The sequence below is a fragment of the Cupressus sempervirens genome, chromosome 8 (assembly GCF_028749045.1).
Source record: "Cupressus sempervirens isolate cs-2001-9-10 chromosome 8, ASM2874904v1, whole genome shotgun sequence".
NCBI lineage: Eukaryota > Viridiplantae > Streptophyta > Pinopsida > Cupressales > Cupressaceae > Cupressus > Cupressus sempervirens.
Genome location: NC_143125.1, coordinates 807,894,870 through 807,966,958, shown reverse-complemented (window position 1 = coordinate 807,966,958; position 72,089 = coordinate 807,894,870).

Here is a 72,089-nt window from a genome sequence, read left to right as displayed (position 1 = left end):
TGAATAAGTATAATAATAAATTAGCTATTTTGTAGAGGATCATAAATCTATGGTGGATTTGAAAGTTTTCTTAACTCTATTAAAATCCTTTGTAAAATGCATTCAAAATCAATTTGGTCTCATTTATTTGTGGGTTCTCAAACCCTAGCTATTGTGCACCAACATGGTACTCTGTGAAATCTTTTGAATCTTTCCTAGGATGTTTCTTGTGGTTTTTCTATATGATTGATAACTTAATGTGCTAATTTATTTGCTATGAAATAAGGATTATTAAATATAATGGAAAAAGGTAATAATCTAAAGATTCATATCATTCGTCAATGGAAAGCTAGAGATTTAAAACAAATTCAAATTGTAAAATGTGGAGTTTCAAATTTAGAGATTTAAAAAAGAAATTCGAACAAGAAACATGGAGTTTCAAACATGCATCGACTATCTTGCATCAATTATCTGGCATACATGATTATCTTGCATACATCCTAGATAAGGCCAAGGAATTGTTGGATACAATTGTTCAATTGTGTGTTGTCTTTGGTGTCACACAAATGTCATATTAGTCATAAGATAGTGTCTACTGAGCTTAGAAGGTCAACAAGGCAAAGGATAGTGTCTACCAAGCTCAGAAGGTTAGCAAGTCAAAGGATAGTGTCTACCGAGCTTAGAAGGTCAGCAAGGCAAATGATAGTGTCTACTTAGCTCAGAAGGTCAGCTAGACAAAGGACAATGTTTACCAAGCTTTCAAGGTAATCACAGAAATTTAAGTCTTACTGAACTCACTTGGTAATCGAAGAAAATGTGACAAAAACAGTTCTTACCGAGTTCACTTGGTCATCAAAGGTAATTTGGAAGAAGTAGTTCTTACCAAGATCACTCAGTCATCAGAGGTAATTTGGAAGAAGTAGTTCTTACCGAGAAAACTCAGCAGCCAAAGGATTTTAAGGATATTGAAATGTTAATCGAGTCAAGATGGTTAACTCAAGAAATTTCCAAAAGTAGTATTTACCGAGTAGGGTCAGCTAGTAAAGGATTTCATTGGTTTATGAGATAACATTTATTTGTTCAGAGTAATATCCTTAGCTGAATGATGTACGGTTTATTGGTAAATGTAACATGTAAATGGGCTAACTTGACAATCTGAATGGTATAAGTAAGAGGTCAAGTTGAAAATTCTAAAATATATGAAATGAAAAGAATATGGAATTAATGTGATATGAAGATTGATTATTGTGGAAGCAGATTTGAAGGATGATCGGAGATCATTGAGGAGCATCAGAGCCATATTTGATTAGGAAGGATCTAATGATGCTGAGTAGAGACTTGTAACTAGTAAATTCAGTTGCATCTTGTTCAAGTCAATTTATTGTTGCTTTCTAACCATTATAGCAATGATTCAAAATCTCATAACAGTGTTGGTTTAACAACCATTTTGTAAATCCTCTAACAAGGTGACACTTTAGTTGAATTGTTCTAAAGACCTCTAGCAAGGCTACTCCTAACAGGGTCACATCTAATAGTGTGTATTGTAACCTTTAACAGGGTTGGCACCTAACAGGGCTCATTTCAAAAGAGTGAAAAATTGGTGACTAGTTACTTGGTGGTTTTTCCCATATTGAATTTTCACGTTAAATTTGGTGTCTCTTGTGTTCACTTTATTTTTAGTTACATGCATGAATGCTTGAAAAGAAAGTAATAGTTTAATTTATTGAGTTACAACATTCATTTACCAAATACAAGGAATAACTAGATCTTTAAGACATCTAAGGGATCTATTCCCCTTTCAGTTACTGTATCTTTAATTCCAACAATTGGTATCAGAGCTATTGGTGCTTACAGGAAAAGATTTCAAGGATCTAAGCTAAAGATCAGGATGTCTTACAAAAGGGAAATTTCAAGACTTATCAGGGACAATGTCTTAGTATGGCAAGGATTGATGAGGCTTTATTTGTGATGGGGAGGATCTTGAACAAGGTTCTAGCCTCAACTACTAGAACTTCACTTTAGGCTTTCTCCTAGCCTCTTAGGGTATTTATCCTATACCCTACTCTAAGGGAATCTTCTCTCTATTCCCTTATTACACTAATCCTCACCAATCAACTCAAAACTCTATTTCACCATGGGGTCTCCCTAGTGCTCTCATTGCACCGTTCTTGACAACTGGCTTCCAGGAGTGCATTCTTGGCTATATTGAATTCCAAGGCTTGTATTAGGTCTCATTCAATAGTTTTTAGGATCACTAAGTGAATTGGAGTATTGGGTTTCCAATCGATTTGAAGATTGCATAGTTAAGAGGGCTACCAAGACTAATAACAAAATTAGGCCTCCAAAACTGATTTTTGGCTTATATCTCCTCAAACCCTTAAGAAGTACTCAAAAAAATTAATGATTTGGATACCCTTTTTGCTCCCCTTGAAGATTTTTCAGGTCTGCAACACCCAGGTCATCCGTACAAGGGATTTCCAAAAATATGTCTATTTACAAGGGTTTCTTGTTTGTATGAATAGGAATATAGAGCGTTCTTCCTTCCACCACTCAAATGGAATCTAAATGACTGAAATCCTGGAATTAACTTCCTTCACTCACCACTCTTTCCTTCCATGAATTTGTATTGCACCCAACACTCCATTCTATGCCCCTTTCAAACACTTATTTGCTGATTTCATTGCCTAGCCGAGTATGCAAACTCTCCTAGGGCCTCTTGGAAAAAACAACAAATCTCTGCAAAAACAAGAAAAAAATACATATTTACATTTTTTATATAGTCTATTACTTGATTCCAAAAGTCCATCATGGTTCCACCATTGGAATTCAAGTTATAGAGATTTCTTTGCTGATTGCTGTGTACAGACCAGCGAACTGGCAACTTTAAAAAGATTTTTCAAACTAGTAATGAAACTGATCAAAAAAACTCCTAATCTTTACCAAAGCATCTACATTCAATACACTATAAAATCACATGAAAATAGAAACTCTATCAATCCATTAAAGGTGTGGATGAAGGGTGAAATCAGAAAACTGTCATCAAAATGCTCAGTTTGCTCTTCATTCCAATGCCAAAATTCATACATAAGCATATGCCCACCCTCAAACTAACTTGGATTGGTCTTAAATACCTCTTACCCACGTGAATCAACAGATCCCATAGGTTTCCAACTGATTCTTGAAGCCCTTATAAACTTTTAGCACTTTTTGTCAATGTTGTCAAGCAACTTTGCAAAGTTGCAAAGTTGCCAAGTGCAACTTTGCAAAGTTGCAAAGTTGCCAAGTGCAACTTTTGCACTATTGTGCATTTAATGGCTCCATGACCTCAAACATGGTTAAATGAACCTATTTCCATGTAATTACAACTTTTAACATATTTTCCATTTTTCCCATCCTCCTGGGGTCTTGGTCAGTGTTTGACCATTCTAGGCTCTAACAAGCAATTTAAGCAATTTTGCCAACATAGAAGCAACTTGGAAACTCAAACACAACAAAAACCTATTTACAAACACAACTCACACACTTGGGGCTTTATCACATAGCCTTTATTCATGTGGTCTAGCCAAGACCACTACAAGCCAAAAATGATTTAGGAAACTTGGCATATTTCCTAGGTGCTCCTGCACCAATTTGGCTTCTATTGGTGATACAGGGCTGAAGTACCTTGATGAAAAATATGAAAAACCTTCTGGTACATTATCTATCAATGATATTGCTGAAAAGAAGACTCACAATAACATGATGATAGATATAGCATTTGCTCTGAGTTACAAAGAATTTGATGACATCAAGGATTGCAAAACTGCCTTTGAAATGTGGAACAAACTAAAAGAAATCTATGGAGGAGATGATAATGTGAGAAGAGCCAAAGTAGAAAGTTTGAGAGGACAATTTGATCAAATGAGGATGAGAGAGGATGAAAACATTTCAAAGTATGTTGAAAGAGGTAAATCATGTGTTAGTGCAAGAAAAGCATCTGGAGGAGATATTAGTGAGGAGATAGTTATAAGTAAAGTTCTTAGAACTCTACTTCCCATTTATGAAATTAGAGTCTCTGCAATTCAAGAAAGGAGATGTGAGGCAAATCATAAAATAAATTTAGAGGCCATAGTTGGAAGATTGATTGCATTTGAGCTAGACAACTATGACAATTATGTTCTAGCTACCAAGAATGTTGAATCAGCATTTGAAGCCAAGCTTTCAATCAAAGAAAAAGGGAAAATGATGAAGGATCTACAACCAGATAGTGATGAAGAATTAGAACAAAGTTTATATTGGACATATTGCTGCTAGGTGCCCAAATAAACAAAAAAAAGATGAGAAGAAAGGTCACAAGTACAATAAAGACTTCAAATCATTCAAGGATAAACGTAAGAAAACATGTTTTATGGAAAAAGATTCTAATGATTCTGATGATGAAGAAGAAGATGAAATTGTCTACATTGCTATAAAAGATGAGTCTGATAATGATGAGGAAATGACACTCATTTCACATATAAGTAGAAATGATACATGGATCATAGATAGTGGTTTTTCTCATCACATGACTAGTGATAAAACTAAGTTTGAATATTTTGAAGACTATGATGGTGGCAGTGTAAGATTAGGTAACAATGAACCTTGTTGTATAAGAGGAAAAGGAAGAATCTCACTAACCAAGGAACTTGTATGTGATAATGCATATTGGGTAGAAGGACTAAAGCATAATTTTTTGAGTGTGGCACAACTACTCACTAATGGATTCAAAGTAGAATTTATGCATGGAAAAGCAAGATTGTTGAGTGGCAAAGGAAAGCTGATTGGATCAGGCACTCAATCAAAAGGTAACTTATTTTATCTTGAACTTGGTGAATGTTCATGTTTCATTGTTCAAATTGAAGAAATTTGGTTATGGCATAGGAGGATGTGTCATGTAAACTTTGACAACTTAATAAAAATTAGTAAATTCAAGAAAGTAAGAGGTATTCCTTACATAAAGAAACTTGAGGTTGGTCTATGCAAGAATTGTCAAATTGGTAAAATGGGAAAGACTAGTTTTAAAAGAAAGAACTATCAAACTAAACAAGTTCTAAAAATTGTGCATACTAATTTGTGTTGACCTATTGGCATTGAAAGTTATACTGGTGAAAAATTCTTCATTCTGTTTGTTGATGATTATTCAAGAATGATGACTGTAATGTACCCAAGAGAGAAATCAGAAGCATTTGAAAAGTTCAAATGGTATTTGGCTAGAGTAGAAAAGGAAACAAAAAAAAGATTGAAATGCTTAAGGTCTGACAGAGGTGGTGAATTCATTTCACATGAGTTCAATAACTTTTGCATTGAAAGGGGAATCAAAAGATAGGTTTTAGCACCTGGAACTCCTAAACAAAATGGAATAACAAAAAGAAGGAATAGATCTATAATGGATTGTGCAAGAACCTTAATCATTGAGAAAGGCATGGCTATCAAATACTGGAAGGAAGCTATCAACACTACAGTTTATACCTTGAACCGAGTACAGCTGAAAAAGGACTCATTCAAAACACCCTATGAGTTGTGGTATGGGTACAAACCCAATGTAAGTTATCTAAAAGTATTTGGAAGCAAATATTACATTTTAAAAGAATCTAAAAAAGGTAAATTTGATGTAAAAAGTGATGAAGGAATATTTTTGGGATACTCTTGCAAAAGCAAAGCATATAGATGTTTGAACTTATCTACTCACAAAGTTATAAAAAGTGCACATGTGAAAGTTGATGAGTTTGCAGAAAGAATAGAAGAAGAAAGCAAAAAGGAACCTGAAGACTACAGAAGATTTGTTTATATTGAACTTGATACAATTCCAAGTATACCTATTATTCAGGAATCCTCAACTCCAGAGTCTTTAGTTACTGAGTCATAGGAAGTTCAAACTGAGCTAATGCCTCCCGAGCTGCAAGAACCCGAGTTGCAAATAGAAGCTATCGAGTTAGCATCTATCGACCCTGAGCAACTAGAATTAGAACTAGAAGTTCAGACACAGAAGGAGAAAAAAACAAGTCATTCAAAAGGCAAGGAGCCCATTTTAGCCAAGTATGTTAGAAAGCATCATGCACCAGATCAGATCATTGGTGATAAATAAAAAGGAACAATGACAAGAAGTAAATTGAAAGGCACTTGTTTACTTGCAAATTTTGAACCTAGAAATGGGAAAGATGCACTAGACAATGAAAGTTGGATTGAAGCTATGAATGAAGAGATAGAATAGATAGAAAAAAACAAAACATGGACTCTTGTACCTAGACCCAAAGACAAGAATGTGATTGGAACAAAGTGGGTATTCAGAAACAAACTAAATAAAGATGGTAAGGTATCAAGGAACAAAGCTAGACTGGTATGCAAAGGATATTCACAAGAAGAAGGTGTAGACTATGGAGAAAATTTTTCTCCTGTTGCAAGATTGGAAGGTGTCAAAACCTTACTTGCATATGCTACATTCAAAAGACACAAATTTTATCAGATGGATGTCAAGTCAGCATTTCTCAATGGCATATTGGAGGAAGAGGTTTACATTGAGCAGCTTGAAGGTTTTGTTGATCTAGACAAGAAGGACATGGTCTGCAAATTGCATAAAGCATTATATGGTCTGAAGCAAGCCCTTAGAGCATGGTATGAAATATTGCATAACTATCTTATTTATATTGGTTTTCAAAGAACTAATGACAATAATAGTTTGTACATAAAGGAAGGACCAGATATTAAGATTGTTTTGGCAGAAATATTTGTAGATGATACTTTGTTCACAGGAAATGATGATCTTTGCAAAGAATTTTTAGAAAAAATGAAAAAGAAATTTGAAATGTCAATGTTTGGTGAAATCAAATTCTTTGTTGATCTTCAAATTTAGTAGAATAAGAATGGCATCTACATCACTCAATCTAAATACATCAAGGAGATACTGAAAAAGTTTGGTATGGAAGATTGCAAGCTAGTTGGGACTCCTATGTGTACTGGATTAAAACTGACCAAGGATGATGAATCAAAGGAAGTGGATCAGACATTGTATAGATCTATGATTGGAAAGTTGCAATATGTAGTGCACACAAGACCAAACATTGCCCTTGCAGTAGGGATTGTAGCAAGATTCTCAACAAAACCAAAAGAAAATCACATGATGGAAATCAAAAGGATCATGAGATACTTAAAAGGAACTGAAGATTATGGATTATGGTATAAACTTAGAGGAAAATTGGATTTAAAGGTGTTCACTGATGTAGATTGGGTAGGAAATATTGATGACAGAAAAAGCACAAGTGGAGGAGCTTTCTTTCTTAGAAAAAAAGTTGGTTTCTTGGACAAGCAAAAAGCAAAATTGTACATCTCAATCCACAACAGAAGCTGAATATATTGCAGCAGCAGTAAATTGCTCAAACATTGTGTGGTTTAAACAAATGTTGAAAGGTATGAAGCAAGAAATCATAGAACTAGTTTTTATGTTTTATGATAAGACAAGTGCAATTAACATCTCCAAGAATTTAGTGGTGCATTCAAAAATCAAGCATATTGTCATAAAATATCAGTGTGTTAGAGAATTGGTGCAAGAAAAGGAAATAAGATTGGAATATGTGGATACAAAGGAACAAATTGCTCACATATTCACAAAGCCTTTACCTAAGGATGCATTCTTGTATCTAAGAGGTAAGTTAGGGGTCATTCCCCTATCTGAAGCTCACTAAAATACAGTTTTAGTGATGCATCAATAGGAACAGAATTGAAAATCTATCAGTTGATGCAGCAAACCAATGAAGATATTGCATATGAATCAGTACATTAGGTACAATATTATTCAATTGTTTTGAGTTTTCTTTGGCATGTGTTGTCAAAGAGGAAGAATATACTGTCATATCTTTCTAAAATTTGCAAAATAATAAGAGTTTGTGAAAGAGGGAGAGATTATTATGAGAGAGGGAGTTTTGTATTCTGTCATTAAAAAACTTGTTTTCAAATTTCATCCTACTATGACATGTTCTATTGCCATCAATGCCAAAGAGGGATATTGTTGGATACAATTTTTCAATTGTGTATTGTCTTTGATGTCACACAAATGTCATATCAGTCATTAAATAGTGTCTACCGAGCTCAGAAGGTCAGCAAGGCAAAGGATAGTGTCTACCGAGCTTAGAAGGTCAGCAAGGCAAATGATAGTGTCTACAAAGCTCAGAAGGTCAGCAAGTCAAAGGATAGTGTCTATCGAGCTTAGAAGGTTAGTGAGGCAAAGGATAGTGTCTACCAAGCTCAGAAGGTCAGCTAGCCAAAGGCCAATGTTTACCAAGCTTTCCATATAATAAAAAGAAATTTAGTTCTTACTGAGCTCACTCAGTAATTGAAGAAAATGTGACAGAAACAATTATTACCAAGTTCACTCGATCATCAAAGGTAATTTGGAAGAAGCAGTTCTTATCGAGCTCACTCAGTCATCAAAGGTAATTTGGAAGAAGCAGTTCTTACTGAGGGATTTTAAGGATATTGCAATGTTAACCAAGTCAAGATGGTTAACTTAGGAAATTTTCAGAAGTAGTATTTACCGAGCAGGGTCAGCCAGTAAAGGATTTCATTATTTTATGAGATAACATTTATTTGTTTAGAGTAATATCTGTAGCCAATTGATGTATGGTTTATTGGTAAATGTAACATGTAAATGGGCCGACTTGACAATCTGAATGGTATAAGTAAGAGGTCAAGTTGCAGATTCTAAAATATATGAAATGAAAAGAATGTGGAATTAATGTTATATGACGACTGATTATTGTAGAAGTAGATTTGAAGGATGATTAGAGATCATTGAGGAGCAACAGAGCCATATTTGATCAAGAAGGATCTAATGATGCTGAACAGAGACCTGTAACTAGCAAATTCAGTTGCATCTTGTTTAGGTCAATTCATTGTTGCTTTCTAACCATTGTAGCAGTGATTTCAAATCTCTTAATAGAGTTGGTTTAACAGCCATTTTGTAAATCCTCTAGCAAGGTGACAGTTCAATTGAATTGTTCTACAGACCTCTAGCAAGGCCACTCCTAATAGGGTGATTAAATCCTCTAACAAAATAACACCTAACAATGTGTATTGTAACCTTTAACAGGGTTGGCTCCTAACAAGGCTCACTGCAGAAGAGTGAAAAATTGGTGACTAGTTACTTGGTGGTTTTTCCCATATTGGGTTTCCACGTTAAATTTGGTGTCTCTTGCGTTCACTTTATTTTTAATTACATGCATGAATGCTTGAAAAGAAAGTAATAGTTTAATTTACCAAGTTACAACATTCATTTACTGAATACAAGTAGTAACTAGATCTTTAAGACATCTAAGGGATCTATTGGGATTAATTTTTGTTAGTAACTGATTCAACCCCCCCGGGTTACTCTATCTTTAATTCCAATAGGAACTAACCTGAAAATGGCTCCCACGCTATTGAAAATCACTACCAAAACCAAATAATGCCAAATAAAAAAATAACACTTTTTCTTTTTTTTGATTATGGGCCCGATTTGGTTGAAATTTTGACCAAATTAGGAAACCATAAGTTGGTCAAAATTTTGACCAACATGGGTAAAACATTAAAAAGAAGATATTCGAGAAGCCCATTTATGGTTGGTCAAAAATCTTGGTCAAAATTTTAGTGCAAATGTACTAGTGACATTAAACTTTCTAATAGAAGGAACATTTAAGCCTTTGAAAGAATTAAAAGCCTTAATACAAATAACTGCGAGGACACAAATAATGTTTAATATATTTGCAAAGATATTAATGTTGACATCACTCAGTGATTGATCCATACCATAACCAATATTATACCTCTTGAATAGGTTACTTGAAGATAGGTTATTTGATAATACACTTGTGAAGAGAATTACTATGTGTTGCCAAATTTTAGTCCCTCGCTTTCAAGCCTCTAGCTTGGTCAACTTTTAGTACATATATGTTTGAGTCCTTGTCTAGGTTTTCCCTAGGCGGTTCCCTTATCATTAAGCATCCTCAAGGCTTGCCTTTTGAGTCTTTCTAGGTTTTCCATTCTATGCCAGATTCTTTCTTTTCCCTTGCATCAAGGGCTTAGGTGATCTAGGTTTGGATGGGTTTTTCTCTAAGCATCTTTTGATGAGAAGGAAACCTATTTTTACTCTACAATTAACTCATAATTCTAGCTTAGTGTTCTTTTTAGATTCCATCCCATGTTGTCTAATTCTTGTTTCTAGCACACTTCATCAGTTAAGATCCCAAAGAAACATAGTATATCCACATCTCTTGGTGATTTTGAAGATTGATTCATGATGGGAAGATTAGATGAACAAGGATCTATAGCCATGGAACTCTCATAGTACTAATATGAAGTTAGAGTCTATTTTTGTGTAGAGGAATGAAGCTCCATCAATATGAGTTCTTTCCCTTTGGAAGTGAATGTCTTCAAGTTCATTTCTGAAATAATTCTAGGAAAAGAAGAGAAATACTTCTAATTGTTCAAGTTCCTAGAAAGCATATGCTTCAATGATACATTCTATCTAGGAGAGATTACAAACCCTCTATATGAAATGTGGAAATACTAAATCTGAATACAAAGACAATGTTTGGAAATACCACAAAGTGGTTTCTAATGGAGTAGGTCATGAAGTATGAACACAAACTAAAGAAGATAATAGTCAAAGCCCTTAAGAAAGAAAAACCATATTACAACTTCTCCAAGCAATGAACTAAAATGTAAAGGAAAATATTTTGTAGAAAAGAAAGTGACAGGGTACCTAAGGAACTGGTGGAGTGTAGCTTGTGATGTGATCCAGAATCAAAGGAAAATGAAAGCTTATATAAAGATAAGCTTATGCTTCCTTCCCCACACATAAAAAATTGTGATGCTACCCTTGTTCTAGTTTCCAAAGTCAACAAAAAGGTAGTTTCTATTAAAGCCAAAACCAATTGATTCAGAAAGTGAATAATCTCAATTCTACAGGAGATTTAAGTGAATTTTATGTTTATCAAATTTATGAATTGTGACATGGGTAGAGGTAAAATGTTTTAAAGAGCCATTAATCTATCCAATTTATTTCAAATCTAATAGTTAGGACCATTGGCTGTGAGTTATTTCATTCATGTGGTGCCAAGATTCAAATTCTTGAGTCTATATGATCAGAGTTTCCCCAAATGAAGTTTCTTAATGTTGTAACTGCTATTTTATCAAAGCAGTTTATCTTCTTTGGGAAAGCACAAGCAAAGTATGATCACTTGATTGGATTGGAGAGTGAATTGAAGAACCTTTCTGACACTTCCTTCAAATTTTACAACCTAGTTGATCTATACAGAAGACTCAATACCCATCCCATCCATCCAATTACTTAGAAATTGAAAGAAAGTGGATTGGTTGAGGGTTTTGGGTTCCCTATGGCCATGAAGGAACCATAATTAGTAAAGGAATTTATTGAAAGATACAATCCAAAGAAAAAGAAAATATTATTTCTCAACTAATCCCTTCTTCTTTTTGTGAATAAGGAACTAATGAAATTTTCTTTTGGGATCCCAATGAGGGAAGAGTATTGTGACATCAATTTTTCTTCCTCTACATCAATGTTCAAGGAGAATAAAAATTTGAGGATAGAAGATATGCAAAGGACATGGTTTTAGAATCCTCATAGAAAAAAGAGCAAGATGCCAAGGACTCTATCTGGAACCAACCTAAAGAGGGAAATCATGGATATCTTGGCACTTTTACTAAGATTAAAAGTAAAGGAGGAGATTCTGGATTTCATTAGGCATCATTTTTACTTGGTCCAAGATATTTGTGCCGAAGGACTATAGATTAATTGGGGTTAGATTATGTGTGAAGAGCTCACCTCCTAGCTAAATTTGGAAAAAGCATTTAAATAGTTCTTTATATCTTCATATTTGATATACGCCTTAGCCAAACATCATCTTTAGCTTGGCCTTCCTAGTATTGAAGATTATGACAAGAACACCATGGTGTATGAATTCTACCCTTACCTCCAATTGCAGAGGAGTTTGGAGGAATATGTCAAGGTAAATGATGCCTTCACAATGAGGCCGTGTTGAGAATTGCAAGGGTTCCCTGAGAAGAGATTTTCACTAGAATCCATATCATTGGTTAGTCAATTCAGATGTTGTTTCATCCAATTTACATCTTTCTTCTACCCAAGGATTGGTGCATTCGATGGCTTCCCCAAGAGGTTCCCAATATATCCTGAACATAAGGTAGTTCTTGTTAAATTGTGTAGGAAAATACTAGAGGTAAACACCTTATGTTCTAATGTGAAGAAAATTTCTAGATTCCTTTTCCAATAGTGGTACAACCCTATTGTTGTGCCTCAAGATTTGATGCCAAAAATTTAATTAAATCCTTTGAGAGAAGGATTAAATTGATTAATTATGAGGTGATAATACCCCAACATGACCCTGCTAACTTTGTGAAATATCATCTAAACCTAGGGTATGCTCATAGGCATGTTTCAAATATTAAAGACTATTGGGCTAGGAGTTATGATGAATACCATAATAGAGAAAGATAGTGGTCCAGATTAACTATAGATGAAATTAATTTGTATAATGACATTGTTGATTTTAGTGATCTTGTAGATGATGGATTGTACATGCATCCCTCAACTTACAAGAAAATTAAGCACACTCTTATAATGTCAAGTCCACCTAAAGGTCCTTTTATTGAAACAATGGAAGTCCTGATACATGGTATGATCAAGAGGATGAAAAAATGGGTGGAGTGGACTAGAGAAAGGAAGAAGATAATTGGAACTACAAGCTCTACTAGTGGAGTAGCTTCTAGTATAACTCAATCTATTGCCACTATGTCCACAACTATTGTTACATCAATATCAATTGGACCAATACAATCTATTAGTGGAGGAGACTAACCTCCTAAAAATAATGTTCAAATCACTAGAATATTTGGAGGAGGATCTTTTCCATATACAAGAAAGAATGGGTAAGAAGAGAAAAATAAGGGAAAATAAAAGCAGAAGAGGAAATCAGTAGCCAAGCCCTCTTCCCCTATGTTGGTCATTAACCTCGATGCTGACAATAATCCTCTGGATGGCCAAGAGTAGGAGGAATCTTAGAAAGGTGATACTCTATCCCTCTTTGTTACTAAAACAACTTCTTTTCATTTTTCTGGCCAAAGCAAGGTGAGACCTCCAGTAGTGAGGAAGTTGTTTGATCGTAAAACTTTATAGTTAGCACTCAATATCCTTTGAACTGAATCTTGGTTGGAAGAGACTAATGATCAAAAGAAGAGAAGATGTGAGAAAAGTGCTCTATCTAAGGACCTTGTTGTACAAGTAACTTCATCTCAGCTAGCATTAAAGAAGGTAAAGAAGAAAAAAAAATAGCTACATTGGCCACAAATTCTTCTACTAGTCACATGCTGGTGGAGATTGTAGAACCTTAAAAGGAGGGAAAGTTTCATTAACTAACTCCTAGTGATTTTCACATTATATTGGTTAACATAGGCATTCTAGTGCATGATTCCATGGTCAACATCTGGAAATCAACAAATGTGAAGATTGAGGATAGACTAGAAGATTTGAGATAAGAAAAAGAGGTACTCAAAGACTCAAATAAAGAATTGATGGATTACATTAGAGCTACAATTGGAAGTACCTCTACAAGCACATTCAACCCAAGTGTAGAGGAGAATAAGAATTTTTTACTTAAGTTACAACAAGAGAGGCAATTTGGTAAAATTGGTCATGCTGGGATTAATAAAATTAAGCCCCAAGGTCCCCCTCTTATTGAGAACCTTGGGAATTTTTTGTTGGACACTAACAAATTGAGAGAAGTAGTATCAAGCAACTAGACTTTGATGTACAAAGCATTACACAACCTAACAAAGCAATTGGATTTGTTGCAAGAGGTGATTGACATGCAAACTAATATTTTTATGACCCATGGGATACTCAAAGTAGGCCAATAACCATTTCTTCATTGGAATAAATCATTAGAATTAAAAATTGAGAGCTCAGTCAAGTCTGAGAATGAGCTAAAGAATGTCTATGATTTAGTGAAGAAAGTAATGGACAAGATATTCCAACATTTAAAGGTCTTGCACATTGAATCATATGTTACTAGTAATTGATGGTTAGTAGACATCGAATGAATGAAAAATAAGTTCCTAGAATTTGTTGAAGAGGCTACTGATCCATCAAATTGTGATGTGGAAAAGATTCTAGAACTCCTAATAGTGGTTTGTGTTCTAAAACATGCAACAAAGAAGCTCCAATCAAAGATTTTCAAAGTTGAAGAATTGATATAAATGCATGATTATTGGATGACTAGAGCTAACAACATTCTCATTCCAAGTATCCACAAGCTAAAGAGTGTAATTGATGCAATGAAGGCATATAGTGCCAAGGCTGTAACTCCAAAGAAAAACTAATAGTTTGACAAAGGACTACACTCTCCCTGTGAACATATGACATGTGTCACCTTCTCTCTCTCTCTCTCTCACTTTCTAACATTGTAACCTACATATTTGACATTCTCCTTGAAGGCTAAAAGTTTTGTAATGGATGATTAACCTGTCAATCATATTTTTAGACTAATTCAAAGATGCTCTATTGAGTAATCATGAAATGTAAGTAGCCATTTCTAAAAGGGCCTATAAATGTAACCCTTTTGGAAGCAAATAAGATCAAAAAAATCTTGATTTGGGAAAACCCCTATACCTAGGACTATTGTGTGAGACTCTGCATCCATATTTTGGATTTTGTCATTCATGTTAGTTTAGTCTTAGTTCTTGTATGGTGGCTAGGAATGAAATATGTTATTAATGAAAGCTGTGGAGTTACAAATGAACTGGGTTTTTTTTCTTTCTTTTTAGTGGTTATAAGCTTTATTTCCTTCATTCATAGTGTTATCTAATTTCCTCTATTCTATACAAGTTAGTGCATGTGGATTTTCATTATTGTGTGAGAAATTACAAATTTGATTAATAGATCACAATTTGTGCAACCCATAATAGATCTAGAATAAATAAGCACTTAAAATCCACTTGCAAGATAATAGACAACATACCCTAAAAAATGTGACATAGAATATACCTTAGGAAACCCTCATGTAGGGTCCGTTTGGTTCCTAGAAGATGGTAGGCATTGGCTTTTTCAAAATTTGGATTTGGCGTTTGTTTCAAAATTGGAAAAATGGAATTAGGATATTGGACTTCCAATTTTGCCTCAAAACCTAGTTTTCCAACTTCCTACTAGCATGTAGGAATTGAAAATCAAAAACTAGTTATGTTTTTAAAGGAGTGTAAAAATAATAGATTGGACTACTCTTGCCTTCAACTCCGAGCTTGTGCATAAAAATGTGTCTTTACATGCATCTTCTGAGTGAAACAAAAAGTTCAAGTAAAATCCCAAAAATCAATATGAAGATTTGCAAAAACTTGATTTGGCTAAAGCAAGGTTTGTAGAAACCTCAATTTTTTTTAATTCCACGAACCAAATGAGCCTTAGGGAAAAATATATCCTCCAAAAAATCCATCACCATGTATTATTCAACAAAACACCATTGCAATACAACCATAGAAGCCTTCAAAGCCATAGCCACAACCAAGAAATCCATATGAATAAGCATGAATCGACACATCCAAATGCTTACAACCCTCACAAATGCTTGCTTGACTAATCTATTTGTTGTTTTTGTTGCATCAACAACTACCCTTGTGGTTGCTTTTATAGAAGAAAACTCCCATTAAACTACCAAGTGTTATTTCATAAACTATGTGCTACCAAAACGTCCATAACCCACATGTGTTATTGGGTATTTAATTTATTTTCCCCCAATATTAAATAATTACATCAAATATTATCACAAATAATATAGCTCATCAAGGATGTTCTGTGGGAATCTCTATATGTTTCACTCCCATCTAGGTTCTCCTAGGTAAAACATTACATAATAAAATAAATAATACAATATAAATAATATTATGCAATGCTTGAAACATAAAAAATATCAATAATCTCCTACTTATTGTATGCATTACATAGGGTCAATCTATAGCCACATTTAAATGAACAAGGGAACAATCCCTCCTAGCACATTCACTATCATGGATCAAATTACACCATGTGCTCCATCTAGGTATCTGAAAAAAATCAAAGTATCCAACATCTTAAACATGGATGATGCCACCTCCTATAATGCCATTGCCACTAGAAATACATAGAAGCCATCCAAAGATAAATCCACCTAAATTGTCATGTAAGAATTATAAAATCTTGTACCAACTAAAATTACAATCACAAGCATCTAGTCTAAATGTAATCACAAGTATCTATAGCTATCAAAATTCATAGCTGAAATAACACCCACAACATGTGCCAACCCATTCAACTATCTATACCTTCAAAGGTATACCAAGTGAGTCTCACATCATTGACATATCCAATCTGTAGCCTGTAATCACAAGATTCAAGAGCAATACCTACTACATATACACCAAGAATATCCCATTGTAGAAGATAATCTCAAATCTATAACCAATCCACTCACAACATCTCATAGAAGTGAATCCATGTAGTATTAAGGAAATTCAACAGATAAACCAATAACATGCAAGAACAACTCTCATACCTAGTCTCTAATACTCTCCAAAGTTCTTCACAACCAAAAAAGGAAAGAGATAAAGATCAAATATTCCATCTCTCACATGAACTACATGAAAAAAAACCTTTGATCATAATCCCCAACCCATCCCTAATCTAATATAAGTGAAAACAAATATCTAGGAAGCAAACCAAGATAAAAGAGAAACCATGCAAATCATAACTTGTATCATGTCCTTCTAGATGTAAGCTGTGTCAAGTAAGACATCATCCATAAAACCCTAACCAAAAGTCACAAAAATTCCCAAACCATACAATATGACTAATCATCAATGTAAGCCTCTCACAAGAAGATCAAACTCAAAAACCATTCCTAACTCAAGGAATAATTATTCCTAATTCAAGGAATATGCCTATTAAAACCATCTCCCAAAATCAGTCATCATAACAACATATGAAAAAGAAGATAAAATGATAAATCATGTCTTAAATGAACCCCCAAAACTAATTCATATAACAAATCTCAAGATCCATATCCATGAAAGAAAAGCATAAACATAATGAACTTGAGAAAAAAATGGGCTTACCTCTCAAGAAGTAAACTACCAACTAGACCAAGAGTGGGGAATGAGAATGCTCATCAAGATATACACATCTCCAACCAAGAATAATCTAAGAAAAATCTCCTCTTAAGTACATATCAAGTGAATTCTCCTTGGAATTCCTTCTAAAACTATCAACCGTCCCACCAAATACATCCCCAATCACAAGAGAAATAAGCATCAACAATGTCTCTAACTATCCATGGGTGCCTATAACTGATCAATCCATGACAAATCCAAATGAAATATAGAAATATCAAAAAGTATAAAACAAATGAAAATTGTACTCAATAAAAAGACAGTAAATCAAGATCAATGTCAAAGTTCCAACCAAGGCCTTAGGAACATGACTCTGTACTTGTTGACCTTGTTGACCAAACCTCTCTCTGTAACTCTAACTATTCTAGCTAGAATACATATATATGTTGGCTTCAATGAAAAAATGAGGAATAGATGCAACACATAAGTAATCAATCATCTCCCTAAACATATGGACAATCTCCCCAGTAGGAATATCACCAACATTCATGCTAATAATCTCCCCCTTTGGCATTGATGGCAACATATGATGAAAAACCATAAATACCAAAACTTCCCTTACTAGAATGATATTGCAATGAAGTTCTTGAAATACTCCCCCATTGATATCAAAAAATTAACATAAAATAGATTAAAAAAAACTCTCCAATAAATATGTAAGTTTTTTCATGTATTAGTCTCCCACATTGAAATCAATGGCCAAGGTGTCATTATGCTAATTCTTGAAGTTAAATCCTCTCCAAAACTATATGAAAAAGTGAAAATTTCCAAGTGCTAAAAGACACTATTATACAATACATTACCAAATAGTTAAGAATACATTTTCTCAAAGTGACTACTCTCCCAACGGAAGCATCACCAAAAATATAGTCTAGGTGTAAGGAAATGCTCTAAATATATTGGAATTATGCACTATTGCATCAACTACTTTGAAGAAGGTTGGGAAATAACCCCAAGCATACCTATCAGGTACTCAAAAGTATCCTTAGGCAAAGCCTTGTCTACTATATGTTCCTTTGTGCTAACATATTCTAATCTAATTTCATTCTCTTCTACCTTCTCTCTCAAAAGTGACACTTTATAGAAATGTGTTTATTCTTTGAATGTAATACTAGATTCTTTGACATATTAATTGTACTTGTATTATCACAATGAATGATAATAGTCTCTAGAAATTCAATATGTATGTCATTCAACGCTCACTTCATACAAATGATCTAATTACAATTGTTTACTACTACAACATACTACACTTCTATTGTAGATTGTGATATACAATCTTGTTTCTTGCTCATGCATGAAACCAATCTTCCTCTCAAGATGAATTCTCCTCCACTGGTACTCTTTCTATCATCTACATTTCCTATCCAATCTGCATCAGTGTATGCACATATGGTAAAATTATGTGATCTATCATACCATAACCCATAGTATGATATTCCTTTAAATATCTAAAAATTCTCTTTATTGTTGTCAAAAGTGTCTCTTTAGGAGCTTCTTGGAATATTGCCACAATGCCAACTACAATAGCTATATCTAGTCTTGTATGTGTTACAAATCGTAATCGTCCACTCATTGATCTATGCCTTAATTTTATTTCATAGGTGACTTATCTTTGCTTGAAAATTTACATCTTCTAACCATAGGGGTTCCAATAGGCTAATTTTCCATTCCAAACACTATTAGTAAATCCTTAAGATATTTATTTGTGATGTGAAAATGTCATCCTTACTTTGATTTACTTGCAATCCCAATAAACATTCATCTCACTAATCATATTCATTTGAAATTCATTTTTTTTTCCTCTAAAAATTTTCACCAGCTTTATCATTTCTTCCAAAGATAATATAATCAACAAATCAATATAGATTACTATCTACATTACCTTTCTTGAATCCCAAAATTTTCAAGTGTTTGTCTAATCTCGCATGCCAAGCTATAGGTGCTTGCTTCAATCCATTCAAAACCTTTCTCAATCTACAAACTATATCTTTATCATCAATCAAATGAAAGCTATTAGGTTATTAAATGTAAACCTCTTCCTTAAGTTCTATATTTAGAAAAGGTGACTTGACATCCATTTGATAGATCTTGAATTATTGTTAAATGCATATGCCAAAAACATTCTTACTAATTCAAGTCTAGAAACAAGGGCAAAGGTTTCTTCAAAATCAATTCCTTCTTTTTGCGAGTATCCTTTACATACCAACCTTGCTTTGTTTCTTACCACTTCAACTTGTTCATTGATCTTGTTTTTGAATACCCACTTAGTGCCAATGATGTTCTTATCTTTAGGTCTAGGGACCAGTTTCCATGTCTTAGGTTTAACTTATGAGATCAAACATATTTCATCTCTTACTTGATTCCTTGTTAAAAATCCTTTATTTGTACTTCCAATTATCTTCTTCTTAGGGTGATTTCTTTCTAAATATATTGATGTTCTCCACTAAGGTGTTCCTTATTCAAATCTAGCTTTTGATCTAGGTTCTTCTCTCTGTTCTTTAATATAAAAATCATTATCAATTTCATAGAAAAGTAATTTTTCATTCTGATTGTTAGGTCTATGGTTAGTATTTTCATAATCATCTAAATTATAATCAAGCATCCTATCTTGAATTCTAAATTTATCATCAACTTTCACATTACCACTTTCAACAATTGTTCTCAATCTTTGATTAAAACATCTACGTCCCTTTTTTTCAATGAATACCCAAGAAATATGCCTTCATCACTTCTAGGATCAACTATTCCTATATCATCCTCTCTTTTGATATAATTTTTACTTCCAAATATTATAAAGTATTTCATAGTAGGCATATTCCCAAACCAAAGTTCAAGGATGTCTCACCAGTACCTTGTTTGATATGTACATTTTTTATAGTATATATTGTGGTGTTTGATGAGCATTAGTTAATACATCTTTCATTCCTATTTTTAGTAACCCAAAAGACATCTTTTGAATATTAATATGTTTAAATAATATGAGTTTTATGCATTTATACTTAGATTATTGACTCTTAAAATTAATTTTGAATTAATGAATTAATGTTGATATTTGAATGGTAATGCATATTTTGTTCTTATCAATTTGAATAGATTTTATGAATTTGTAGCAATCTTATGCCTTTTACCATTTATGAGATACTTGCGGATTTGAAGACAAGATATTTGGAAAGATGCCAAACTTTATGTATAGGAAGTTCCACATAAGTGAATTTTGAATGACAAAACTGGAAGAATACAATCAAATCGACTAAAGAAGAATTGTACATTTTATGCTTAATTGGCATGTATTTGATAGACTTGGTCTACTTGTTTCTTCTACTCCACCGTTGTTTATAGAACTCATAGTTCTATTTTGTTTTCTTTTGGTCAACCCTGAACATTCAAATTGTTGTTTACATAACTCATAGCTCTATTTTGTTTTGTTTTGGTCAATCCTGAACATTTGGATTGTTGTTTTATTTTTCAAATAATGAATAATATATATACTCCATTGCTTCTCTATTATAGGTATGCACATCTATAATGGTCTACTTAGCAATATGAAACTAGTTTGAAGTATGATAATTTAAGAAGCTAGTTGATAGTTTTGTTAGTATTTTACAGTTAGTAAGTTGTTTTTAGACTCAACGTTAAAGCTTGGATAATTGAAGGAATTACTTGGATCTTATTTGTGTTTAGAATTCATTGAATATGGAAGTCATTATGCTCATATGGAATTGGATGTCAAGGTAGATTCTATTATTGTAATTTTTGGAAAATTTATTATTTTTAACTATAGAAATCATTCTAATTCTTGTTAATTCAAGATGTGTTAAAAGTAGGGATGCTATTTGTTTGAACAGTTTTTAGTAGATAAAGAAATAGTTAAAAGTTAAAAGGAATTGTTTAGATTAGATTATTTGTTGCATTTGTCAAAGTAGAAGTATTTTCCTTATTAACTAGTTAAGTTATATCATCTTTAGTAAATTATTGTTTCAGCTAGATTAAATTGAATTCTTGTTTTTATTCTTTAAATTGTTAAATAGGAAGGGAAGATGTTATAAATCTATTTTGGGATCTAAATTGGGAGTAAGTGAGAACTTTACAATTTCTGTTAGAGTAGATTAGATCAAAAGAGTTTTGGATTTCTCTGGATAACCCCAAAATAAAAACTTAGTTACTATTTATAGTGCAAAAACCCCCAATCATTGAGTCTCTTTGGATGATCCTTATAATAGAAAGTAGTGTACACACTCTGGTTGACATTTGAATTAAATACTAAATGATGTAATTTGATAATGAAACAATATTGCACATCATTTTTGGCATCATTTCCAAAGAACATATGAATAGTTTGAGGGACTTAGTCCATTTAAGTTATTAGTTCTTATAGGGATCTTGTGTTGAAAAAGTTTGATGAGATGAAAAGAACAATCTAGATATTTATTTGTACAATATTTGCCCTTTAAAAATTTTTTTGGGGAAGGAAACAATCAACCATTGAACATAGAATATTAGGAAGAGAACATATTTGATAACAATATTGAAGAATATATTCACAAAGAGTTTGAAGAATAAATTGAAGAAAATCAGGAAGCAAACATGGGTGATCACAATGAAGATAATCCAACACTTGATAGAACATTTAAGTATATAATAGACATAAATAGGGGGGACAATTAACCTCCTATAAAAAATATCTCACCAACCAATTTGCCAAATTTTCATGGGAAAACTTCTAAAGATCCTGATTGATTTCTTTTTGAATTCAAATTCCTCTGTTAAACCTATGATTACACCGCTTATAACCAAATGTTAAAACATTTCCCTTCAACATTAAAGGAATATTTCTAAAGATGGTTTATGTGTCTTCAACCTAAATTTATCTTAACTTGGGAAGAAATGGAAAATGTATTTTTGCATAAGTATCAAGACTATTGTAGGGTGAGGGATAGAAAGGAAGAGATATTCAAAATGAGGCAAATGGAGGATGGAAGTTTGGAAGATTATGTTGCCAAGTTTTAGTTTGTCCAGAGGAGATGTGGGAATGGTTTAACATATGATATCACAAAAACCATTTTTCTCAAAGGAATTGATGATGAATATAGGGATTCTTTGAATCTCATGGGTAGAGGAGACATTAATTAACTAAATCTATAGGAGATTATTGATATTTTTTGAAATTACTATAGAACTAGATATGGAGTAAGAGGTCCTAGGAAAAAGGGAGGACATTCTGATGTTAGTCAAGTGATGGAAGAAATAGAAAATCTTAAAAGATATATTCTTATCCATCTAAATGGTCAATCAGATAAGAACTCTAAAAAATTGGCTATTACTTCTTCAAAATATAGAGGGAAATATTTGTTGAGGGAATGTTTGTTGAATATCATTTAATTTTATGCCATATGCGATGGTTCACATGGTACAAAAACTTGTAAAATTCTCAATGATATAAAGAACAAAAAAATGAATATTGAACAACATTTAAAATATGTTGGAAAAAGGAATAAAAACCAAGAATCCTATGGAGGGATAAATAATTGGAATAATAAAAAACAATAGAATAATCTAAATTGATGGAATAACCCTAATTAGATTAATCAAAACAATCTGCCTTCAAACATGCCTTGGGAACAACCTCCTTGGAAAAAAAATCCATGGCAATAGAGTCAATGGCAACAAAACTAATTGTAACAAAATCAACCTCCTTGGAAGAACTCAAATAATCAATCAAAACTTGCCCAACATTAGAATCCACAATGGAAAAATAACTAGAACTTTAACAAATAGTGGACACCAAATCTAAATTCTTTGACAAATCAATCAAATGAGCAAGTGAATGAACCTTCAATACCTACTCAACCAGTTCCTAGTCCAAGGAATAGACAATCAAATGTTGTTGATAACAACCCCCCTGGTCTTAACTTTATAGAGATTAATGACATACATTTAAGGAATAGAACTATTCTTGTATCAACTTATGTCAAACCTAAGGAAAGGGAAAAGTATGAAGAAACCAAAAAGCCCATGATGACTAAGCCTCAGGAAGATCGAATTGAGTAAAAAATGGTTCCATACCCTAAAAGGTTTAAAGATTAGGAAGCACTGGATAATTCCAAGAAAGATCATGAGGATATATTGGATTCTCAGTTGTTAAAAGAATTAGAAAATTATAATATAGAAATTCCACTTTTGCAAGATATGAAATATATTCTAGAAATCAACAAATTGATTAAAAAACTATGGATAAAGACTTCTTGAAGAGAAAAAATAATACCTACTATAGTCCAGGTTGGGGCTAATATCACAGATGTTCTAGCCGAGAGACTTCTACCACAAAAAAATAGTGATCTAGGGACACCTATAATTACTTTGAAGATTGGAAAAACATAAATTCCTAATATCTTAATTGACCTAGGAGCAAAAATCCACATAATTATAGATGATATAGAAAAGTCATTGGGACTTACAAACATAAAACCCACATCTACTGTATTAATGTTGGTTGATAATTCTACTACTCAACTAGAGGGGAGTCTGGAAGATGTAACAATAGCTATAGAAACATGGGATTATCTTGTTGACTTTTTAGTTCTAAAAGACAAAACAAAAGATGTGGGGTATCCCATAATTTTGGAGTGACCTTGGCTTGAAACAATAATAATCTTAATTGATTATCAATTAGGAAGCATGAAAATATCAAATGGGTTAAAATAAAAAAGAATTATCACTATTTCCATTGATGAAATACACACTCACATGAAATTATCCTTTGTGTGTGGATGATGAGATAGAGAATGATGAAAATGAAGTAGTACATTTGGAGATGATAACATTGAGAGAACATTTTAATAAATTTGAAGAATTTGTTCAAAGTGATGTGGTGAAAGAAGAGGGAATGGATGATAAACAACAATAACTAGAGCAACCAAATATATTTTGAAATTACCCTCATCATGACACATGCCCTCTAAAATCATTGATAAAAGAAGTTCAAAATGAGAGTAATGGAATAAAATAGATTTACTTACAAAAAGACGAACCTCTCATAACAAATGCACATTTGACATGAACTTAGGATAAGAAAATCAAATAGGTACTAACAAAACATACTCATGAATTTTCTTGGCATTACAAGGATATGTATTGCATATATCCTCAAGTTTTCATGCACTACATTTAAACTAAAAATTTTAAGGCAATCAAATAGGGACGATGAAGGAGAATTCCATCTTTAAGAGAGTTAGTCAAAGAAGAGATTGAAATGTTACTAAAAGAAAGGTTTATTTATCTAATATCAGATAGCCAATGGGTATCCCCACTGGTTATTGTCCTAAAATAAATAGAAAATGGAGAGTGTGTGTTGATTATAGAGAACTCAATAAGGCTACTAAAAATGACTACTTTCCATTACCCTTTATCGATCAATTTTTGGATAATCTTGCTGGGAGCAATTACTTTTCATTTTCGGATGGGTTTAGTGGCTACAATCAGATATAGGTAGCTCCAATTGATCAAGATAAGACCATATTCACCTATCCATAGGGTAATTATGCTTATAGAGTCTTACCATTTGGGTTATGCAATGCCCCAACTATATTTCAAAGAGCAGTTCTTGCAATATTTGTGGATCTTACAACTTCTTGTGTAGAATTTTATATGGATGACTTCATTGCTCATGGTAAGAATTTTGATGAAGCTTTGGAAATTTTGGAGAATGTATTGAAAAGATGTGAGGATCATAGATAGTCTCTTAATTGTGAGAAGTGCTCTTTAATGATGTAGGATGGTATTGTGCTGGGACATCACATTTAAAAAGAAGGAATAAAAGTTGATCCTGGTAAGATTGAAATAATTCAACAAATCATCACACCTACAAATTAAATGGATGTTAGAAGCTTTTTAGGGCATGCGGGGTACTATAGGTAGTTTATAGAAGGATTCAACAAAAAGGCAAGCCCTCTGTTTAACCTACTAAAGAAATATTTAGTCTTTGAATGGACAGATGCTTATCAAAATTCTTTTGAAAACATTAAATAATCATTAACAACAACTCTAGTTATTAAAGGACCAAATTGGAATGAACCTTTTCATATTCATATAGATGCATCAAATTATTATATTAGATTTTTTCTAGGAGAAAAAGATGAAGAGGATAATATGTGTGCAATACATTACATTAGTAAAAACTTGAGCCCTCTTGAGAAAAAATATACAACTGAAAAGGATTTTCTTGTTGTAGTTTATGCTATAAATAAATTTAGACATTATATAACAAGATATAAGGTGTTCATTCACACTGATCATTCTTTTATAAAATCTTTGATGAACAAAGCAGATGTGGGAGGAAGGATTATAAGATGATTGTTTCTATTGCAAGAATTTGATATAACTAATGTTGATAAAGCATTAAAAGATAATGTTGTGTCATATTTCCTATCACAGATGGTTTTGTAGGGAAAGAATGAACCAGTTAATGATACATTTCTAAATGAAAATTTGTTTGCTATTTCTATGCACTCACCCTAGTTTGCATATCTTTCTAACTACTTGGTAATCAAATGATGTCTAGTACATTTCATGACATTGCAAAAAAATAAGTTAATTTGGGAAAGCTCCAAGTATGTATGGATGGATGGACTTTTGTTTAAATATTTCCTTGATCATGTACTTTGTTGATATATATAGGAGAATGAGTGCTATGATATCATTTATGCTTGTCACAACACTCTAGAGGTAGACCATTACTTAGTTTTCTGAATAGTACAAAATATTATAGGACTAGGATATTTATGACCTACAATGACCAGGGATGTCTCATCTTATATAAATCAATATGATGAATGTTAGCAAATGGGAAGACCCACTTCCATAATTGAGATACCTTTGTAGCCTTAAATGGCTTTGGAGCCATTTGAGAAATGGGGGATTGATCTCATTGGAATAATAAATCCACCTTCAAGATGGAATCATCATATTTTTGTGATTACAAACTATGTGACTAAGTGGTCAAAAGTCAAAGCACTTCCAATAGTACAAGAGGATAAAATTGCAAATTTTCTGTGCAAAAACATATTCTAGGGATTTGGCACACCAAAATTATTGTTTTCAATCAAGGGCCTCAATTTATTTCAATAATGATGGAGCTATTTATGAATAAATATTAGATAAATTATAGGAAATCATCTCCCTACCATCCCCAGGCTGACAGTCAGGTAGAAGTGACAAATATAGAACTAGAAAATATTTTGACTAAATTAGTGGCAACAAATATAAGTAAGACTAGTTAGATTGACTAAATGAAGAAATGTGGGCTTATAATACAATGTGGAAGACAAATACTAGATTTTGACCATATGAATTGGTCTATAAGAAAACACTAGTCAAGCTGATAGAATTCCAATATAAAATATTGAGGATGACAAAAGATCTAGGAATCTCATTATCTCAATCAAAGGAAGAAAGAATTCAACAATTGAATAGGTTGGATGAGATCATATTAGAAGCATTGCTACATACATAGATGATTAAACAACAACAAATGTCTTGCATGACAAGCATATAAAAACTAGAAATTTTCAACAAGGAGATTGGGCGATATTATATGACTCAAGATTTTAAGAATTTAAAGGGAAATTTAATACAAGGCAGATGAGACCATATCAGGTGGAAATAATATATTCTAATGGTGTCATAAAGTTGACTCCTATGGATGGTGAAAAGATAGCCATGCTAGTAAATGGGCACCAATTGAAGTTCTACCATAAACCAACATCAAAAAATAAATTCTTGGTAGAATTACAATCTTCTGTAGAATGTTTCACCATTGAAGATGTGTCTTCCATGTTGATAAATCTAGCATAAAGATAATGGGAGAAAACAAAGAGAATATGTTGAAAACTAGAAATGGAGGTCTGTTCTCCAAAAAAAAAAAACAAAAGAAAAGGGTGAATTAAAAACTAGAAATTGTGATTCATGCCAACAAGAAGTTGAAGACCACCAATGACAACTTCTTGAAAGCATCAGATTCCTCTTAATAGTTCTAGATTGATAGAGGAGAAAAGAGTTTTTTTAGAAATGTTTAGGATTTAATAGACAAACCTCCCAATGACATTTGCCAATTTTTTCTAGCCATGTGTAGCACATGCAAAGAAAAGACAAAGCTCAATCAAGATTCAAAGAAGGTATGCATTTATTTTATTGAATTATTCATTATTCATATTATTTATTAGCTTTTACAGTAGTAATATAAGGAATATGTGTATTTTTACTATCAATTATGCTTAGTTAATTATTCTTAGATAAGTTTTGAGGGGAATTAAAATGGAATAAGGTGTAATTAATGCTCAAATCTTATAAAAATATATAGAAAAAGAAAAAAGTCACATAAGAAAGTACTTCAAACTTCTAAGCCTCACCAATTCAAAGGGGTAAAATATTTGAAATGAGTTAGTAGGATTTTTTTTGTGGCTTTAAAAAAAACATGCTTTATTTATTAAAGCATCCATCATTACAAGTACTAGTATTAAACTCAAAATAACAATAGTTCTCTAGTTCATTCAATTTTGATATTCAACATTTTTCTATTTTTGGGTGCTTCTTTCATGTTTTATTTTTGGAAAACTTGTTGTGAAAGGTGGTCAAATGAGGAAGAAAAGGAAATCTAAGCCAAAAAGATTGGAATTGAGAAGACAATTCGAATAGTGGTTGCAATGAGCATGATGGCTGAATTTTGTTAGAAAGTATGAGAGCTTTGATGAAGAATTGGTAAATAAATTTGTGTAGAACTTTCATGAAAATGGTACCAAAGTCCATGGTAAAATCATTCATGTTACCATGTAATTTATAAGTGAACTCTCTAGTATTTTAGATGAAGGAGAAATAATTAACAAGTGGACCATAAACTTGGTATAATTAGTTGACCAATTCTACAATGCTCAGGAGGATAGTAGAAGGCTGAAATTGGTCAAGAGCAATGGTAATCCCAAAGGGGTCAATAAAGTATCATTATTTGAACCATGGAAATCTCTAGTAGCAGTGCTAATAGAATACTTTACTTATGAAGGCTGATATGTAATGGTGCTTGGCCTTGGTTAAAAATATTGTGCCATATACGGTATGGTGAACAAAGGCCTAAATTAAGGGTGAACCTACCAAAATTTCTCTTTCATGAATTGTCAACTATACATAATGAAGCCAAGATAAAACAAAAAGAGGTAAGATACCAATCCCTCATTCATTTTATTCTAAGCTATCACTTTGTAAGAAATGGTGTGGGAGAATAATATTGGTATAATATTTTAATAGGGGAAGGTAATAGTAGTATTCCCGAGGTTAAGAAAGTAAAATAGGGACTCAAAGTTTAGTTGAAACAAAAACCTAGGGTTTAGGAAACAAAAAAAACCTAAAACCCAAGTAAAATGTAAACCTAGGGTTGAAGGATACTAAATTTAGAAATAAATAGACATAAAAACTAAAGAAAGAAATACCTATTGCAACTCGACATTCTCCTAGGTTTCTTTCTACTAAAGCAAAGTGTACAAATGTGGATACCCAATCTAGGTAGAAATAAAAAACTCCTAGTAAAAAGAAGAAAACTATTGAGGATAGATCTGAGCAAGAATAAAAAGGAATAGAAAAACTTGACGAAAATAATCTAACCATGGAGCAATTCAATGAAACAACTGGAGTCACACAAGAACCTCCTATTGAGAGAAATATTCTTGAAATAGAGCATTCAAAAAAGGAAACAAAAGAATCTTTTCAATAATCCCCAAATGTAGTTGGAAGTCTTCAGACAAATATAAAAGAATCATCTTAAAACAAAATACATGAAACTCATGACTATAATATTAATCAAACAGACAATCAGGAACCTTCTAGCTCTATTCCTAATTTTCCAATACATGATAATTCAAATGAGGATGAAATTAATGTTGATGAAAATTTAATTTTTGAAGAAGAAAGGGTAGAAGAAGAATTTGAAGCACTAGATGAAGTTGAACATGAGGAGTTGTTTTAGCAAAGAGAAGGTAAAGTTTCAAGATGAGGAAATATTGCAAATGCTAGTAAAAAAGGCCAAACATTGTCAGAAATATAGAGTTGGCCAAACATATCTTTGACAATTATTTTATAAATTTTGGGTAGCCCAACTTTGGAAGGCCATAACTCTCGAATCGGTGCTCCAATTGGCTATTATAACAACTTTTTAGACCTCATCCAAGGCCTCTAAGGCCTTCAAAACTAAGTTCAAAGATTTTTCTCCAATATTTTCCACCAAAAATCCACAATAACTTCTTTGATACTTAAGTTGGAGAAATGAGATTTTTATGCCAGGCTTATAATTCTAAAATAAACCTTCATGTAGAAAATGAGAACATTTCAAGCTTGTATGCCATTTAACTTATGAAAAATAATAATTTCCTAGAAATAGTAACCCCCTATCTACTAGTTCTTATTAAAATATAAAAGACTAAAAATAAAATAAAATTTGGGTGATGCAAGATTGCTCCTACACCTAGGATGCTCCTGCATCAGACACTCGGGGTAATTTGAGAAGTGACTCTGTCATATCTTAGGTGTTCAAAGGAAAATCAAGATAGTTAACCTCCTCCCTTGCAAGCCATGATGAATCCTCTATTGGCCTCTTTTTTTATTTAACAAGGTATTCCTCATAATTTATGTTCCTTGTACTTTTTCCAACATGACTATCCAGTATCTCCTCAATCTCCTTTGTAGCCAAAATAGTTGCTAGAATACTCCATTGCACTTCTACAACTTCATTTCCACCACCTCCTTCACAATACTCTATCAAATCTAAAATATTGAATATTGGCAAAATATTCAATTCAATAGGAAACTCCACTTCATAAGCATTTCCAGAGTCATGCCTTTTTCACTATCTTGCACAGTCCAAGCTCCTTCATCTTCAACTTATTATATGTACCGATTGGAAAACATTCTTTTCTCAAGTGAACCATGAATTTATCCCGAAACTAAAATTCCTTACACCTCCTTTTCACATCTACCTTAACTTTATATAGTGTATTTAGCTTTATAATGTGCTTCCTCACCTCCTCATGGATGTTCTTCAAATGTTCAACAAAATCTTCTACTTCAGCACTACTTATCTCTCCTTTATCCAACTGTCATAATTCATAAGCATTTTTGGGACTACTGCCATACACAATTTGGAATTGTGATTTACTAGTACTCCTATTAACAAAATTATTATATGAAAATTCTACCTATGGTAAAATTAGATTCCATCCTTTTGGTTTGTCTCCAACCAAACATGTCTCAGTAAATTTTTGAAATTCTTATTCACTACTTCTATTTTTCCATTAGTGTGTGGATGATGTGATGAACCAAACTTCAAATTTGTCTTCAACTTCTTCCACAATATATGACGTAATTACCCAAAAAATTTGGTATCTCGATCTAAAACTATACACTTTGGTAGACCATGTAGTCTCAACACTTCTTTAAAAAACAACTATGCCACACAAACAACATTATTAGTCTTCTTACAAGGAATAAAATGTGCACTCTTTGAAAACTTGTCAACCACCACAAAAATAGAATCATTCCCTCACTACATCCTTGATAATCCAAGAACAAAATCCATGCTAACATCCTCCTACAACTTCTTTGGTATAGGTAATGACTGATACAACCCTATATTCTACTTCACTTCTTTCACCATCTGACATACTCTATAACTCTATAAAACTTCTTCACATCTTGCTGCAACTATGGCCAGCAATAGTTCTCAACAACTAAAGCTATGGTTTTATCTCTACTAAAATATCCAACCAATCCTCCACTATGCTTCTCCTTGATGAGATTCTCTCTCATTGGACTTATGGGAATGCACAATTGGCTTCCTTTGAACAACATACTATCCTAGATCATGAAATCCAACAACTTTGTCTTATGAGGTGTAAAATTTTTTGTACAAGCCTTCAATGCTTCACCAAAATTAGGATCATATGGATACAAAGTACCAAGTTCCATGAGCCCAACCATCTCTATTTGCATTTCTATTAGCAAAATTTGTCTTCTATTAAGAGCATCTACAAGTTTGTTAGACTTTTGACTCTTATGTTTCAAAAAAAATGTATAACTGTGCAAAAACTCAACCCACTTCATAATGCCTTTGGTTCAATTTTTCTTGACTATTCAAATATTGAAAAACTTGATAACTAGTATACAAAAAAAACTCCTTAGGAAGAAGATTGTGTCCCCACTTCTTAAATGCTTGAACTGTAACATAAAATTCCTAATTATAAATAGAATATTTTCTTTTTGCATCATTAAACTTCTCACTAAAATAAGCAACAGGTCTACCTTCTTGGCTGAAAACAACTCCTATTGTAGTACTTATAGCATCACAATCTACTTGAACCACCTTGTTAAAATTAGGAAGTGCTAAAATAGGCTGCTCAGTAAATTTCTATTTAAATAGATTAAAACTCTTATCTACTCCCAGAGTCCACTTAATTATTTCCTATCCCTTTTGATTGTTTCAATCAAGGGTCCCAAAATGCTGCTAAAACCTCTTATAAAATTTCTATAAAAAATTGCCAGCTTGTGAAAATATCTTAGTTTTTTTGCACTCTATGGAGTAGGCCATTCAAGGATAGCTTTAACTTTCTTTGGGTTTCTAGACCTTTTGTTGAGACTAAAAATCCTAGGTACACTAACTCCTTTACAAAACTACACTTCTTTAGGTTTATTTGCAACTTTTCTTCCCTCAAATTATCAAACATCTTGTGAATATGAATCAAATTCTCATCCTATGTCTTACTAAAGATCAAAATATCATTTAGGTAAACAATGAAAAACTTACCTAGAAACTCCTTTAGTACGTCATTCATGAGCCACATGAAAGTGCTCAGTGCATTGGTTGTAGAAGCTGAGAAAACCAACTTCATAGATTCTCAAGAACACTTGCATGCAAATATCCTACAATGAAGAGAAACCAAAAAAATGAAAAAAATAGAGCTTGGAAATTTTCAAGAATATGAGAGTGAAACTTTATTCCAAGTTATTAAACAAAAAGTACAAAGGTTCAACCTTTAAAGGTGAATGAAACCCTAGAGGGGAAAAGAAACTAGTTTTGCACAATATAATTAATATAAAATATTAATTATATGCACCTAAGAGAGATAAAGTAACTAGAGTAATAAATAACTTACTTTAACACCCCCCCTTAAGTGAAGCTTAGGAGGAAGCTAACCTAGCAAAGATATGAAAGCAAGAAAATGGGTCTCGATAACAAGGCTTGATCAAGTACCCGAAACAAGGAAATCTTTGTAAACCAGAGACAAAGGAGAAAACCCAGTGGGAAAAAACCCTCTCCAAAAAGAGATAGAACAATCATGCTAAAAAAAACATGAAGGAAGGAATGCCTCAACAAGACCCCCAAGGATAACTTCTGTAATCCTAAGCATAGACTACAACTGAAGATAGCGAGGCGATGTAAATGACTTGGTGAAGATGTCAGCAACCTATGCATAAGTGGAAATACACTCCAAAGAGAGAACACAATCTTGGATTATATGATAGATGAAATTCATATGAAGCTCAATTTGTTTAGTGCATTGATGCTCCATGGGGTTGCAAAAAATATGAATAGCACTCTGATTATTGCACCACAGAATAGTGGGACAATAAGGAGGAAAACCAAACTTAGTCATCAACTACCGAAGCCATAAAATCTCCTAACTAGCAAGTACTATGGCTTGTTACTAAGCCTCTATAGATGAAAGTGCATGATCCTACTACTTCTTGCATGACCATGTGATAGGACCAAAGCCAAGATAGAAAACAAAGCTAAAAGTAGAGTTTTGATCATCAACATCACTGGCCCAATCTGATTCAGTGTAGCCAACAATGTGAGGTGTCCTTGATGTGTCATGAATGCCATACTTTAGTGTGCCCTGAATGTATCTCAAAATATGCTTGGTATCTTTCCAATGACTCTCATGAGGCTCATGTGAAAATTGAGAGACAAGACCCATTACGAAGGAGAGATCATGATGAGTGTGTGTTAGGTACAACAAGTTGTTGACCAACTACTAGTACAATGTGGGATCCACTGAAGGCAAAGTGTAAGAGGTAGATAAAGTAACACTTGACTGAAAAGATGTAGGAGCAGGCTTATAATCAAGTATGTCAAAGCATTGAAGCATGTCAAGAGCATACTTCTACTAGTAAACAAAGATTCTAGCAGGGGATTGAACAATCTAGAGACCAAGAAAATAGTGTTGCAGTCCAATATCAGTCATCTCAAACTGTTCCATCAATGCTCTCTAAACATCCTTAATCATAGAAGATGAGCTACTTGTGAGAAGAAGATCATCAACATATAGCACAAGGATCAAAACCTTAGCCTCAAGACATTGAATGTAGACTGTAGGATCAGAATGGTAGTGTGTGAAGCCTGTAGAAAGTAGAAAGGAGTCCATATTCTCATACCAAGCCTGAGGGGCCTATTTGAGACCATACAATGAGTGTTAGAGCCTGCAAACCAAGGAGGAATCCTGCACAAATCCCTGAGGCTACTCCACGTAAATCTCCTCAATAAGATCACCATGCAAGAATGCACTCTTCACATCCATCTAAAAATTGGGCCATCCCTATGAAGCTGCGAGGGATAAGACAAGGTGAATAGAGTTCATCTTGGTGATAGGGGAAAATGTCTCCATGTAAGCAATACCCTCAACTTGTGAAAAATGCTTCGCAACAAGATGGGCCTTGCGCTTATCAATGGAACCATCAACAACAAAATTAGTACGATACAACCATTTGCATCGCACTACCTTCTTCCCTTAGGAAGAGAACAAAGATCCCAAGTATGATTCTTCATCAAATAAGAATACTCCTCCTCAATTGCACTATCCCACTCAGGATGTCCTATTGCTGCTGCAAAAGTCTAAGGATCATCACAAATAACATGACTGAGAAGACTAGAACCCATAGTATGTGAACGGGTGTGATGGGAAGTGGTAGGGTCACTAGCTAGTGATCTTATAGCCTCAACTATAGCTCAAGCTCATTTAGGCATCTGGGGAGGATCCCGTGGAAGAGGTAAATGGGGATCAACATGATCATCATCCTCATCCTCTAGAAAAGAAACTAGAAAGGATGAGGGAGTGGTGGTAAGTAAAGTAGACTCTGGAGGTAGGGTATCTACTGTAGGAAGGTGCTTATTAAACTAGACATCCCATTGAAATAGGACCTCTCTAAAATTAGGATCAAACAACCTGTAGGCCTTAACATCCTCGTAGCAGCCAATAAAAATGAGGTGTTAGCTCTTCCACTCCATTTCTCTCTAAGAATCTAGTATAAACATCCATGCTTCACTACCAAAAAATTGAAATGAAGATACATTAGGCTTGACATGAGACCAAGCCTCCTGAGGAGTCATATTTCAAACTACCTTATGAGGCATTTGATTTTGAATATAGTTAGCACAATTGACTGCCTCTGCCCAAAAAGACAAATCCATGGACTTGGACTGAATCATACAATTAGCCATCTCTTAAAGGGTTTTGTTGTTCCTCTCAGCCACACCATTTTTCTAAGGGGTGTAGGGTACTAAAAATTGATGGAGAATACTATTTTTAGAGCAAAAATCCCTAAACACTTGGTTCACATACTCCCCCCCATTATCTGTGTAGATCTGTTGAATAGAAAGACTAGATTGCTTCTCAACAAATGTCTTAAAGACTCAAAATGAATCAAAGACATTAGACTTGTACTTCAAAAAATACACCCATGTACATCTAGAGAAGTCATCAATGAAAGTAAGTACATACTAGCACTTGAAAAAGGAGTGGGAAATGACATGAGGTTACTATGAATCAACTCTAGTGGTGCCTAATCATGAGTGGCTCATCCACATGCAAATGGATCCCTATGTTTTTTGCCAAGTGCACAACCCTGACAAACACCATCTGTGTAGGAAATCTAGGGAAGACCAAGAACAAGTGCCTATGTACTCATCTACTGAACATCTCTATAATTGACATGGCCCAAATGATCATGCCAAAGTTTTCTTATTGAATTTGCATGTGCAAAAAGACATGAACCTGTGTCATTAGAATACTCAGATCCATCAAATTTGTAGAGGTGAGATGTAGAGTCAATAGTCCTATCAACCACAATCATCTTAGAATCATGTAAGTCCCTGATAACCACATCATGTGGTGAGAACTCAACTGTCTTACCAGAACCAGAGTGGAAAATTTGATAGATAGACAATAGGTTTTTCAATATATTAGGGACAAGAAGAACATCTTGAAGAGAGTCCCCAGCTAATGCAACATAACTAGAATCCATGATGGAAAGATGTGACAACTTCCCAATAGCAATCTATGAAGTAGGACAAGGGGCAAGTGAGGTGACCAACTACGAAGTGTTTGTCATATGGTGAGAGGCACTAGAATTAAGAATCCAAGTAGGCCCTAAAGTCATAGCTCGTGCAGTAAGAGCATGACCTTTCCCTACAGGTGGGGATGAAGAATTAGGAGCTGAAATGTGGTGCTCCTGAATGGCTTCCTCTAAAGCCTCCAAATGTTTCCAACACCTAGAAATGGGATGACCATCCTTTCCAATAAAACTACAGGTCTTAGTTTATTTCTTCTTAGTCTTGGAGGTAAAATCATTAGACTTTAATGCAAATTTACCCTTAGAAGGGTCAGTTGGAGATTTGGCATCAATTTTTAGTCCATCTTTCTTTGGTTTGGCTTTCTATTTTGGTTTCACCCTAAGAAGTTTGAGCAACCAATACTTGGCTGGAAGAGCTAGAGGCATCCACCTATTGGATCTTTGCTTGTTCCCATGTCAACTAATCACAAAATGTCTCAAATGAGGGCATCTAATGTTTGTTACCCAAGGCATCCATAGTGGAGTAGAAAGTGGAAGAAAAGATCTGATGCTATCCTCACAACTTTAAGAGTATCAAAACAATACACTCATCATTAGTTTTGTTTTTACCACATCCTTGGAAGAATATACGTAAAGATTTGAACTTCATCAAAAGGTCTTCAATAGTGGTAAAGTTGGCTAGTGTTAAAGAAGTCAACTCTGCATCAAGCTATAGTGCCTGAAACTCACTCATTGTGTCAAACAATGTGTGGAATTTGGTCCAAATAGCTAGTGGAGTGGTCAAACCATCCAAGTGAAATAGTAGACTATCTTAGATGTTCAGTGCAATCAGTCCCATGGCTTCATCCATTTTGTTTCTATGTTGAAGAACCTCAAAAGGACACTATAGAATAGGTTGGTTTACATCTAGACATGACCATGAGCCTCTTGACATGGAAACCTAGTCATCTATGTCTTCTAGGTGTGATAGTTGTGCAGTGTGAATCAGATCACAGAAGGATCCGACATTGAGAGAAAGAAGAAGATAAAAATAGAAGGGTCTTATTTTGAAGAAAATTATAGAATAGAAAATGCTCCACCCCACAATGACTAAATATATCACCCAAAACCAAAGTACAACTATTGAAAAACACAAAACTGAGAAAAGAACCTAGAATTCAGATGTAGAGAAAAGGAAAATAGAAGCCTCTACTTCAATGCCAAATTTGGAAGCTCAAATGAACTTGGAATCAAACAAAACTAGCACCATTATCTCCATCTTTGAGTTAGCTTTTTGACACTTCTTTTGGATTGCAAAAATACATTTGTATGATCAAGTTATGAGCAAAAAACTAACTGCAGGTCCAAAAGAGGAGCTCACTGGAAAAATATATACCTGGGAAAAAAATTGACAAATGCACGTCACCGGCAAAAAAATATGTCACCAATTTTTTGACATTAGTAGTCATAATATGACATCACCCTACCAAAAAATGATGTCAGCATGGGCTACCGAGGTGATGATGTCAGCCAGTACAAAGATGATGTCATGCCAAAAAAGGTGACATGATGCCAGAAAAGGATGACATGTCTACCAGAATATGAAGTCAGCTTATCATAGAATGAAATCAGTGTCTAGGTGGTTATAGGTAGTGGCATCACTAGTAGAAGTGGAGCCTGGGTGGTGAACTCTAATGGCTTGTCTAGTGGAGGTGGTGCCTGGGTGGCCTGCTAGTGGTGGTGGGGCATTGGCCATGCTGCGAGTGCTGTGCTAGCTACAATTGAGCGTAGGTCGGGCGCGGGTGGTACTCTGATGGTTGTGAGGTGGCACTAAGGTGGCCCATGGGTAGAGCACCCAAAAACTCACCTTTTTGAATTTTTTTATTTTTTCTTGAAAAACGTGTTTGTATAGCCTCCTGAGTGGTTAAAAAATTTTCCTAGATGCTTGGAGGCCAAAAATGACAAGTTTTTTTTATGTATTTTGATTACAACCGGCCTTTTAGATCCAATGGTGGCATCCATTTGGGCCCAAAGTGCCTTAACAAATTTCCCTTCACCCTTTTGAAGAAAAAAAACTTTGAAAAAGCTAGGGTTTCAGACTCTAAATCGTGGCTTCAAGAATCTTCAGATGAGGAAGTAGCAGGTCCACTCTGATACCATGTTAAAGTTGATGAACAATCAACCCCACAGCTCCCAAAAATCACCTACACAAAAACACCTATTACAGAAGAGAGAGGCAAAAAGCTATGGAGGAAGGAATTGCCAGATCCATAGATGAGAGATTCTTGATGAGCAAGAAGAGTGATTGCTATTATAAAAAATAAATTATCTCAAGTGAATGTTTACAATGAGAGATCATCCTTATAAAGGAAATCAAAACCCTAAAAAAGGTCTAACCTAGGTTGCATCAAAATAATTAATAAAAGAATTAATTATTAGATGCCTAAAGTTTAGCTTAAGCAACTAGAGTTAATTAGAAAATATCTAATTACTCTAACATTGGTTAGTCCAAAAGGCATGACTAACCACTTGTACATTCCTTATTTTATCTTGAAAGTAGTCTTCCACTCATCACCTTCTCTGATATGAATCTAATGGTACCCACTCTTTAGATCTATCTTTGTGAAATACTCAAGTCCACTCAAATAGTACATAATATCATCCATCCTTGGCAATGGAAATCTATAATTGATTGTGATCTAGTTGGTAGCATGAGAATCTATGCACATCCTCCATTCTCCATTCTTCTTTGGTGCTAATACAACTAGTACAACACACAGACTCAGACTCTCTAGAATCAACCCCTTTTGCAATAACTCATGAACTTATTTGTTCAACTCTTCACTTTGTACTGGTGTCATTTTGTGCACTGCCTTGTTTGAAAAAATGGCTCCTAGAACCAAATTCATCTAGTGATTGATATTCTTCATTGGGGGCAATTTATTAGGTACACTATCTGATACAATATTGGAAAATTCTCTCAACATATCTAAACTTCCATAGGTACCTCCTCAACTTCATCTTTACTATCTTTTAGAATTATAGAAAAACACATATGCTCACACTTCATACCTTTGAGAAACTTGTTTCCATCAACAAAACATATTCTAGTAGCACTACATACCTTTTCTTCTTTTTCTTTCAATGGCTTCAACTTTTGCTTCACTCCATCCTTGGTCAGAGTGTAGGTATTTGCTTGCCCATCATGTACAACATGCTTGTTAAATTTCCATGGCCTACCCAACAACATATGACACATGTCCATAGGTATGATATCACATAGTACCTCATCTTAGTAGCTTCCAATCTTGAACTTCATTGAGCATTGCTCATTGACCATGGTCTTGTCATCATCTTATACCCAAGAAATATGGTATGGATGTGGATGTTTCTGTCTCTTTAGCTTTAACTTTGTGACCATAATTTTTGATACCAAATTAACAGTACTTCCATCATCAATGATCAATCAAAACACTTATCTTCACTTCTTCACCTTGTGTAAAACAAGCTCTTCTTTGATCAAGTTCATTCTCACCACTCAGTAGGAATCTACTGTTAACAAGGACTTCTCCTCTTTCAACATCCAGAATGTGAGGATCTGGCATTTTCATCAAAATGTGCAACTCTGGCCTGGCCTTTTGTTCTTTGATCTATCCTTCCTTGATGATGGGAACATTCAAATTCTCTATGCCCTTCTTCTCCATAGTGAAAACATTTCCAATGCAAGCCTCCTCTTCTAGATCCTTATCCTCTACATCTTCCTCTTTAATCTCTATTGTATTGATCATAGAAATGATTAGAATTATTTCCCCTCTAGTTTTGATTGCTACTTCCTACCTCTTTTTTGACCATCATTATGACCTCTACAAGATCATTTGCCAAATCTTCCACGATGATCTCTTCTACAATTTTTGTTTTCAAACTTTTTTCTTAGTTTCAAGATTCATTCCTTTGTGCATTTGTTCTTCCAATGCTTACATTTTTCTTTGGAGGGCACCAAAACCCTCAGGTGTAGCACCTAAAACTCTTCCACCATGCTATCTTCATGGAGACATTCTTCCCACTTTTGCTAAAACCCTAGTGAAAACTGCCTCACAATCAGTGATCTATCTACACACTTAGTGCAAACAATAGTCCTAGTACAAATTGCCTCATAGTCAGCAATCTATCCAAATAGTCAAGAACTCTAGCTTTGATACCACTTGATGAAGGGGGCTTCCCTTAATACCATAAACACATAACAAAAATAGAGAAACAATGGCAAATGCGAGAAAAAAATATGGACTTCTTATCATCACTACAAATGCAAAATTACAAAATTCACAAGTATAATATGCCAACCCACATGGGTGCCTTCATTACAGCAATCTACAAGACTAAGTTATGATCTACCACCTAGAGCTATTCGAGACAATGTTTAGGCCTTTCCTAAATAGGTAATTCTATGCCACCGAAGAAGGTTCTTGACATTAAACCTTAATATCTAGGGCCAACAGACCCTAAAAATACATATAGAGTTGGCCAAACACATCTTTGACAATTATTTTAGAAATTTTGGGTAGCCTAACTTTGGAAGGCCATAACTCTTGAACTGTTGCTTTGATTTGTTATTATAACCACTTTTTGGAAATGTCAGCTCTGATCTATAGGCTTGGAATGGTGCAAGCACCCTTCCATCAAGTTTTTGGACCTCATTTGAGGACTCTAAGGCCTTCAACAGTGAGTTCAAATATTTTTCTCCATACTTTTCCATTGAAAATCTGCAATAACTTCTTTGATACTTAAGCTAGAGTAATGAGATTTTCATGGTAGGCTTATTGTAATGCCCTACTTGGAGATCCTTGAAACAAGGATTCAATACAAGCCAAGATATTTTTTTTCTTACAAGTATTAATGTATATGACAACATCATATAGGGATCAAAAAGATCACAACAGAAGAATTCACCAACAATCCGAGTAACCAACAAATCTCCAAATGCCACTACCAAACACAAATGACAAATCACAAAGGAACACAAATGATTCTGAATCTGAAACATATTGAATCCAAAATAAAATTCCAAGGTATTCAAGAACACCATAAAGGGTAACCAAAATACCTCTAAAAACCTTATGGTTAAACTAAAAAGTGCCCGCTATTCACTTGGACAAGTTTTTCCAAAACCTAGGCAATATTTTAAACTAGCATAGTACAATACTTTCTAGTATCGCACAACCTTTCTCATGAAGGCATGCAATGCAATTAGGGATTGGGAGATACTTCTCAAGAAGGTGTGCGATACTTTACCAGTATCATATGACCTTTCTCCAAGAGGCATACAATACAATAGAGTGTCACACGATAGAGTTTACAAGGGCATTTGATACTTTCTAGTATCATGTGATTCTTCTCCTTTGGATGTACGCTACTTTAAAGTATCACCCAATGCTAAGGCATGGTTTTCCAAAGAAAGAAATAATTACTCTAAAGGCTAAAACAAGGGATAAAACTAGAAAAAAAACTTCCACACTGGGGAGTACCAAATCCATGTAGATTGAGGATGAACACTCGAGTGCATAAATAGAAAACAAGAAAGAGGAACATCTATCCATCTAAACCATAGCAATAAAGAGAAATAACTAAAAGAAACATGTAGTGTATAGAAGCAAGATCACAATGTACATAAATAACATCACAATAATAGAACAACCAAACAAAGTATGTGTTAGAAATAATAGTCCACCAATATAACTAAGACAAGGGGGGTGAATCAATTATATGATAATTTAAGACATTTATCCTCTTAAACAATCTTGATCATTCAACCAAAGTAAACAACAAACATAAAGAGATGCACATAAATAACTACACAAGATATGTTGACTAGGGAAACCTTTGATCAGAGGGAAAACCCTAGTGGGAATGATGCCCACAAAATGATGTACTAGTATGAATATTCCTTGTTAGAGGATGGACCCTATTAGGATTCTATTAGAACATTTAGTATAAAGAGTCCCTATTAGGAGACTTTGAATCCCTATTAGGAGTTGTGGAAGGTAGCTGAATTCACTGTCAAAATAGCTTTAGGATCAGATCAATGAACCCATTGTCCAATTGAATTTGGTACTATTCCTTTTAGAATGATAGATGTGTAACAAGCTTACACTTCTTCCTCTGTCTAGTACTTTAGAATCCTTCACCTTTAGATCATGCAATTAGATTTGTAACTCTAAACTTAGTAACAATAACCCTTAAGGTCACTTACACGCATAGGTAGGTCACTCTACTTTTGTATCGCTTTGCTACTCAGTAATTCACAAATCTTCTCTTCTCTCTATATGTAAAATACAGAAAAAATCTTTCCTTTATACCATGCTCAATAATAAATCCTTGAGTTAGCTTTCCACATGTTAATTAAATGAAATACACATTTAATTAATGTTGTTGGCTCATAGTTATACACAAAATTTCACATGTGGAACTTCCATACATGTGCACTCTCTGACATCATCAATAGTTAGTATACTATCTCTAGTTCAGTACATAACCCTTCACTACAATTGTAATGAATTGTAGTAATCATACAATAAGAACTACTTTCCTAATACTCTATTTCCATATGGTTCTCTATAGATTGACCATATCTTTCATACAGTGTCACATTAGGTTTTTTGCAATTGCCCTTATAAAAAATACACAATGTAGTATGTGCTAGTAACTACGCATCATTAGATAAGTAATATAATGTTCTTAATATAGAAATCATAGTTTGTTGCTCTGTCAGTCCTTTACAAACTTATTACTATATTTTCATCAATGAAAAACACAACTATAAATACATCATATCAATGTTTTATAATGCTCCTCCATAGAATCACCATTCATGCTAACAATCTCCTGCTTTGGCATTGATGGAAACATAGATGGAAAACATCTAAGTTCCAAAAATACCACCATGTTCTACTTTCTTCTCAATTGAACTACACACTTTCTCCCCCATTGACATATATATCAAAGATAATACACAAATGGTTCAATTTTTTGAACATTCAATAATTTATCAGTACGACCACAAGCCGATCTATTTCTTTACAACTTTTGTATAAAATTCCATAAACAACTCAAGTGTCTAAAGAAACCATTGCATACCAATTACCAATTAACAAGAGTCCTTTTCTGACTCTATTCATCACAGATACTCCCCCATTGAGTGAGCATCAGCATTCAATCCAGTATAAAAATGGTGCTATGTACCCTGGACTGATGCACTTTTGCATCTTCTATTCAGAAGTAGGTAGGGGCATAATCCCAAGCATAACTCTTAGATACTCAAATGTGTCCTTTCATAAGGCCTTTTTGAAAATGTTTACAATTTTTTACTTAGTATTAATATATTCTAGTCTGATTTCTTTCTCTAAAACTTTCTCTCTCAACACATGATACTTTATAGAGATGTGCTTAGTCTTAGAATGCAAAACATGATTCTTAGACATGCTTACTATACTTGTGTTATCACAATAAATAATAATAGGTTCTTTGAATGTAATTCCAATTTCCTTCATCATCTACTTCATCCATATAACTTGATTACAATTGTTTGCTGCTGCAACATATTCTACCTTTGCAGTACTTTATGAAGTGCAATCTTGGTTCTTGCTGAGCTAAGAAACTAGTCTTCCACCAAGAAAGAATGCTCCTCTATTGGTACTTTTTCTATCATCCATATCTCCAGCTTGATCAGAATTATTATAAGTACAATGGGTAAAATCATTACTTCTATCATACCAAATACCATAATCAGATGTCCCTTTCAAATATTTGAATATCCTTTTTAAAGTTGTGTAGTAATATTCTTTAGGATCAGCATGAAATCTTGCCATAATTCTATCCACATTAGCTATATCTAGTCTACTATAAGTCAAATATTGCAATCCTCCAATCATAGATATTTACTTCTTTTGTTCAATAGTAGGTGTCTCATCCTTGCTTGATAACTTGTGACCAGTTACCATAGGAGTTGCAATAGGTTTACAATTTTCTAGTCCAAATCTTTCAAATACTTGGTCTAAAAAATAAAGATTCCTTCTTTTTTTAAAAACAATTTTCAATCCTAAGAAAAATTTCATTTTTCCTATCATGCTCATCTCAAATTCATTCTTCATATCTTCTGAGAATTTGTTATTGGCTTCATCATTTCCTCCAAAAATGACATCATCAACAAATACAATGATTATCAATAAACCATTTTCTATTTCTTTAAAGTATAAGTTGCTATTTTCTGTTCCTTTAGAAAATCCAAGTTTTGCTAGGTGTTTATCCAACCTTACATACCAAGTGCTAGGTACTTGCTTTAATTCATACAAGGCTTTCTTTAATCTACAAACCATATCCTTCTCTTCTATCAAAGGAAAACATTCTGGTTGCTCAACAGAAACCTCTTCTTCAAGTTCCCCATTCAAGAATGCTGACTTGACATCCATTTGATATGCCTTGAGATTTTTATTTTTTGCATATGCCAAGAACATTCTAACTACTTCCTTTCTTGCTACAGGTGCATATGTTTCCTCATAGTCAATTCCTTCTTGCTGAGAGTAGCCTTTGCATACTAGTCTTGCTTTGTTTCTTATTACTTCTCCTTGGTCATTTATTTTATTTCTAAATACCCATTTTGTGCCAATCACATTTTTGTCCTTGGGTCTAGGAACTAATTCCCATGTGTCATTTTTTATTATCTATTGAATTTCTTCCTCCATTTATTTTATCCAATGATCATCCTTGATTGCTTCATCTGCACTTTTTGGTTCTACTTGAGATATTAGGCATAGTTCTTCATTGTTTCTACTTCTTGTCATATACTCCTATATCTTTACTTACTATTATTTGATCAGTAGGATTATTTCTTATCACATTCTTATTTGGGGTTAGAGTTTCTACTTCAACTCTTATTTCAGGTACTGTGCCCAGTTCTTCTCTTACTTCTTCAGTTTTCACATTATTCTGCAAGTCATTGTTGTTAGGAATAAGGTGTCTCAACCTTGTATAATTCATATTCTTATTATTATTTGTTTATAAAATGTATTTTTGAAAATAATATGTAAATGTGAGTGTACATGTCTAGTTGGAATGTTGATCACTTACATTTGTCGGCATCTTGAAGTGTGTGAAGGAGATCATGGTTGAAATGGTTATGATAGATTCCTATGATGTGTAAGAGCGATTTAAGGAATGAGCTATGATAGGTGTAAGAGCATCTTATGACATGAGGCCTATTTGGGCACCCAATAATAAGTGGTTGGTGTGTGTAAGAGAATATGCCAAAAATAGGTTGGTATGACAGATTCCCTTACACTTCTCTTGTGACCGCTATTTTTGGCAGATTCTATGACAAGCTGTCATTGCCTATTCAAGGGATGGATGCCCTTTTCTTGGTATTGAATGTACATGTGGCATTGTGCATGTTTCTTGGTGGTTGAGCCATGAAAAATGCCCAACTCCATTATGGGCATTTTTTTGGGTCTTAAGATGTTCATAAAAGGAGTATTGCATGTTGTAATGCAATAGTGTGATAGAGGAAAGTTTGCAGGTACTAAGGTGCTGATGGAGTCTTCTATTAGTGCTATTGAACTTGCATTGAAAGTGTATTGTAATCTTGTGTTGAAGATAATACATTGTGTAGGTTTTGGAGGGGTGGGGTTGTTTTACCGAAAAGTTTTTCCCCACCAAAAAATCTTTGTGTTATGTGTTTCTTTCTCTATCTATTTTCTGTATGCATGGTTAGCTGCAATATTTTTGTTTACATGATATTGAATTTGTAAGTGTAGAATATTTTTAAAAGGATTTGCACCATACTTTCCTTATGAGATTAGTGTAGGAAGCTATTTCCGCACCTGAGTTTCCTTACAAGTGGTATCAGAGCTTGATCAACTTTTAATCCTAGTTGTTGGGTAGGGTTTTTTGAGCTAATCTCAAGTTGAGTGGGAGTCTTGTGCAGAGCATCCTGAATCTTATTTGCAGATTGAGATGGCGAGTTCATCATATGGAAGAATGGAGGCGGAGAAATTTAATGGCACTAATTTTGAGTTGTCGAAACTCAAGATGGAAGACATGTTGGAAGATCGTGACCTATGGGAAGTGACTACAACCACTACAAGACCAACAACTATAACTCAAATAGATTGGGATATCAAAGATCATAAAGCAAAGGGTCTCATAAGACTCTATTTAACCGATGCAGTCCTTTTGAATGTTCTAGATGAGAAAACCGCATATAGTTTGTGGGAGAGACTTGGGGCCATGTATCAGGCCAAATATTTTGTGAACAAGTTGTTCCTGAGAAAGAAGTTGTATTCTTTGCGAATGGAGGAAGGTGGATCCTTAACAGATCATTTAAATGCATTTAATCTGCTAACTGCACAGTTGACATCTACTGGTGTCAAGTTAGAGGAGGAGGATCGTTGCTACACACTTTTGTGTTCTTTATCAGATTAATGGGACCAACTTGTGATGGCTCTCTGAAGCACATTAGTCACCTTCAAAATGGATGATGTGGTGTCTTCGCTGCTATCAGAAGAGATGTGGAGAAAGGCTTCTGTTTCGAAAAAAGAAGCCCTTGCTATTCGTGGGAGATCCATAGAAAGAGGAAAGAAAAATGACAATAAGTATGACAATAAGGGTAGATCCAAATCTCATGGGAAGTCAAAGACTTCCAATAAGTCCAAGGCAAAATGTTGGAACTGTAATAAGACTGGGCACTTCTGTAAAGACTATACAGAGCCTAAGAAGAAGAAGAAAGCCTCAAATTCTAGTTCTGAAAAATCTCAAGAAGATGGTGATGCATTCATCGTAGCTTTGGTAGCCAATGCATCTAATGATGTGTGGTTGTTTTACTTGGGTGCATCTTTTCACATGACCTCTCATCAAAACTAGTTCTCAAGATATGAAGAGTTCGATGGTGGAAAGGTGTACTTGGGTGATGATTCTCACCTAAAGATAGTTGGATGCAGAAGGGTCACTATCAAATTTATTGATGGACGAGTAAAGGGAATCAATGGAGTTATGCACATTCCAGGTTTGGCATGAAACCTATTATCTATAAGTATGTTGAACGATGTAGGTGTGCAAGTTGTTTTTTTGAAACAAGGATGTAAGATGATTAAAGGATTGATGGTGCTTGCTAAGGGTACTAGGAGAGGTACTTTGTTTCAGCTAGATGCATGTATTCCTCTATGTAATAGTTCTTCATCCTCACCATCTGAATGAGCTGTGAAGAATTCTATGGTTATTGGTTCTGATGGCAATGCAAACACTTTGGAAGGAAAGCTTTCTACAAAAAAGACAATGTTGTGGCATATGAGATTTGGCCACATTGATGAGAAGGGTCTCAGAACCCTGAAAAACAAAAATCTCATTGAAGGGTTAAATGATTTCAATCTCGAGTTTGACTTCTATGAAAACTATGTATATGGTAAACAAAATCATGTTCAATTTTACTCTAGTTCTCACAAATCTTCTGATCTTTTGGATCTTATTCATTCTGATGTATTTGGTCCTGTCAAAGTTCCTTCGATCTCCAAGTCTAAATTTTTTTGTATCTTTCATAGATGATTACAGTAGAAGGACATGGATTTATTTCCTTAAAAGTAAGGCACAAGTCTTTAGTCGATTCAAGGAATTTAAAGCCCTTGTAGAGAATTAGACTAGTAAGAAGATTAAGTGTGTGAGAACTGACAATTGTGGTGAGTTTTGCTCAGCAGAGTTTGAACAATTCTGTAAAGAACAAGGTATCGAGAGGCATAAGACAACTCCTTATACCCCAAAGAAAAATGGATTTGCAAAGAGAATGAACAGGACACTGATGGAGAAGGCTAGGAGTATGCTTAGTGGAGCTAGTTTAGAACAAAGGTTTTGGGCCAAAGTTGTGGCCACTGCTTGCTATCTGGTTAATAGATCTCCTACATCAGCTTTTGTCTATAAGACACCCATGGAGGTGTGGTCTGGTAAGAAGCCTTCAATTAGACATCTTCATTTTTTTGGTTGTGAAGCTTATGCACATGTTCCAGAGGAGAAAAGATCTAAGTTGAAAAACAAAGCTGTTAAATGTATTTTCATCGGGTACAATGCTAGTGTGAAAGGATACAAGCTTTGGGATCCTATGACTAGTAAGGTGTTGTATAGAAAAAAAGTTATTTTTAGAGAGCTAACATCTTCTCCTATTGTGCTACAACCAGAAGAAAAAGAAAAGAAAAAAGATGTTGTTCAGTTGCCTCCTACCTCTAAGAAGACTGAACAGAGAGACCATGTTGGGTCTAATGATGAGGAGAGCTCTAGCAGCTCTGACAGTTCAGAAGAAGAGGAAGAACAACCTCAACCTTAGCCCTTGAGGAGATCCACAAGAGAAAGAAATCAACCAAAAAGGTTTGGTTATTGTATGTTAGATTCCAATTGCGCTTTTGCTTTGATTATTAACATTGATGAGCCTAGATCTGTGAAAGAGGCTTTGGGCATGGAAGATGTAGTTTCTTGGATTGAGGCTATGGATGATGAGATGGCTTCATTAGAGAAAAAAAAAACTTGGGACCTTGTACCTTTTCTTAAAGGGAGAAAATTTTTTGGCTGTAAATGGGTGTTCAAGAAGAAATTCTGTGCAGATGGCAGTGTTGAAAGGTACAAAGCTAGATTGGTTGCAAAAGGGTATTCACAGGTAGAGGGAATAGATTATGGTGAAATATTCTCTCCTATTGTAAAGTTGACATCCATTAGATTTCTATTATCTCTTGCTGCATCATATGATTTAGAGATAGAACAGATGGATGTGAAGACAACTTTCCTTCATGGTGATTTGGAGGAAGAGATTTATATGTCACAACCCAAGCACTACAATGTTAAAGGTAAAGAATCCTTAGTTTGCAGATTAAAGAAATCTCTATATGGTTTGAAGCAATCTCCTTGGATGTGGTACCTTAAGTTTGATGCCTTTGTGTTGTCAATTGGATTTGTAAGATCAAAATTAGATCATTGTGTTTATTTCAGAGTTGAAAATGATTGCCCTCTTATTGTTGCATTATATGTTGATGATATATTTTTGTTTGGGAAGGGTAAGGGTATGATTTCTGATTTTAAATCTCATTTGTCAGCATAGTTTGAGATGAAAGATCTTGGGGCAGCTAGGTACATCTTGGGTATGGAAATAAGTAGAGATAGGTCTAACAGAAAACTTTGGTTGAGTTAGGGTAAGTATGTGAAGTTTGTGTTGGATAGGTTCAACATGGCATATTGCAGACGACTATGTGTTCCTATTCCTGTGGGAACAAAGTTATCTGTAGATGATTGTCCAAAATCTCCTAGTGAGGTGGAGGATATGAGTAGAGTACCTTATGCTAGTGCAGTTGGCAGTCTTATGTATGCTATGGTCTATACTAGACCAGACATTACCCAAGAAATGGGAGTCTTGAGTCGATTTATGGCTAATCCTAGATGGGTACATTGGGATGTAGTTAAGTGAGTATTCAGATATTTGAGGGGTACATCAGATTACTCCATATGTTATCATGGTAACTCTTTTGGCTCTCTGCATTTAGTTTGTATTCATGGGTTTGTGGATTCAGATTGGGTAGGTGATATTGATCGCAGGAGATCCACAAGTGCTTATGTGTTCACTATGTTTGGTGGTGCCATCAGTTGGATGAGTAAGCGACAACCTATGGTTTCTTTGTCCACTACAAAATTTGAGTACATGGCTGCTACTCATGCTTGTAAGGAAGCCGTTTGGCTTAAGAGATTGTGTTTTAATGTTGGTGTTGATGCAGAATAGATTACTATTTGGTGTGACAGTCAGAGTGCTATTTCCCTTGCGAAGAATCCAACATTCCATGCCAGAACGAAGCACATTGATGTGCACTTTCACTTTGTGAGAGATATGGTGGAATATGGAAAGGTAAATTTGGAGAACGTAGATACTGTGAAGAATTTTGCAAATGCATTAACGAAACTAGTGGGCACTGAGAAGTTCAGATGGTGTTCAGAGTCTATGGGCCTTTCGGCCTGTAGCGTTTAGTTCTTGTTATGTTCCTTTTGCTCTTACAAGGTGTTCGACAAGTGGGTGAATGTTAGGAATAACATGTCTCAACCTTGTATAATTCCTATTCTTATATTATTTGTTTTGTAAAATGTATTTTTGCAAATAATATGTAAATATGAGTGTACATGTCTAGTTGGCATGTTGGTCACTTACATGTGTTGGCATCTTGAAGTGTGTGAAGGAGATCATGGCTGAAATGATTATGACAGATTCCTATGATGCGTAAGAGTTATTTAAGGAATGAGCTACGATAGGTGTAAGAGCATCTTATGACATGAGGCCTATTTGGGCACCCAAGAATGAGTGGTTGGTGTGTGTAAGAGAATATGCCAAAAATAGGTTGGTATGATAGATTCCCTTACACTTCTCTTGTAACCGCTATTTTTGGCAGATTCTATGACAAGCTGTCATTACCTATTCAAGTGATGGATTCCCTTTTCTTGGTATTGGATGTACATGTGGCATTGTACATTTTTCTTGGTGGTTGAGCCATGAAAAATGCCCAACTCCATTATGGGCATTTTGTTGGGTCTTAAGATGTTCATAAAAGGAGTATTGCATGTTGTAATGCAATAGTGTGATAGAGGAAAGTTTGTAGGTACTGAGGTGCTACTGGAGTCTTCTATTAGTGCTATTGAACTTGCATTGCAAGTGTATTGTAATCTTGTGTTGAAGATAATACATTTTGCAGGTTCTGGAGGGGTGGGGTTGTTTTACCGAAAGGTTTTTCCCCACTAGCAAATCTTTGTGTTATGTGTTTCTTTCTCTATCTATTTTCTATATGCATGGTTGGATGCAATATTGTTGTTTACATGATATTGAATCTGTAAGTGTAGAATATTTTTAAAAGGATTTGCACCATACTTTTCTAATGAGATTAGTGTAGGTAGCTGTTTCTGAACCTAAGTTTCCTTACAATTGTTAGTCTTGAGAAATAATTCATTACATCTGTTGGTCATCCTAGAGTAATTATATTAATTAGAGTTATGATCCATCATCTTCTCTTTAGTGCCAAACTTTTCATCTATTCTCACATTTGTGCACTTTACTATATTTTTTGTTCTATAGTTGAAACATCTATAAGATTTACTTTTTAATGAATAGCCAAGAAACATACCTTCATCGCTTCTTGGATCAAACTTACCGATATCATCATCTCTTTTGATGTAGCATTTGCTTCCAAATATTCTAAAATATTTGATTGATGATGAGTAACCAAACCATAACTCATAAGGTGTTTTCTCTATACCTTTTCTAATCTCTACTCTGTTTAGTGTGTACACTGTTGTATTGACTACTTCTCTCCAAAAAGTCTTTGGTATATCATTCTCAAATAACATAGCTCTTGCTACTTTAACAATTGATTTATTTCTTCTTTTAGAAATTCCATTTTTCTCAGGTGAATGAGTTGAAGATAGCTATCTCCTGATTCCATGTTCTTCATAGTAGATATTGAAATCTTTACTACTGAATTCTCCTCCTCTATCAAATCTTAAGCTCTTGATTTTAACTCTACATTCATTCTCTACTTTGTTCTTGAATATCCCAAATTTCTTAAATGCCTCTATTTTTTCTTTAAGAAAAGCTACCCACATCATTCTAGTAAAATCATCAACAAAAATCATAAAATACCTCTCTCCATAGAATCTTTTTGTTCTTGTGGGACCACTGAAATTTTTATGAACCAATTCTAGCTTTTGTGTAGTACCAAACTGCTTGCTAGGAAATGAAACTTTCTTTTGCATAGCCAAGATACATTCCTTAGAAATAATATTAGTGGCTTAGTGATCTTAGTTTAATCTCTCATAGCAAGTATATTACTAGCTTTCAAAATGTTATCAAAGTTTATATGACATAATCATTTGTGCCATAACCAACTATTGCCAACTTTAGCTACTAATCATGTTATTTTAGTGGTATTTAACTGAAATACATTACCTCTAGTTCTTGCACCAGTACCAAAAAATTTTCCTTTCTTGTCCTTGATGATGCATGTGTCATTACCAAACTATAATTGGTAACCTTTGTCTATAAGTTTTCCAACACTTAACAAGTTATGTTTCAATCCATCAACAAAATAAACACCATAAGTATCTATTTTACGATCAATTGTGATAGATCCAATTCCTACAATGTGACAGGGTACGTTGTTCCCTACTATGACAATTCCTCCATTATGGCTTCTAAATTTGACAAATTATCTCATATCACTAGTAATGTGATGTGAAAAGCCACTATCAATGATCCAATCTTTCCTTTCAACTTATGAATTTAGTGCACTTTCTTCTCTAATCTCTCTGTCAAGATCCTCCTCCTTTATAGCTATGAATCCTAATTCATCTTCACTTTTGTTTTGATCAGATCCTTCTTCTTCTTCTTCTTCATTACGATATAAACAATTTCTAGGTCTTCTAGATTTGAATCTTCCCTTATACTTCCTTTCTCTTTTGGGATACTTAGATGCATAATGACCATATTCATTACATGTCCAACATTTAAAGATATTTTTACCATATTTTTGTCTTTCCACAAGAAGAGCCACTCCTTCCTAGATCTTTTCCTCAATAGACTTGTTGCTGCTAGCAATGTCTCCTTTTGCTTTTGTGTTCCTTGCTAGACCAAGTTTGATATTTAATGCACTAAATGTTGTCTCAGCTTTTGCTAATTATCTAAATCTTTTTAGATTGAATTCTTTACTTCCAATCTACCAAGCAACATTTCTTTGGTGAAATTAGTAGTATAGGTTATCATCACCCGAATCATCTCTGTTATTGTCTTGAAAGGTGGTGTCAAACTTTTCAAGATCTTCCATATTACTTCATCATCAAATTTCTTTCCACCAAGAGATGTGATTCCTACAAAAATCTCATATATTCTACCAATATAGCTTCTTATAGATTCATCTTCCATCATTTTAGCATCTTGGAATGCAAAATAAAAATTTTGTGATCTAACTCTTTTTGCATGTGTATCACCCTCATAATTAGCTTCTAAGATTTTCCAAATTTCATGAGATGTTTTGAGTTGTTTTACATGGATATAATCACTTTCAAGTAGAGTTGACAATATTGCTTCTCATGCCCTTATGTTGCACATAAATACTTCTCTTTGTTCATTGGCACAACTTTAAAGATTGTCTTCTTTTGTAATGTTTTTAGATGCCTTGGTTACAAGCCAATATCCTGGACTCATGCACAAGAGATGAGTCTTAATTTTATCCTTTCAGCTATCATAATTTTTTCCATCAAATCTTAGGCTTTCCTTTCTAAACATGTTCACCACAGATCTCCCAAAGTTGTTAAACTTTTTCTTCAAGGACCTAATGCTCTGATACCAATTGTTAGAAACAATAGTTGACCACTATAATTGAGAGGGGGATGAGTTAGTTATATGATAATTTAAAACACTTATCATCTTAAATAATCTTGACCTTTCAACCAAAGTAAACAACAACCATAAAGAGATGCACATAAACAATTACACTAGATATGTTGACTAGGGAAACCCTTGATCAGAGAGAAAACCTTGGTGGGAATGATGCCCACAAAATGATGTACTAATATGAATATTCCTTGTTAGATAATGGACCTTGTTAGGAGTCTATTACAAAATTTAGTACAAAGAGTTCCTATTAGGAGACTTTGAATCCCTATTAGGAGATTCCAACCCTGTTAGGAGTTGTGGAAGGCAGCTAAACCCACTGTCCAAACAACTTCAGGATTAGATCAATGAACCCACTATACAATTGACCTTAGTACTATTCCTTTCAAAATGATAGATGTGTAGCAATCTTTCAAGTCTTCCTCTGTCCAGCACGTCAGACTCCTTCACCTTCTGATTTTGCAATCAGATCTGAAACTTTGAACTCAGTAACAATAACCCTTAAGTTCACTTACACACATAGGTTGGTCACTCTACTTTTGTATCACTTTGTTGCTTAGTAATTTGCAAGTCTTATCTTCTCTCTATATGTGAAACACATAAAACATCTTTCCTTTATACCATGCTCAATAATAAATCCTTGAGTTAGCTTTCCACATGTTAATTAAATCAAATACACATTTAATTAGTGTTGTTGGCTCACAGTTATACACAAACTTTCACATGTGCTACTTTCGTATGTGCACAATCTCTGACATCATCAATGATTAGTATACTATCTCTAGTTCACTGTGCAACCCTTCACTACAATTGTAATGAATTGTAGCAATCATACAATAGGAACTGCTTTCCTAATACTCTGTTTCCATATGGTTCTCTATAGATCAACCATATCTTTTGTACATTGTCACATTAGGTTCTATGCACTTTCACTTGTAAAAAATACACAATGTAGTATGCACTAGTAACTACACATTATCAAATAAGTAATATAATGTTCTCAATACAAAAATCATAGTTTTCTGCTCTATTAGTCTTTTACAAACTTATTACTATGTTGTCATCAATGAAAAACATAGTTATAAATGCATCATATCAATTTTCTACAATGCTCCCCCATAGAATCAACATTCATGCTAACAGTACGTGGTTCCTCCCAACCATTAATAACATCATAAGACCATTGTGGGTCCTAGGCATCTCTTTCACATAACATCCCAAACTACCAACCAAATTGTTGGTGCTATCTTATGAGGATGTCACTACTAAAATGTGCTACAACATAAAAATAAGGAAACTAACATGCTAAAGTAAAGCATAAGATAATCCAATAAATCAACCACATCATCTATCATATGCCATCAATCATGCAAATAGGGAAATCTAACATACTAAACCAATAAGCAATAACAATTCACATCATCTAATCATATGCTAAACATCAAAATATAGGAAGTCATCAAATAAACCAACATCATCTAAACATGATATCCAAGCATTCCAATGAAAGCATAAATCACAAGAAAGCATACTTCAGAACTTAAAGTATAAAGTGAAAACATTCAACAATGGTCACACTAGGACACATGACCATCTCTGTACACCAGTCCCCAACAGTGGTAAAAGTAGCTATGCCTCCCAACCATTTGGAACCCATAGGTCCACTCCTACCATGCTAATGGAGATAAAGATCTAACCACAAACACACACAAAGAAAATGTCCAGGGCTAACAGTCATGCTAGATAGTATGATAACTAAAACTAAGAACATAGATAGTGTAAGTACAATAGGTCTTGGTTAGACACTCAATGCACTACTAAGTAGGGCCTAACACCCTGGAGAGTCGCTTGACATCAACAAGCCCAAGCCATTTTGGTAGCTATACTCCCCAAAGGAAGGCACACAATCTAGGTGGTAACTCTTCCCAATGGAAGGTACACTTCCCAACTTTTTAATTATCTTACATTTTATTACCATTTACACATTTTCATTTAGTTATCACTTGTATTAGAGTTCCTCTACTAACCAATGGGAAATAGTTACCAAGTTGGGAGATAGAAGCCCCTCCATGTGCTACCCTACCCTACCCATGCTCATCCAATGATGAGTGCTCATAGGCATGCATATTCCCAACCCAACCCCAAATGATCAAAACTTCTAGAAGTACCATGGAAGATTGAGCCTTGCAAGTCACCCAAAAAATGTACACCTAGGTACTTGTGTGTGGTGCACTACTAGCACAAAGATCATAACACAAGAACTGGATGAGAACCCAAGCAAAATATCACTCAACCAAAAACAAGCATGGGAGGATGGATTCTACACAAATCCCAAAGAATAATAAAACCATACATTATGAATTCACTCTATTGGCTCCTAATTTAATAGTTTAAAAAATGACCAATAAACTAGATGAATGCATCTAAGGCTAGCAAATTCCTATGATAGATACACTTGATTGCAATCTTGGGCCAACTATAAGGCATAACTCCTTCTTCACTTTAGGCTCTGCAAGACCTAGGTGGGTTAACCTTGAGGTTATGATGTATGGTACCAGCGTAATTTAAACATAAATCTGAACCTATTTACTATAGATGAAAACCCCTTTATCTCCTAATACGTATGCAATGACATAGGAATAAAATAGCAAGAGATCATAACCTATGAACCCATAAGCTAAGTGAGGGTTAATACTTTTCAGCCCACTACAAAATATGAAATACTGAATTGATTTGATTAAAAAAGATTTGTGCAAACAACTTTCATCTTAGCTTGCATCTAATTTAGTGATTAGTGCCTTATCCATTGAAATATAGAGTCATTATCAGCAAGATGACCTAACTTATTTGCTTTACAATTGAGTTTTTCACTTGAAATATTCAAATCTCATTCTTACAAAATATCCCCTTCATACATCCAGAAACCCTATCAGAACACTAAAGCATTTACTCGACTCCTTGAATCAAAAGCAACAATAGACTTGATACATAACTCATCCAAGATGTCTTAAATAAAATGAACCTTATTCACTCAATCTCAAAGCTAATGGCATATGAAAAATTATGTAAATAATATAATATGTAAATATATGTAAATTAAGTAAACCCAGATAATATATGTAAATCCCCTTGTATATTCATCCATGAGAAAGACTGAATACATAAACTAGTAAAACTGCATGTAACTCTAAATAGTTCACGTGATCTAGCATCAAATTCCATTTATCTCAAAATAAAAAGACATGAAAATGAAAATAAACCTGCATAGGTGTGGGTGTGTGGCCTTCATTTCTAGAGCTCAACTCCATAAACAGGAAGTAAAACCATCAAAAAACCATGGTTTCATAGTAAAAACACTGGAACCCTACTGGTATCATAGAGAAAACTACCAACCTCTAAACAAGAAAGAGAATGAGAATGATAAAGGAGAAAAGAATTCCTAGATTTGATCAAACAATGACAAGTGTCCCCTCAAAATTCTTTCCCAAGAAGTTGAAAACATCTCTCTAATCTCTCCCCTCAACTGGAAAATCAAATCCTCATCATTTGGAATCAACTAGCACAAAATATTTGAGATATTTTATAGGAAGAATAACTGATTTTGATTCCTAATTTGAACTCACAATAATAGCAAAAATCAATTAAAATATGAACTCTAGAAGCATGCAAACTTTTCTAGGATTCGTTTTAGCATAAAAAAATTCTAATATATGTTTCCCAACTGATTTTGACACTACAAAATGAATTATGCTCCTTTCCACTGAGAATGCCCCAAAAATTACAAATCTACTTATAACTGAAATAGGTGAATTGCTATGCAAAATTTGACCTCATATTCAGAAAATTTAGATATTCCTAGTTCCAACGGTATACTGCATTACCTATTGTGGACAAAAAATGCCCCCTGGTAATAGTTTGAAAAATAGGCTCCCAAGCCATGAACAATCATTATAAAAAGGAAATTTTTTAAAACTTATATAGTTAAAACTATATATAAAAAACTTTAAATTTTCAAATCTTTCCAATTGCAAATCATCATGTGTGTTTGAAGCTACTTTGAATTTGATTTTTATTTTCGCTTTATCTTCTCCCCCTTGCCACTTGTCAGAAATCTAATTGACTATGAAACATTTGAGATATCTTAAATTAATTAATATTTTAATATTAATTAATTTTCTTAATTCCTTCCCCATAGCACTAGAGGCTTTTGAATTTGGCTTTACATTCATATGCACAATGAGAATATTAATATTTTAATAATATCCCATATCTCTCTTCTGTAAGGTTGGAACCCCTTAATTTTACCTTTTACACTCATACAAGGTGAATCTCCTTTATGTTCTCATGACCTGAGTGTATCCTTGGAGCCTTTTTAAAACTATTTTATGACCATACGCTGGGCCTCATGAGCATATCATTGGGAAGCCTTCCATTTTCAACCTCCGATCATACGCTTGAGCATAAGATCACAATACTTCTATGCTAAGCCTTCTACTCACATGGTGGGCCACCACGTGTCTCTCATCTAAACTACTTATTTCCTTCATTCAAAACTTTTTCACATTGCACGTCGCCGAGGGGCACCACCACACATGGGCACTGCCATTTATAGGTGGTGTCCTTAAGATACAATGGAATGTGCGTATTTTGGTATTTGAAAGGTAAATAAAGCCTTCACCCACTCAGTGTGGGACAAAGCTCTTTGGCTACTTTGTTTATTGCTCCTACTTTATGGACATTTCCCTTTTTTAAATGCCTTGGCTAGCTCCCTTTCTAGCGTTGACTATTCACATGGTCTGCCTAAGTGTTAACCTTTTAGCGCATGATCTTTTTCCAGACTTTCAAGTCTCCTTTCTACCATGGGCTGATGTGGCTTCCTGTGTGAGACTACCCTTGAATGACTCCCCAGCTATATTTCCTTTATTGTGGGCTGCCTTCTTCCTATGTATTCTTCCCTATTCATACTTATATGGCTCCTTGCAGATTTTTGTTTGTTGTGAATCTGCACTTCTAAATGGCATAGGCGACTTCCTTCTTTAACAACATGGGTTTGGAGGTTTTTATTTCATTTCCTGTATGCCTATAATAGTGTGAGTCTCTACTCTTTGAAGTTTTCATTGACTTGGCTACTTCCTCTCACATGTTGCATGGTGTCTTCTCTAGCTCCCTTGTCGCACCTTACCTCAGACGGGTTCCTTTTCCCTTTATATCTTTAATACAAGCTTCCTTGTCCCTTTGTTCATGAGGATCATGTTTTAAAATGGAAATTCCCTCTTGCTGTGGGTAGTGCCTATGGCTTGTCTTGTGCTTTAGTTGAGAGAGCATGAATGTTCTCCTTATTTTTTCCTTGTTATAAAGGTGTGCCCTCTGATGAGTTGAATCATGTTTTGCCTGGCATGGGAACTCTCAAACTCCCCTTCCTTGGCATGGTCTATGGAAAACATGTCCAAACCAATTCTTGTAGTGCAACTAAGAAATTATGGCAAAGTGGCATCAAGAAATTTTCGCATTAGAAAGTAGTGGGCTCAACAAATTGGGGTTCCTCCTCTAGCAATTATGCCTCACCACTTCCACTCCTCATTCAAAGGCCCATGATGTGTCTCTAAAACATGTCCATCCCACTTGCCAGAGTCTAGAGGAGGAATAGTAAATACAATACTTGATTCAAAATTATTCGGCACATTCCAAGGACCATCCAACTATTGGGATGATCTATTAGGATGCCTTGTATTTCTAGGAATAAGATTGTTACTACAATGATTAGCCTCGACATCATTGTCCAAGTCTAGCAATTAGTTTTTAATTACTTTTCATGGGGTCATTAATTCTTTATTATCCTTTACATCTCAAATCCTTTCAACTTATGCTTAACTTTACACCTTACAATTCAAGCTCATAAGCATCCTTGGTGCAAATTCCAACAAGTGTTGCAAATTTTGGGTCTAAGTTTCTTTGGCATTTTCAGACCTTTTGAGTGAGTGGGTCTTCATGGTTCATCACAAGTAAACCCTACTCATCAATTTGACTTTCAATTATGTTCTCGTATCAACATACCTTCATTTCCAAGTATCACATCAATCTGACGACATTAGTCGAGCCCCAAAGTGGGTCCAGCTATTTTTTGTTTTGTTTTTGAATGGCTAAAATGTCAAATTGATCCATTGATTATCTCGAATTGATTAGAATTAAGTTTGATCAGTGAACCATCAAGTAAAGATCATTTTATCACTTATCTATAAACTAAAACTTTTGGCTAATAGGGTCCTTTGATCAGCCTTAAAAATTGATCCAAACACCTGACCAAGCTTTGAAAACTAGGGCACTAATTCTTTTTCTACATACTCCTACCTTGTTGAATCTCATCTCATGATGAATTTCTAGTCAAAAGATATTGACTGTCAAAGTTGACCTCTCAAAACTGCCTGCAAGCAAACATGTTAGAAAACACAAAATCACGTTCAGGTTTGGCTCTGAAAATAAGGCAAACTGACACTTGGGAGAACAAAAATTGGGGCATTGGTTCACTATCATGAGGAGAGTATAAATGTATGATTTAGGATCATGATGATTAATTGGACGCATTTGGAAAGTGGTCAAAGTGGGCTACTTTGATTTTACAAATTGAAACAATGGCAGAAAAACATGTTTGCAAATGGAAATGACCTGGGAAAGTGTGCAAATGGATTTTTCAAGAATTGAAAATTGTCACACTTGAAGTAATTTTAGAGGAAAACATAGTGGTACAATCCATTCAACCTCACCTATCATATATCTCAAATTATAACATCACAAATAGGGGTACTGATTAATCTGCTCTTCTTGACACCAATAAAAAGTCATAAATTGCATTTGGAATCACATTTGAAAGATGATCAAATGGATTTGTCATAAGATCAAACTTGAAACATAACATGTCTTTGACCTCTAAAATAAAATGCAAATGGAATTTCATCATTTGAGTCAATTGGTCAAAAGTTATAACTCATCAAATAGGGCCTTCCAGAATTCATAATAAATCATATCAGCATGACAACAATAGATGACCAACTTTGAGGGATTCAAAACCTAGTCAAATGGACTCAAATGACTCAAAATCTAAAACATAGGCTCTTTGGTATGGTCACTAGATACTCCCAAAGTGGAAATTCATGAAACATAATTGGGTGCAAGATATTCATATGCAAACATAGCCTCCTATCACTATTTGACACTTGGGTGAAAATGTAGATTTGACAATTACTTAAAATGGGACTTCACAAAATGACTCAAAATCTCAATTTGACTTCATGAAACAAGTGGATGCACTGAATAAAAGGTGTTAGAAGAATTAAACACCTCTTAGGCCTCAAAATAACAACTGGGTACAAACTCATCAAAAAGTGTTTATAGGGCTTAAAGTGATTCAAAATTTGAAAAAGACACTCAAAATGGGAACACAATTTTGAGTGCCAATAGTGGCTCTGTCTGGGGATGCATGTCCCTTATGGGCATGGCAAGGATTCATATCTCTAGGATAAGTAGACCACCCACTAACAACAAAAACCTCTCTCGAAAAACTTTATTGAAAGCAAGAAATCTACTCATAATATGCACAAATGATGGTCCCGGGCCACTAGAAAGTCTTCAAAACTTCTTACCTCTATCGTATACCTGATTCTCATTAACATTGTCTTGAGGTAAAATAAAATTATCTGTCCTTCATTTCACCCAATACATCAGCACTTTCAATCATTTTGTTAGGCAAAACAAAACTATTATCATCACTTCCATAGTGCATATGAAAATCAGATGTACTATCTTCATCTTGCTCACTATGAAAAAATGAATCAACATGATCATAACAACTAACATCAAATTGAAATTGATCACCACTAACTAAATAATGGATTCCTTCAACTAGAAACACAAAAGCTTGGTATTCTAATTCATTCAACAAGTTACGTGAATCAGATGGTAACTCACCTTGTTCCTTCGGATGTGAAGGGAACGAAAAATCTGCTTTCTCCCTGTCTATAATATTAGTACTCCATAAATTAGATTGAAAAAATGCTACATTTTCTTTACATTCCAAAAAATGATTAGATACCAAATCACAAGAATCATCATGAAATTTCCTTCTCACAATATGTTGATCCATATCAATTTCTTCCTCAAATAACTCACTAGAACAAACCACTGCATTAGTATTACTTTCTTTATCACATGAATAGTTTGAATGTATCTCGAATTCATGAAAACAAGAAGAAAATGAATCAGCAATAGACTTTATCTCTACATCTTCATTCTCAACGTATAAGTCCTAATGTGTATTAATGTATGAACTACCATCACATACACCTTCCAAACTTGACAAAGCATATTCTGAAACTATATCATCTTCAACATCAAATTTGGGGGAAATGGCTTCACCATATGAAATTGCAAAATGTGACAAAACACAAGCAACCTTAGATAGATTATTATACCTTTCAAAATCATGAGCCAAAAAATCAAAATTCTCATTAACACTTAACAAGACTTCACTACTAGTTTCTTTTCCTTGGCTGTGATCATTATCTGGATAACTTGAAACATTTATAAAAGAAAACTTGTTAGGAATACATTGTGAAAAATTAGAATTTGGACTATCACATAGATCTTCTTCTTTAGACAATACCTCAACAACTGGTATCGTAACACATTCATATTCATCACTAGAAGAAGAATTCTTACTATTGTTACACTTTTTCTCTTTTTTATACTCATCATCATAAAAAGATGAATCCACATTATGCATATCATCAAATTGCTGATTACTATCCTTTGATTCATAAAACTAAGACTCTTCATCTTTAACATCATTTTCAACGAACTCATTGCATTCATTATCATTATATTCATTAGTATTTAAAGCACTTTCAATATCCATGATAAAATCTTGGATTTCATAAATCTTATCTATTCTTGACTTTGTTGAACAATCAATTGAATGCAGCATAAAAACTTCTAAGAGTACCATTGGCCATGAAGACTCCTCAGGTCTAAAAAAATCATCAAGATTCATAACTACTTATTTGAACTTCATGTAAATTTGAAATCAACTAAGATCCTTAGTATCACCAATTGTATTTCTTATTGTTATGATAGTCTTATCATGCATCTTTCTTTTCAAACTAGCAATATTTGCACAAACACCTTCAAGGGTTGGCACATCACTTTCAGACCTAGATTCTAATTCCATCTTATAAACTATCAAACACCTACCTCTATTTTCTTAGTGCTAAAACCACTAGATGGAGGCAACCATTTCCATCATTCAACTTTCATGAACAATAAATATATGAAAATTGAAAATACCTTTATGTGTTGCTGCATTAAACCTCTAATTTGCTAATTGGCATAGGTGCAAATATAAAATCCTTCACACCGGAGATAAAATCCTTTGTATAGCTGCCACCTCCTTGAAGAGGAAAATGAAATCACAAAAATGATTGAACTTTTGAGATCAACTACTTTAGTAGATACAAGAAACCACATAAACCATTAATCAAGAAACTGATAATTTCTCTTCCCCAACAAATTAGATCTGCCCACAAATACTGAAAGCCTTTGAAATTAAAACAAACCATGCATTGGCACAAAGATTTTGACTAGAGTTGCCACTCAAACTTAGTGAAAAATATTTTGAAACTATTTATCACTTGTAAATTTTGAACTAGACTTTCAATACAGAAAATCATGCATATTCACAATTTACAGTAGATCTATACAACCTTCTACTAAATAACTCTCTTCAAAAACACTTCACAAACTTAAATAAAATAGTTGAATCCTAATCCAATGAAGTGTATGAAACTTTGTCAAACTATTCTCCTCCTCTTAGTTTTGAAACTCACTTGATGGAGAAAACTACCTTTTAACAACCAATTTTCATGAAAAGGTAATACATGAAAATTAAAATACCTCAAGATCCAGATGGCTGCAAGTTCTCTGTCCATCACTTACAACAGTAGACCTAAAATCTCATCAATTCTTTACTAAACCTTTTGAACTAGCACATCACAAATCTTACCAAACTTTTGAATGCTTCAACCTCTTTGAATCTATTCTTCTCCTACAACAACTGATCACAATTCATGTATAGAACTACACTAGTATAGAGATTAACTTTGAGTCGCCACTCACATTAAGTGAGACATGAATTGCATTAGTCTTAAAAATAGCACAAACTAATTTGAAACAACAATAGATAGAAGACACCTCTTCAGATTTATCTTGAATTTGAAACCTCTACACAAAGCTAAAACATAACTTTCTCGACTTTGAAATTACAACAGGACTTTCAAAACAACAACTAGTTGAATTGACTAAAGATGAAGACCTTTTAGCAATATAGTTTACATTCGACCTCAAATTCACTACTACAGATAGATAAAACATGACTGAGGAACATGAATCTTTAGCAAAGCAATGAAAAACACTTCATGACAATGCTATTTATATCAGAACTTCCAGTACTTCTAACAATGAATTTCCTCATAGACTCCCTAGCAGAGTCACCATTTTTTTGGCTCCTGATTTAACAATTTTAAAATGACCAAGAAACCAAAAAAATGCATCTAAGGCTAGCAAATTCCTATGACAGATACACTTGATTGCAATCTTGGGCCAACTATAAGGCATAACTCCTTCACTTTAGGCTCTGCAAGACCTAGGTGGGTTAACCTTGAGGTTCTGATGTATGGTAATAGTGCAATTTAAACATAAATCTAAACCTATTTACTGCAAATGAAAACCCCTTTATCTTCTAATACTTATGCAATGACATAGGAATGAAATAGCTATAGATCATAACCTATGAACCCATAAGCTAAGTCAGGTTTAATTCTTTTCAACCCACTACAAAACATGAAATACTGAATTGATTTGACTAAAAAGGATTTGTGCTAATAGCTTTCATCTCAGCTTACATATGATTTAGTGATTAGTACCTTATCCATTGAAACATAGAGTCATTACCAGCAAGATGACCTAACTTATTTTCTTTATAATTAAGTTTGTTAGCTAAAATCTTCAAATCCCATTTTTACAAAATATCCCCTTCATACACCTAGAAACCCTATTAGAACATTGAAGCATTTACTTGACTCCTTGAATCAAAAGCAGCAATAGACCTGATACACAACTCATCCAAGATGTCTTAAATCAAATGAACCTTATTCACTTAATCTCAAAGCTAATGGCATATGAAGAATTAGGAGACAAAATAAGAAAATGTAGATAATACATGTAAATCCCCTTGTATATTCATCCATCAGCAAGACTGAATACATAAAATAGTAAAACTAAATGTAACTCCAAATAATTCACATGATCTAGCATCAAATTCCATTTACCTCAGAATAACAAGACATGAAAATGAAAAGAAATCTGCATAGGTGCAAGTGTGTGGCCTTCACTGCTAGAGCTCAACTCCATTGATAGGAAGTAAAACCATCAACAACCATGGTTTGATAGTAAAAAAATTGGAACCCTACTGGTATCACAGAGAAAACTACCAACCCCTAACCAAGAAAGAGAATGAGAATGATCAAGGAGAAAAGAATTCCCAAATTTGATCAAACAATGACAAGTGTCCCCTCAGAATTCTTTCCAAAGAAGCTGAAAACATCTCTCTAATCTCTCCCCTCAACTGTAAAATCAAATCCTCATCATTTGGACTCTACTAGCACAAAATATTTGAGATATTTGATAGGAAGAATACTTGATTTTGATTCCTGATTTGAACTCATAACAACAACATAATTAGTTAAAATATGAACTCTAGAAGCATGCAAAATTTTCCAAGATTTATTTTAGCATCAATAGACTCTAATATATGTTTCCTAACTGATTCTGACACTCTAAAATGAATTTTGGTCCTCGAATCAGTGAATTGTTGTGCAAAATCTGACCTCATATATGGAAAATTTAGATCTTCTTGGTTCCAACGGTATACTATACTGCCTATTTTGGACAAAAAAATGTCCCCCATGGTAGTAGTTTGAAAAATAGACTCCGAAGCAATGAATAGTCATTATAAAATGGAAATTTTTAAAAAATTATATAGTTAAAACTATATATAAAAAACTTTAAATTATTCAAATCTTTCCAATTGCAAATCATCATGTTTGTTTGAAGCTTCTTTGAATTTGATTTTTATTTTCACTTTATTTTCTCCCCCTTGCCACCTGTCAGAATCTGATTAGCTATGCAACATTTGAGATATTTTAAATTAATTAATATTTTAATATTAATTTATTTTCCTAATTCCTTCCCTATAGCACCGGAGACTTTTGAATTTAGCTTTACATTCATACGCACAATGAGAATATTAATATTGTAATAATATCCCATATCTCTCTCCCGTAAGGTCAGAACCCCTTAATTTTACCTTATATACTCATATAAGGTGAATCTCCTTTATGCTCTCACAACCTGAGCATATCCCTAGAACCTTTTTAAAAAAAAATTATGCCCATACGCTAGGCCTCATGAGCGTATCATCAGGAAGTCTTCCATTTCAACCTTTGATCATACGCTTGAGAATAAGATCGCAATACTTCTATCTAGGCCTTCCACTCACATGGTGGGTTGCCATGTGTCTCTCATCTAGACCACTTATTTCCTTTGTTCAAAACTTATTCACTTTGCACGTTGACTAGGGGCCCCACCATACATGGGCACTGCCTTTAATAGGTGGTGTCCTTAAGACACAATGGAATGTGCATATTTTGGTATTTGAAAGGTAAATAAAGCCTTCACCCACTCAATGTGGGACAAAGCTCTTTGGCTGCTTTGTTTATTGCTCCTACTCGATGGACATTTCCCTTTTTTAAATTCCTTGGTTAGCTCCCTTTCTGCTATTGACTGTTCACATGGTCTACTTGAGTCTTAACCCTTCAGTATGTGATCTTCTTTCAAACTTTCAAGTCTTCTTTTTTCATGGGCTAATGTGGCTTCCTTCATGAGACTGCCCTTGAATGACTCCCCAGCTATATTTCCCCTATCATGGGCTACCTTCTTCCTACGTATTCTTCCTTGTTCATGCTTATATGGCTCCCTGTAGATTTTTTATTTTGTGAATCTACACTTCCAAATGGTGTAGGTGACTTCCTTCTTTAACATCATGGGTTTGGAGATTTTTATTTCATTTCTTGTGTGCCTTCAATAGTGTTAGTCTTTGCATTTTGAATCTTTCATCAACTTGGCTGCTTCCTCTCACATGTTGCATGGCATCTTCTCTAGCTTCCCTACTGCATCTTTCCTTGGATGGGTTCCTTTGCCATTTGCATCTTTAATGTGGGCATCCTTTCCCCTTTTTTTGTGTGGATAATGTTTTAAAATGGTGATTCCCTCTTTCTATGGGTAGTGCCTACAGCTTGTCTTGTGCTTTAGCTGAGAGAGCATGAACGTTCTTCTTAGTTTCTCCCTATTATAAAATCATGCCCTCTGATGAGTTGAAACATGTTTTTCCTAGCATGGGAACTCTCAAACTCCCCTTCCTTGGCATGGTTTGTGGAAAACATGTCCAAACTGGTTCTCGCAGTGCAACTTAGAAATTTAGGCAAAGTGGCATCAAGAACTTTTCCCACTGGAAAGCAGTGGGCTTGACAAACTGGGGTTCCTCCTCTAGCAATTGTGCCCTGCCACTTCCACTCCTCATTCAAAGGCCCATGATGTATCTCTAAAACATTTCCATCCTCCTTACTAGAGTCTACAAGAGGAATAGTAAATACAATCCTTGATTCAAAATTATTTGACACATTCCAAGGCCCATCCAATTGTTGGGATGATCTATTAGGACCCCTTGTATTTTCAAGAATAAGATTGTTACTGAAATGACTAGCCTTTACATCATTGTCCAAGTCTAGCAATCGGTTTTTAATTACTTCTCATGTGGTCATTAATTCTTTACTATCCTTCACATCTCAACTCCTGTCAACTTATGCTCAATTTTACACCTTACAATTCAGGCTCATAAGCATCCCTTGTGCAAATTCCAACAAGTGCTACAAATTTTGGGTATAAGTTTCTTCAGCATTTCACACCTTTTGAGTGAGTGGGTCTTCATGGTTCATCATGAGTAAACCCTACTCATCAATTTGACTTATAATGATGCTCTCGTATCAACATATCTTCATTTCAAAGTATCACATCAATCTAATGAGATTAGTCAGGCCCCAAAGTGGGTCCAGCTAATATTTTTTTTGTTTTCGAATGATTGAAATGTCAAATTGATCCATTGATCATCTTGAACTAATTAGGATCAAGTTCGATTAGTGAGCCAGCAATTAAAGCTCATTTTATCACTTATATGAAAACTACAACTTCCGGCTAACAAGGTCCTTTGACCAGCCTTAAAAATTGATACAAACACTTGACCAAGCTTTGAAAAATGGGGCACTGATTCTTTGTTATGCATACTCCTAGCCTATTGAATCTCATATCATGAATAATTCCCAGTCAAATGTTATTAACTATCAAAGTTTACCTCTCAGAACTACCTGCAAGCAGACATGTTAGAAAACACAAAATTGTGTTTGTGTTTGGCTCTAAATACAAGACAAATTGACACTTGGGAGACTGAAAAATGGGGTGTTGGTTCACTATCATGAGGAGAGTATAAAACTATGGTTTGGGCTCATGACGATTAATTGGACGCATTTGGCAAGTGGTCAAAGTGGGCTACTTAGATTTTGCAAACTAAAAAAATGGCAAAAAAATATTTTTGCAAATGGAAATGACCTGGGAAAGTGTGCAAATGGATTCGTCAAGACTTGAAAATTGGCACACTTAAAAGTATTTTTAGAGAGAAACAAAATGGTAAAATCCATTCAACCTCACCTATCATATATCTCAAATTATAACATCACAAACAGGGGTACTTATCAATCTGCACTTCTTGACACTAGTAAAAAATCAAAAATTGCATTTGGAATCACGTTTGAAAACTGATCAAATGGATATGTCATGAGCTCAAACTTGGAACATAACATGTCTTTGAAATCTAAAATGCAATACCAAAAGAATTTCATCATTTGAGTTAACTGGTAAAAAGTTATAACTTGTCAAACAGGGCCTTCCAGAATTTAGAATAAATCATATCAGAATGACAACAATAGATGACCAACTTTGAGGGATTTGAAACCTAGTCAAACAGACTCGAAATGACTTGAAATATAAAAAATAGGCTCTCTAATATGGACACTAGATACTCGCAAAGTGGCAAGTCATGAAACATAATTGGGTGCAAGATATTCATATGCAAACATGGCCTCCTGTCACTATTTGACACTTTGGTGAAAATGCAGATTTGACAATTACTCAAAATGGGACTTCACAAAATGACTCAAAATCTCAATTTGACTTCCTAAAACAAGTGGATGCACTGAATGAAAGGTGTTAGAAGCATTAAACACCTCTTAGGCCTCAAACTGATAGTCGGGTACAAACTCGTCAAAAATTGTTTATAGGGCTTAAAGTGATTCAAAATTTGAAATAGATGCTCAAAATGGGAATGTAATTTTGAGCGCCAACACACTCAACTAGCCTCAATTTGATAGTATGGATTCTACATGAATCCCAATGATGCAACAAGACTAGACATCATGAAATCACTCAACTAAGCTCAATCTAGGAGTATAGATTCTACACAAATCCTAGTGTCCATGAAGTAATAAAAGGTTCCAAAAGAAATAATATCACCATGTATAAAATCACTCAACTGAACACAAAGTCAAGAGTACACATGCAACACACATCCCAATGCAACATAAAAAAGTGCAACAATGGTCTGACTGACATCCTATGGATAATTTGGGTCTACAACCAACATCATTTCAAGAAAACCTAAGAAAATAGGGTGGCACGTAAAATGAGGTGAAAAACCTCAAAACTCAAAAACCTCAAAATTAAAAGCCATTTGGTCTTAGGGAACAAAATGTGCAAATATCAAATAAAATCTAGGTTTGGAGTCTGTATGCAAAAATGACCAACATAATAGTGCAAAAGCCCAAACCATCATCCTAAAAAATAGGGAAATGCTCATACCCACCCAATTGGGTAAATCTAGCATATAGAAATAGAGGGGAACACTAGTTCTTAACCTCCTAACAAATGGTTATAAAAAATAAAAGTTGAAATGGAGTAGAAACATTAAAATGAGAGAGCCCTACCTCATAACCAAAAGGGAAAATTAGGAATTTGAACTATAAAATAAAAAGCTCATAGAAGTAGTTGAAAATCATGGCAATCTTAGGTCTCCCCGAGTTGGATCCAACAAGATCAACCTCAAAATGATCCCATGCTCATAGCTCTCACAATGAACAAAATAGTAAATCCTCACGAAGAGAATTTTTGATTTGACTCTCAAACTTTCTAATTCAAAAGTGAGAAGTGAGGAATTAAATTCCTTTTTGGATATTTATTCAATTTTTGAGTGAATAATCAACTAAGAAAAATAACCAACCAACCTAGTGAAACCCCAAATCAACCCAAATGAAAATAGGTTATTCCTTGTAATAGGAATTTATCTATGGAAAAGCTGTGGGAAATTAAATTAAAATAAAGCCCCAAAACCCCAAAGTCACAGAATTTCCCTAACAACCTTTGTGACAATGTGAACCTCTAAATGCACAGACACTATCACGGGTCTAATCACATAATGCAATGAGTCCAAATTTAATCAAATCACTGGAAGGTTTAATTAATCATTTAAATAAGAGATGTCAACCATACAGGGATGACATTGGTAAAATATGAATGACTAAATCACTAACTCCATGTGCCATTGCCAGGGGTATAAATCTTGTACACTAAAAAACATGATCAAGTGCAATTGCATATAACAACATAGCTGAAGCAATAAATTTATTAAATACCTAATTTAATGATTTATTTAATTATACTGAAATAATACATTTACATCACTCACATTCACATAAAGCATAACAATGTGGGAATGAAGTAAATAACCATAGCATTAAATCCATCGCATAACATAAGTAGAGATATGTCCAATTACCAGATAGCTAGATATCATCATAAAACATACTGTCATCTCAAAATAGCATCATCATACAATATGATCAACTAAAATCAAAGTATAACATCTGACCCTTAGGTCATGTCTCAAACATAAAACATAATGTGAGTAACAAGTATCTCTTGGATCAAAATATAACAAGGTAAATATACACAACACATAACTAATGAATCCAACATGGAAAATCCATTTCTAATTATTTAAGCATTTAATAATGGTTGTAAAAAAAAAATGAAAAGGCACTTAAAACACATAAGTGAACACAATCATAAACATGACTAACCACTGCTATAGGAACCTAGTCTAGTGTAACATGGTAATAGTACATAGTGCAATCTCTACACACACCTTAGGGTAATCACAAAACAAAATTACGATACCACATCAATCCTAGTAACCATTGACACAAACCTTAGTGAACCATAAATCACATCATGATCTCATAAATCAGCCATAAGCATAATCAAAGTAACTGATACAGTAACATAAATCCAATCACCTCAAGGGTATAGATCACTCATGGTCCCAGTCACAATTCCTCACCAAGAAAGATCATCAAGGTTGCATGCATCAAGATGACTTAAAAAATTCAAATGGGAGAGGGACTATGCTTATAATTCTAAAATGAACCTTCATGTAGAAAGTGAGAATATTTCGAGCTTGTATGACAGACTTACTATAAATAGCAAGTTCCCAGAAATAGTAACCCCATATCTACTAGTCCTTACTAAAATATAAAAGACTGAAAATAAAAATATTTTAGGGTGATGCAAGATTTCTCTTATACCCAGGATTCTCATGCATTATTTTTTCTCAAAGAACAATTCCTTCCTTGGAAAATTAATCAAATTAGCCTAAAAAGGAAATTGGACTATGAAGATGATTTTGAGTTCATGGCTAACTATAACTAAAAGTGTTCCAACAATTCTCAATAATATGTGTGAATTTTATTTTCATGGGTTTTTGTTGGGTCATCATTCATATTCTTTCATCAAATTATGTATCAGTGAGTTACAACTTCAGGCATTCATTTCTTTTATGCAAAATCAGAAAGAATGGGATGCAATAAATGATAGATTTCTTAAAATGCAAGAGAGGATGAGTCTTATTGTAAAACATGAATACCCAAAAACACTCCCTTTCAAAATGGACCTCAATAAAATTGGATGAATTGGTGACACCTAAAATGTATAGGCATAATCTACAACAATATGTTTGGGATTACAAAGATGCAATCAATTGTCTCACATTCCAAGCCCGCGGTGACATAAGAGAGAGGTATGACTCTATTCCACCTAGAATTAGATGAACAAAACCAATGTCCCCTCATAATTTCATTTGGTAAAAAAAAGAGTGAGAGAGATTTTTAATATTATTAAAGTAAAACATACTAGATGGGTTGGAATGTGATTTAGACTTCCTTTGATCATTTGTTCCACTCCTAGATTTAATTCACCAAATAGACAACTTAAGAGATTGGAGACATGATATTATCATAACCAATGGTTATCAACATGAAAGAGAATATTGTAAGGAAACTTGGCAATAAAGAAATAATAACTGTTTCCACATAACCCATAATAGATCTGAAATAAATATGGAATTAAAATCCACATGCAAGAGAATAGACAACATACCCACAAAATTGTGACACAAGATATACCCTAGGAAACCCTCATTGAGGGAAAAACCCAGCCTCCAAAAGCATCCATCACCATGTATTATTCAGCAAAAATACCATTGCCATACAACCATGGAAGCCTTCATGGCCATAGCCACAACCAAGAAAACTATGTGAACAAGCATCAATCCACACATCCCATGCCATGCTTCCAACCTTCACAAATGCTCCCTTGGCTAACTTTTCAAGCCTTGTCCCACTCGAATCTTGCCTTTTTCACTCTTACTCTCTCTACAACAACTACCCTTGTGGCTGCTTATATAGTAGCAAGTCCCACAAAACCACTAAGTGGTATTACATAAACTATGTGCTACCTAACCCACTGACCCCACATTTAATATTGG